The sequence below is a fragment of the Notamacropus eugenii genome, chromosome 1 (assembly GCF_028372415.1).
Source record: "Notamacropus eugenii isolate mMacEug1 chromosome 1, mMacEug1.pri_v2, whole genome shotgun sequence".
Lineage (NCBI taxonomy): Eukaryota > Metazoa > Chordata > Mammalia > Diprotodontia > Macropodidae > Notamacropus > Notamacropus eugenii.
The window spans coordinates 62,536,933-62,609,021 of NC_092872.1; the positions used below are offsets into that span (position 1 = coordinate 62,536,933).

General features: G+C 37.7%; 1 long non-coding RNA gene across 4 annotated transcripts; it reads right to left on the reverse strand.

Moving 5' to 3' along the window:
* Window positions 1–15,450: 15,450 nt before the first annotated feature.
* On the reverse strand, window positions 15,451–49,878 carry LOC140501033 (uncharacterized). Of its 4 annotated transcripts, none has more exons than XR_011966034.1 (4): window positions 49,355–49,878; window positions 29,106–33,329; window positions 24,879–24,969; window positions 15,451–16,734 (listed from the first exon to the last, which is right to left on the reverse strand). It is a non-coding gene; the product is annotated as an uncharacterized lncRNA (long non-coding RNA). The 4 variants fall into 4 exon arrangements; XR_011966032.1 differs by having other exon boundaries at window positions 15,451–16,554; window positions 29,262–33,329; window positions 49,355–49,877; XR_011966033.1 differs by having other exon boundaries at window positions 15,451–16,568; window positions 29,262–33,329; window positions 49,355–49,877.
* Window positions 49,879–72,089: the final 22,211 nt, after the last annotated feature.

Below are 72,089 nucleotides of genomic sequence, written 5' to 3' on the forward strand. Positions count from 1 at the left end.
AAAACAAAACTTAAGAAATCATAGGGAAATTAGATTTGGAGAAGAAAAGCTTTAGTCTGAATATCTACATTCATACATTTCTTCATAAGTTATTTTTTTCAAGCGAGGAAGCAAGCAACATTTTCTTTCTGCTTCTATATCTAACACCCTGCTAAGTGCTCAACAATCTGCAAAGAAAAAGGAAATCCAGTCCCTGTACTTCAGAAGAAAGCAAAAACAAATATTTAAGTAGAGACAAAAGACAAACAAATTAGAAACAAAGTTATTATAGGGGAAGGCAGTAGAAGCTGAGGGTCTGGCGGTGGGTGGTGTTGTGGAGAAAGGGAAACCAGAAAAGTTTTCAAGCAGAAGGTGGCATTTGTTGTAAGACTTCAAAGGCAAAGCAGGGATTCCAAGACAAGAAGATGAGCGAGGAATTCATTCCACGAAATGGGCTCATCTAGTGCAAGGGTGCAGAAGTGGGAGATTTACCTAACTAGAAAGATAACGGCACCTACTTCCCAGAGTTGTTGTGAAGTTCAAGTGGAATGATATTTTTTTAAGCAATGAGCACAGTGCCCAGTACATAGTAGGCAATTACAAAAAGTTTATTTCCTTCTCTTCCTCAATATAATTTTGTGGTTTGTACATATTTACTATGTTTCTGTACTTCCAGCTTGATTCCTTACTTTCTTCAGTCACCTCTCTATCTTGTTAATCATCTCGCTTTCCTTATCTAGTGGTTCCTTATCTTCAAACATGCTGAACCCCACAACTTTTAAAAATCCCTTCATTAGACTTTTCTATCACCTTAAGCTGTCAGCCCATATCGCTTCCTCCTTTCACAGCAAAACTCCTGGAGACAGCCATGTCCACTCAATTTCCTCTCCTTTTCAACTTCCACTCCTCTTCCTCTTCAAAATACAGTCATGCTCTTAACTTAGAACTTAAGTCTTAACAACTGAAAATTTTCTGTCCAAAATTACCGGTGATTTTAAAATTGCCAGATCAAATAGTGTTTTCTTCCTCCCCATCCTTTTTGACCTCTCAGCTGTTTTTGACACTAATAGATACTAATATTTCTCTCGGTTTTTGTCATACCATGCTCTCTCGGTGTTCCTCCTAACTGTCTGAACACTCCTGAATCATTTTTGTTGATTCATCATTCTTTTCATTACCTCTAATTCTAAATGTTCCCAAAAGATCTTTCCTGGGATCTCTCTTCTTTTTTTCCTCATACTATCTCTTTCAGTAACTTCCTCAGCTTTCAGAGATTGAGTCATTATCTTCATGTGATGGGAGACATTCAGGCCAACATCACCTTTCTTTTATATTATTGCAATATCCTCCTAACTGGTCTCCTTACCTCAAGTCTCTCCCTACTCCAGTCTATCCTTCACACACAGAGTAAAGTGATTTTCTTAAGCACAGATCTGACATGTCACTTCCCTACTTGATAAACCCAGTGGTTTCTTATAGCCTTTAGAATAAAATGTGAATTCCTGTTTAATTTTTAGAACTCTTTTTCATCTGGCCCAGTCTGTCTTTCTATACTTGCAACACGTTACTTCTACTTCTATACTCTGTGAGCTATATAATTTTCAGTTTTTTATTACTCACATATGACTCTCCATTTCTCATCTCTGTTCTTTGAATTGGCCATCCCCAATTTGTGTAATACATTTCCTCCTCACTTCTACCTTATAGAAGAATCCTTCTCTTCCTTTAAAGTGAAGTTCTAATACCACCTTCTACATGAAGCTTTTCCTGATTTCCCTGACTGCTGGTACTCTTGTTCTCTAATTACTTTGTATTTAACTTGTCTTTATTTTGTATATACTTATAAATATACTGGTTTTCTTCCTTCTTAGAATGAAACTTCTTTTGGCTGGGATTATTTCACTCTTTTCTTTTGTATCCCTAGCACCTACCAAGGTACTGATACATATTAAAGCACTTGATATATGTTTGTTTCTTGCTTGATGCACTTAGGTAAATAATCACCAGTGTGTTTTAAACATGCCAACTAAAAATGTGGAATGTTCAGAAAATAGATCATGATAAAAATAAAAACAGAAAAAGCAATAAAATAAATATTTCCTACAGGAGTGGGAGTCAGCTATGTGATATCAGCATGACTTTAGGCTCTATTCCTAGATATTTAGAATGAAGATTGAGTAAGGGATAAAGAGAAATTATGGTTTCCTCTTATAAAATTACATTTTGACTACTATCTCCAGTTTTGAGCACCGTATTATAGAAAAGACATAGACAAAGGTAGGCAAGACACTAAGTATTTATATATTACTTACAATGTGTCAGGCCTGAACTAAGCACTTTATTTTTTAACCAATATTTTCTCATTTGGTCTTCATAGCAAGCCCAAGATATAGGTGCTATTACTATCCCCATTTTACAGAGAAAGGTACAGAAGCTAACTGAATATCCCAGAGACACATAGTAAGTTTCTAAAACCATATTTGAAGTTAGGTTCTCTTGACTTCCAGTCCAAAGTTCCCACTGTGCCTTTTGCTGAATTGGGTTCTGAGAATGATAACCAGATGGTATAGAAATTCAAGACCTTGCCAAATGGACATTTCTTGTAAGAACTAGGGGTATTCAATGTGAAGAAGAGAAGAGATTGGGGTAAGAACTAGGGGTATTCAAAGTGAAGAAGAGAAGAGATGGGGGTAATTGATGCTGCCTTCAAGTGTGCATAGATGCCCTAGAAGAGGAAATGAATTCATTTTATTCAACTCGAGAATGTGGAAGTGGAATTGCTGAGTAGTAGCTACAGGAAGTTTGTCTTCAGCTCAATACAAGGAATATTTGGACTTGCAGTTGCAAAGAACTTCAGAGGTCATCTAGCCACAATTACATCATACTACAGATGAGGAAATTGACTCCAAACAAGCAAAAATGACCTGCTGAATATCATACAGCTAATAAGCTGCTGAACCTTAATTCAAAGTCAGATGCTCTGACTTCAGAGACAGGGACCTTTGCACTAAACCAGTTTTTTTTTTTCCTTTTGAATAAATCAATAAATTTCTGTAACTAAGTAAAGCTGGGAATTATTAGTTACCTAGAATTTCACTTAAGATTGATCATTTATTTCCCACCAAAATTATGTATATATGCATATTTATACATGTATGTATACATATAATATATATGATATTGATATACATGATAATGAAACTTGTACCACTAGCTAACTTAGCTAGTGGTGCAAGTTTCATTATCTTCATGGGCATCTGGAGAACTGAGATTAACCAGAGAGGAAATGTCTTCATATTTGTAATTTTAAAAAATAAAGTACCTTTTTTTTTTCTCCCCACCTCATCTTACAGATGAGGACCAGGGACAAACAGACTTAACTGATTTGCCCAGGTTTACACAGCTAGTGAGTATCTGAGACTGGATACGAACCCATGAAGATGAGTCTTCTTGATACCAAGCCCTGTGCTCTATCTACTGTAACACCTAAGTACCCCCAATCTCTTTTAGTTAACTAAGAAGGAAGGAAAAGAATAGGAAAACAGGAAAGAAATGAAATGAAAGGAAGAGGAAAAAAATATATTGCCCTCCCTGAGCTCTAGTTTCCTTATTTGTAATACTCAGGAACTGGATCATATGATCTCTAAGGTCACTTTCAAATTCTGAATCTATGTCTTTACTTCGCAAAAATGGTAATAGAATCATCCCAAGGTGAGGACATACTTTGTCCCTACTATCCATCCCTGCTGAGCTCTCTTGGCTCACTTTGGTGGACCCAGAACTGAGGAGACTCCTGCACCACTATTCTCCACTCAGTGTCCTGGAAGTGTTTCACTGTTTCTGTCTCAAAGAAGACCATGCCATCAGAGAAATGATAACATGACTTGCATTTAACTTTGTTTTGAATGAGGGAGGGCTGTGCAGGTCACCAGCCTCACTTCTCCTCTAGAGTCATCTGAATTCAGTGACCAGATATTCATCAAGATGACTGGAGATGACCCAGGATGAAGCAATTGGGGTTAAATGACTTGCTCAAGGTCACACAGCTAGTGAGTATCAAATGTCTGAGGTGATATTTGAACTCAAATCCTCCTGACTCCTGCACTGCTGCTTTATCCACTGCACCACCTAGCTGCCCCTACAGGTTCTTTGATATGTTTTTCTAAAAGGAAAGGTCATTTTTGAGGGGTCAACAATCACCTTAATCAAGCACAAGTATCATTCACTTAGTTCAAGGGGAAAAGTCAGCACTCTGAACTTCAGAGAAAATACAGAGAAATCAAAATCAACAGACAGTTGACCATAATCAATACCTACATCGTGGATCAACAGACAGATAACGGTCTGACCATACATACATAGTTACCAGAGAAAGAAGCACCAACATCTGGGTTTTCAAAGTGGTCAGGGGGGATAAGGGGGTGGAGGGTAAGGGGATAGGGGTGGGGGTTCTTGGTGGCTGCCCCAAGTCTCCTCTGGCCAAATAAACACTTCACTTTGGTAAGGCCCAAAGTAAAACCTCACCTCAGCGTATTTATACTTTCTTTAGAGCCAGAGGGCATCACAACCCTTGAGAACCAGTGCCTCATTAACAAAAGGTGTGGACTGTACTACAAATCTCCCCTAATCAAACTCCCCATAATGGGCCAGTGCATTAAGGATTGGGGAAGAGCTTTAATCTCATTAGCATTGCAGAGAGCCATCTGGGTCCAGTGGTCAGATAGTCTTCTGGAGGACTGGAGATGACCCAGGATGCAATGGGAGAATCTGACATTTTTAAGCTAAGATCTTTTCAGGTTTTCACTCTGAGTGAGGTAGTGCCCATTCAATGAATAGGCCTCTTTAAGAAGTGAGTCAAGGGATGGCCCCTTTAATCAAAAAAAAAAAAAAAAAATCATCAAACTGGGAGGGTAAGTCCCTCAGGGTTGCTGGCCAAAAGAGACACAGTTATTATCTAATTCACTATGAGCCAGGAGGCCCCCCAAAAATAACCATTAAATGGTACTTGGGCAGAGAGGTATTGTTGTCTAATCTACAGATTCCAAAGTGAAATGGGTTTAAGGCTTGGATTTTGAGAAAGAAATCTAGCCAGTAAACCCCAAGTTAACTAGGTAGCCACTGGAAGCAGCACATCCAATGAGAGAGAGAGAGAGAGCTGGATAATGATGAAAGACAGTGGGAGGGAGGGCTCTGTCTTACCTGCAGCAGCACACAGTGGCCTCTCAGAGTCTGGTGAAAAGTGAAGGATGGCTTCAGAAAAGCAAGGTGTCTGAGGAGCTAGGGTGCACCTCTAGTTCTTGACTGTCTTCCTTTGACTGCTACTATGTAGTATTAAAAAAAAACTTCAGCCATGCATAGAAGGTATTCTGGGCAGTTTTATTAGAGGACTTGAGTCAGCCTTTGGCCCACCCTTTCTGGGGAGGGTGCCTCCCATTTTGAGCTCAAACTTCCACCCTTCTTTTTTTCCTGATCAATACAACCCACAGTGAGACACAATGAAGGGCTCTATGTAGTAGAGGATAGGGAGCTGGCCTTGGAGCCTGAAATGGCAAGTTTAAGTCTTGCCCCTAACATCCACTGCCTTTTATCTGTACATAAGTCACTTCTCAGTAATCCAGGAAACTCTACTGATACACATTGGTGGAGGGAGTTTCCTCCCTCAAATTGAGAGTCCCTAGAATTTACTGGAGCTGGAGAGCTTTTAATCTGTCACTATATGCAGTAACAAACATTTCTGACTGACCTCTCCTCTTGATGTCTCCATCATTATCCAGCTCTCTCTCTCTCTCTCATGTGTGCTCATGACTAAGTTCCATAAGGGCAATGACCATCTTGTTATCTTCTTGTCACAGCTCTGGATATTTATCACACTGCTCTGTACAGAGAAGATACTTAATAAATATTTGTTGAATGTTTAACATCTCTTAGAAACAAAAGTTATCCTGTCTTGCAAAAGTCCCCTGATTTTCTGGACAATCAGATAAGGTTTACTTTAAAAATATAGAGCCATAATTGGGCATTCTAGCACACAGGTCAAAGTCCAGGCTTCCCCACCCTAGTTTTGTATCTGCTAAAGTGAATTCAAGAATTTATCAGTGTGAAAGGTGACAACTACAAGCAATCCACCTCTCATTTTGTATAATTCTTGTCCTTGTGCTTTCATAAATCCATATCAGAGAATCTAGGAAAAGTGAAAGAACCCTTCCTCCTGTTAACTCTGTTAGTAAGGCAGAGTACTCAGTCAGTTCAAAGCAAAGCCACTTGGTGAAATAGTGTAAAGTAAGAGGGATGTAAGGTATATTCAGGGAAGGTTAGTAATTCTGGGGTGAGGGCTGTGTTCCACCTTGCTGTTCACCTGATTCACTCAGCTCTCACCTGTGGTTCCAAGAAGCTATAGTATGAACAGTGGCCACATACTGGTAAACCATTTTGGCAGATGAACTAAACCAGGTTGAGGGTAACCAAGGTGTCTCAACCGTTCAGTGAGTTGGGAAGTGTATCTCCCTCAAGCATGTGAAGACTTTGGAATGGCTGGATGAAAATAATTTGGCCCAACAGTCATAATGGAGGTAGAAGCAGGTGCAATGGAGCATTTAGAATCTGGTCAGCCATCTAAGACACCAATGTCATCCACTGTATCCCAATCCAACACCAGTCATCTTCACTTTGTTCTGCAACTGGAGAGAGAGTGAGACTGACAACTTCATGCAACTCTGTCTCACTTAAAGACAACATCTGTACTGTTTTACCATTTTTACCTATCTGAAAGTCCTGTGGCAATTGGCAAGTGATAAAGCAGCAGCTGTGGATACACTGGGAGCTATAATCACAACCTTGCACACAAGTGGCCCAGGCCATAGGGTTGTTTTCCCACTCAAAGCAGCAGAAGGATTCAGCAGACCCTAGGTGGCTGAGCAGCCTTTTAAGGATCTCACTGCTCACTTCCTGGTGTGAAGAAGGGACTAGAAAAGATACCCTACAAATTGTCTGCTTCACTCAACCCTAGCCTATTTACCATGGCAGACAGGGATTCTACCCTATGGTCAAAACAAAAAAAAATGTACAAAAACTTTTGCAAAGATTATTCCACTCACCATCAATACATGCAGTGTGCACAAATTCATAGACAGCATGAAATCCAGTCATTCTGAAAAATGAACAGCTCTTCTTGCAAGAGAACTCAGCAGGCATTATATCCAAATAGAAGCCCTGTGTGAAACAAGTCTGACAAATGAAGGCCAACTTACTGAAGCTGAAGTTGGAGTGGGATGCACGTTTTGCTGGAGTGGACACAATGTAGGTGAGCACCATGAAGCTGGCACAGTCTTTGCAATCAAAACTAATCAATAAGTTTATATGCCTACCAAAAGGAATGAATGACAGGCTCATGAAAATGCTATTGCCACTTGCAGAAAATGCCATGTCACCATCATCACTTGTCTATCTCATGACATTCTCAACATAAACACTGTCTTCTGTTTACCTAAAGCCAATAAAACTTCATGAATGCATCCTTGCAGCAAACATTGGCATTTAATATAAGGAGAAGGGGAAAGACAGGATGTGAGAGTGACAAAGGTGATGTGTGGCACAGTGTGCTGGACTGATCATAGACTCATCTTCTCTAAGCTAAATATGTACATTCAACAAAAGCAGTAGTCCCAAGGCAAGATAGCTAGGAATTAATATCAACAGATTAGAGTGCTTCTCTGAGGGGAATAATTTGTTGCTAACTCGGAGAGAAAGCTGAGCCAACACATGGTTGGCAGCAGTAGAGCATAAAAGGAGTGTGTAGCTTTCAGAGATTTGGTGTACAGTACTGAATTTACTCAGCTGGCCCAGATCCTTCATAAATATGAAGATTGGTTTGACAAAAATGAGGGGGAAATTTAGAAGCTGCTAAATGGTAAAACAAGAACTCCACAGGGCTTACCAGCAGGATAGTTATCTGCCTCTAAGAAGGCAAAAGTAAAGTACAAGTGAAGCTTAGAGAGATGCAGGATTCTTGGCTCAATAAGAAAGCAGATGAAATTCAGTTTTATGCCAATAGTAACAATCTAAAGGGTTTTTATGAGCTCTGATGGCTGTTTATGGGTCAAAGACCTTTGATGAATCTCAGTTACTCAGTGCTGATGAAGCCACATACTTTACTGATAAGGATATGATCCTGGAAAGGTTGACTAAACACTTCCATAATGTTCTCAACAGACCATAAACAATCAATACTGAAGTCATTGACTATATACCACAGGTTGAAGTCAATACCTCACTAGCTGAAGTTCCAACTGAACAAGAGCTTTTGAATGCTTTTTGTTCCTCTCCTGTGGCAAAGCAAAAATCTGGTGCTGATTCTATTCAAATTGAGATATACAAGGCAGGGAGCTCACTGCTCATACGAAAGCTAACTGAAATTGGTTGTATATGTGGCAAGAAGAGGTCATCACTCAGGAGTTCAAAGATATTTCTATTGTCCATCTCTATAAAGGTAAAGGAAATAGATTGTCCAGTGACAATCATGAGGGGGGGTGTCTCTTTCTTAGTCACTGCTGGCAAGATTCTTGCTAGCATCCTCCGTCCTTCACCTGGAAGATGGTCATCTATCCGAGAGCCAGTGTGGCTTCAGAAAAGGCTAGGAGATGTTTGATATAGTGTTTGCTGAAGACCCTCAGGGTTGCAGTCTGAAAGCAATATTACTATTTACAAAACTACTATTTACATTCACTCTGAGCTGGATAGGATAATTGTGAAGGTATGGATCCTCAAATCTCTAATGAAAACATATGTCTTGAATTCCTTTTGGAATCAGTCCTGAAAATCTGTGGATATGAGAACATGTACATAGGAAATTCCAAGAGATATATTCCATATTCCAGTGCTTAGTATAGTGCCTGGCACAAAAATAGTGTAGATATTGAGGTTCTCAAGAATTAATTGACTCAAGAGACTACAGGCTCAGGACTTCGATATTACTTCCTGGCCACCAGAGTACAAACAGCAAAGGAGATCTCCAGATACCTTTTAAGGTTTGACTGATAGAAATCAATGGGCTACTTAGGCTGAAATCTTTGCTCAGACACATCAACTTTCGGTGTCCTTTCCCTCCTATAGCTATGTACATCTGATTTTATTAACTGTCTAATGATCTACCAACGTCTCATTTTGTTAAAACATTGGCCCTAAACTATAATTGCCTTTAGTCAGGTCAATCCCAGAACAATGCACTTGAAGTATTACCATAGCCTCACTAAAACCATTCCCTCAAAACTAAATGCTACAAAATTATAACCATCAAACTTGGTTCCAAAGAAGAGGCATCAAAAGCATCTACCTCTATTTCCTCAAAAGCATGTGTGTGCCTGTATGTGTGTGTGTGTGAGTGTGTGTGTAACATTGCATATAACATCAGACTTTTCAGTATGTCAGTTTTGCTGAACTGTTTTTTTTCCTTCCTTTTGTTTTTTATTATAGAAAATTGTTCTCCAAGTGGGTACTTAAAAACCTACAGGAACCTCCTATGGTCTACCAAATACAGAATCCTTTGCTGGGCACTGAACATCTTTCCCAATCTCATGCTACTCTCCTCCGTTCACTCTGTGCTCCAGTCACATTAGAATACCTAGTTCCAAGGTTTACCATACTCTACTATATCTGTGCCTGTACTAAGGCTAGGGAATAACCTGACAGTTGCTGCTTAACAAATATTATGATAGCATGTCTTTTACATCTCATAATAGAGTGATTATCAATGGTAACTGTTGCTGTTTCCCACCCAGACTGATGTTTTTGTTTTTTCTTGACTTCATTAAAGGGGCCATGCCCTGGCTATTTCTTAAAACAGGCCTATTCAATGAATGGGCATTGCCTTACCATAAGTGAGTGCCTGCAAAGACCTTGGCCTGAAAGGTCCAAGGTCTCCCAGTGCATTCTGGATCATCTCCAGACATCCTGAGGAATATCAGGTCTCTGGATTCAGATGGCTCTAGAGGAGAAGTGAGGCTGGTGACCTGCACAGCCCTCCCTCACTCAAAACAAAGTCAAGTATAAGTCATCATTTCTCTGATGGCATGGTCTTCTTTGGCAATGAAGAACAAACATAATCCTATATATTTTTCAATTTCCCAGTTCTCTCCAATTGTTGGCAAGTTGTATTAGGATACAGAAGGGTGATTTCTGACCTAACCTTTCCCTGGACTCTGAATTTGAGAGATTTACTTACTGGTCTATCAGAAGTGGAAATTTGTGAAGTTGATAGTCACTTTTTGGTGCCCGTATGCAGACTAATAATAGCCTTATTCCTAGTCCATTGTGTATGCATGCTGGCTCTCTTTCAGTCCTTGGAGCAGGATATCCTTAAAAGTAATTTTAGTATTTTACCTTGAAGCAAAAGCAATTCCAATCTATTTTTGAACAAGATTTGTTGCATTATCTGGGAAAAGGTATTGCTCTAGGAGGTAATAAACTGTTTTTGTTTCTGATTCTCATAATTTATTTTCTGTGAATTGTTTATAAGTCCATACATATTGGTGGTTTCAAGAATTTCTCTTCTACTTCTTTTCAAAATTGATTTTGTCAGAATTGACATATGTATGATCAGGGATCACAGAGAGAGTCTTCTAAGAGAAAGGGCCTGGGAATGTTGAGCGTTACAAGGTTTTTCAATGTTTATTCTTGGTATTTTGATTACCTTAAAAATAAGAAGGAAAGAAAAGAAAAATAGGAATGCACTAAAGTAGGGACATGGAAGGTAAAGAAAGGTAGTGGAAATTATCTTACATAATTTGGGTCTACATGCGGAAAATTCTGCAAAGGAGAAAGGCATGGAAGGGAGCAGATAACACTTGAAACTCACTTTCACCTAAACTTGTCAAAGGAGAGAGTACACACGCGCACACACACACACACACACATTCTGGGGCACAGAAATTAATTTCACTCAACAGGAAAACTGGAAGGAAAGGGGAGAAGGTAAAGAGGGTAATGAGAAGGAAGGTAGATTAAGAAGGGAGCAGTCCTAAGCAAAACAAATTGTAACCACAGAGGATATAACTGAAAGAGGAGTTTTAAAGGAAAAAAAATGAAAAAGATAAGATATGGAGTTTGCATTCGGGGCAAGAGAAAGAGAAGGAAAGAGGAGTAGGAACAAATGACATCAAACTGATGCTGAGCACACTCCCTTTCTCTCACCACCTTCTTTATAAAAAAGGACCAGTAAACTGGTTAACAAAATGACTTACAATGATTCCAGAGCTGCTCACCTCCCGAGAGATAGTGATGGACCAAGAGTGAAGATTAAGACATATTATTTTGGACATGAACAATGTAGGAATTTGTTTTGCTTGACTGTGCAAATGGTTTGGTTTTTCTCAATTCTTCATTGGTGAGAAAAGGAGTTGGAAAAATGATAAAGTACATTTTGGTTAAGTGAAAAAATAAAATTAAGTTTAAAAAGGGCTATTTCAATAATCTATTGGAGAGATGGTAGTATACTGAAATGAGGTGGTAGTTATATGAGTAGAAAGAAGCGTTCAAATGTGAGGGCAGTTGTGCAAACAGAAACAGTAAGCTATGGCAAACAAAAGATAAAACATTTCTTGGGGTAAAGAGGACATCAAATAAGTATTTCTTTTTATTCATTTTTTTTCCAGATCCATCTAAAATATGTGGTAAGAATAATAAAAGATCTATAAATCAGTGACAAAGAATATTTTTATGCTATATTATTGCAAACAATATTTTTAATCACATGAAACACAATAAGATTGTACATTATTTTCATGAACTCTAAAATCACTGACAAGAACAACATTTTAGATGGTTAACAAAAGGTAACAGATATTAAGGGAATCAAAATTTTAAAATGTGAAAGAAGGCAGCCTAGAACTACCAGATTTTAATCTATATTAAAAAGTAGTAATCACTAAAATGATCAGGTATTGGCTAAGAAATAAAGTGGTAGATCAGTAGAATGTATTAGGTACGCAATAAAATATACTAAATGACCATAGTAGCCTAGTGTTTTATGAAATCAACTACTCAAGATTTTAAGGGAAACCTCACTATTGGATAGAAGTTTCTAGGAAAACTGGAAAGTAGTTTGGCAGAAACAAGGCATACACCAACATCTCATGCAATATGCCAAGATAAGATAAAAATGAATACATGATTTAGACATAAAGAGTGATATAAACAAATTAACAAAGCATGAAAGATTTTACCTGACAGATCAATGCATAATGAAAAAGTGTGTGTCCCAAGAAGAGATCTTAAGTGCAGACTGAAGTATACTCCTTTCATCTACTTGATTTTCTTTGCTTTTTTTATTTTTTCAACTGAACTAATGTGAAAATATATTTTGTATGATATTACATATGTAATTGAGATCATATTCCTTACCTTCTCAATGGGGGATGGAGGGGCTAGATCAAAAAAAGAATTAGGAAATCAAAATTTTTAAAAATAATTTCAAAATAAATGAATGAATGATTAGATACATGAATATAATATTTTAAAAAGAAACTTCTTGCAGGACACAAGCCTGTCTGTGTATTGCTCTATTATTCATACAAATTATTTCTCAGTGTCAGGCAAATCGCTTTAAAGAAAACAATGACATTGTTATAAATGACACTTTAGATTGCTTCCCATTGTAGATCCCATTGGTGAACCTGAGTCTGAATCTGAGACCAAGAGTTCTCTGTACAATACGAATGTCAACAACATTATTGGGGCAGCTTCATCTGTGACAGAAATCTTATATTAGTAACTGGATCAGAGACAGCAGAACCTTTAAAGATCACCTAGCCTCCTTTCCATTTTTACAGGTCAAGAAATTAAGACCCAAGAAGATTAATTTATTTTCCAATGTCACATAACTTGCCTATGGAAGAACTGGGTCTCCTTGTATAGTGTTCTATGCCTTATCCCTTTAGTCTTTGTCTTTCTAAATGGAAGTCACAATAGTGTAGTCTCTTTTTATATGGAAGTCCCTAAGAATCCTTACTCAGCAGACTCATGTCCAAGGTCATAATCTGCCTAAAGATTAAAAGCCCATGTCTTTAAATATATATGTATGTACATGCTTACATACACATACACACATATATGTGTGTATATGTGTATATATATGGTATATATGGTATATATGTATATATGTGTATATGCACATATATATGTATATATAATCTTACAGGAATGGGTTTTTCTGAAATTAAGAAAACATTTTTATTTTAAAAATAAATTTCAATTTTATTACTTATTATACATAAAGATATTTAATATATCACAGAATCATTGCTACTTAATCCAATTGTGTATTATTCCCATGCAAGCTGAGAAAGTTCTTTTCTCAACTCCACTTGAAATCTCCTCTTAGAACCAGATCCCTTACAAAGTTGTCACAAGGCACTGAGGCATAAGCATGGATATGGAATAACTCAAATTATTCCTCTGAGCTGATGGATATATCAGTCTCCTCTCAACATCTCATATTTTTTCATGACCAAATAATAGTGTCTCAGGAGTCTCATTATTTCTATTTCAAGTCCTTCCCTTTCCAACCCGAATGGGAAAAAAATCACTTGGCAGGAGGAAGAGAGAAAAAGAGAGACAGTATTTCCTCTTCTAGCGTCTCCAAGTACAGGTCCTTCTACTGGTCTTCTTCAGCAATGAAGGACGAACACAACCCTTCTACTGGTGTAACAGGTAGAAAAAAAAGAAATTTCTATGATTGTTCCTCTCCTTCCACAGCAAATTTCAGGCCAATAGATGTGCTTTCCCAGATGGACCTGAGCAATGTCTTGACCTAATTCACGTCTTTTGACTTAAATGCTAAGTGAATAAATTTAACAATTAAAATAAAATTAAGCATCTGGTAGATATGAGATACTGGTGTTCTCAAAGATGGGATGTGACAGTCTTCTTATCCTCAAAGAATGTACAGTCTCCTATGAGGTGTGGAGCCTGGTGTATATATAAGTATAATACAAGGTATGATGAGGGTAAGGATCAGGATAAGAAATTTCTTTCATGGTCTTCAATCGAGAGGCAAGTGTCATGATTACAAAGCTGACTTTCTGCTGGCTGAGACTCAGGGAATTGCTGGTGGATGCTTTAACCTCCATTAAACAAATGAGTATGATCAGTCACAACAAAATTAAATTGTTATGTAAGGTTTGTTGACAACTTTTGCCTGAATTTTGGGGTGTGAAAGACAATCTAGAAAACTTCTCTTCCTTTATGAATCCACATCTGGACATTTATTTTCCTTGCTAGCCCTCTTGTCTAAGCTAGTGGTCTCTGTATTTTTCTGATTGCACAGTCCTATCAGTAAAACATATATGTATATATATATATATATATATATATATATATATATATATACACACATATATATATGTATATATATATATACACATATATATGTGTGTGTGTGTGTGTGTGTATATATATATGTGTGTGTGTGTATATATATATACATATATGTGTGTGTGTGTGTACATATGTATATATAATTGTCAGACCTGCTTGCCCAGTGTATTTACATTTAGCCAGTATTTAACTATATTCAAGTTATAGAGGTTGTCTCAAAAATTCAAGTGTAATTTTAGGCATTAATAGCTTTAAGTTGCGTCTATATGTTACATATGTACCTGTACTACTAATACATAATGAACATTATAAACATATACAGAAATAATTTTTTAAAGAATCAGATAAACATGGAATGAAAAAATATTGAAAAATATTTACTTTATTATATATATTAATGGTACTAAACATTTTTGCTCTCATTAAAATATGAATAATTGTAAGATCAATTTGAGTAAATGTGCTTCATTGTTCTAAAAAATTCATTGTTTAACCCTTTGTGATACAGATTCAAATAAGCATTACCACTAAATTGAATTGCATAAAATACAAGTTTGCTTAAAATAAGGGGAAAAGAAAATCTCTACAAATTGCTCTAATACAATTTGAGCAGAAACAGATCTCATTCAGTTGGAAAAATCAGAAAGGCTTCATGAAGGAGGTGACACTTAACTGTGTTTTAAAAGAAGTAAGTGATCTCAATAAGCTTTCCCTGAGATCAGTCCTACTAATTGACCCGACATGAAATTTATAGTCACTAGGTTTCCCCTAGAAACTATTTTTTTCTTGATGGAACTACCATGATTATTATTTGCCATTACATTTCCCAGAGGGGAAAACAATCTTCAAAGTCTTTCAAAAATCTTGGGTAGATAATTTGTGATTCTGGGATTCTCTTTACAACTAGTTTGCCAACTAGGTGTAGAATATCATGTATTTATCACAGTCTGACATAGGTCCTCTGACATCTCTGTTTCAGAAAATCTTTTGGAAAAAAGAGATTGATAGATCCAGCATTTAGCATTGGATAGAGAAGAAGAAAGTAAATGTAAAAGCAAATTCACTATCTCCCCAATCTTATCCAAGAAAAACTGAGGCAAATAATTCTTTGAGTCCAACTTTTTATTTTGTTGTTGTTCTGCAAAGGTAAAGCTTTCTACCTGTTCTTTGATTAAAGAATATATTAACTATTGGCATCTTGGTTTCATTCAAAGTTTTCTTGCAGATCTTCGTGGGCCATTATTTGTTTACATGTAACCTGTCATTCTTTAGAAGGGTCTCTTTTCTTCTGACTTTGGCAAAATGTCCCATCTTTTTGTAAAAATGAATTTCTCCTGCTCAAATGGATTCTTTTGACTTAGTACTGATACTCACTCCAGAGGAAACCAAGGACCTGTGCTCATCAGGTAATAGATGAGTGCCACTAGTGGACAGAGGTTAACACATTGTTCAAGTCAGTCAATCATGGTAAGCATCTCCTTCTTCTTGGATCGCTTTTGCCCATTAATCATCGCCTCCACAGTAATCACCTCCTCCACAAACATCATCTCCTCCACAGTAATCATCTCCTCCACAAGCATCATGTCCTCCACAGGTATCATTTCCTCCACAAGCATCATCTCCTCCGTAGGAATCACCTCTTCCACAGGAATCAGTCATTGCAAAAGCATCACCTCCTCCCCAGGAATTACCTCCTCTATAAGCATCACACCCTTTCCAAGAATAATCTTCTCCACCAGCATCATCCCTTCTCCAGAAATCATCTCCAAAAGCAGCACCTCCTCCCCAAAAATGATCTCCACCATAAGCATCATCTTCTCCCCGAGAATCACCTCCTCCACAGAAACCACAAATTCCTGATGAATTGTGCTGTTGATGAGTGTTACTTTGAGTCTTAGGGCAAAACAAACAACGCAATATCAGACAAAAAACAAATATAGAAGATATAGCAATAAGTATTATAATAAAAATAGAATCCATGTTCTTCAGGATATAAGTGCTTTCAACTTCAAAGCAGCATCAATAAGCACAGCATAGTCTTGCCCACTTATCCAATGAGGTACCAAACTTCTTTCCTGCTGCTGCTGTTTCTCAAGCCCCACGTAGTCCTTGTCCCTGGACCTCGTTGTTCATAACCAATATGAATCCATTTCTTATAAATTCCCCTATTTCATATTATTCAGAGATTCTTACATTTGATAGAAGCATCTGAAAAACAAAATCTCATAAATCATAGGGAAATTAGATTTGGAGAAGAACAGCTTTATGAAGGACACATGAGTTTTCTGAGCTTCTACATTCATAAATTTCTTCAAAAGTTATTTCTTCAAGCAAACAAGCAACATTTACTTTCTTCTTCTCTGTCCAACACTGCACTAAGTGCTCACTCTAAAAAGAAAAAAGGAAGTTCAGTCCCTGTCTTTCAGAACAAAACAGACACACATATCAGTGGAGATAAAATACCAGTAAATTAGATACAGTATTATCATGGGTGAAGGCAGCAGCAGCTGAGGGTCTGGTGATGGGCAGTCCTGTGTTTGGGGAGGAAGGGAAACCAGAAAAGTCTTCAAGCACAAGGTAGCATTTGATCTAAGACTTAAAGGCAAACCAGGGATTCCAAGATAAGGAAGTGAGGAGGGAATCCATTCCAGGTATAAGGCACAACTAGATTAAGGGCACAGAAATGGGAGATGGAATGTTAAGAGTGAAGAATAACAAGAAGTCCAGTAATGTTGGGTTGTAGAGTGCATAGAGGATATTCTTGTGTAATAACCCTGAAAATGCAGAATGCAGCTAGGTTGTAAAGACCAAGGATAAGGTGACATCAAGATGAGAGAGTAATAAATAGGCAACTTTGCCTTAATCCTTCACATTCACCTACACAATGACTTATGAAGTGCATACATCCAGTTAAATAGACATAAATGGGTGAATGCAATGAAGAGTTTATACCATGCAGGGGAGAAAGGGGAAAAACAGGAAAAAAAAACCTTGAAACTCATTCTCACTTAAATTAGTTTACTGAAGGAAGAACATACATTCTTGAACAGTTAGTTACAGAAATTCATCTTACCCAATAATGAAGTAGGAGGGGAAAGAGTTAACAGAAAAGAGGACAGGATAAAAGGGCAGGCATTTTGAGGAAGGCTAGGATCAGAAGCAAAGGAGATTCTTGAGGAAAGGTAAAAAAAAAAAAAAGAGAGACAGATGAGTATGAGAATAGTATGGAGGGAAATTCACAGTTAGCCATCATAACTATGACTATTAGTGAGATGAACTAACCCATAAAATGAAAGAGGAAAGTAGAATGTAAGAGAAATCTGAATCCAAGAAACAGACTTGAAGCAGAAAGATATAGTGTTAAAATAAGAGGCTAGAGCAGAATCAATTATGCTTCAGCTACAGTAAAAAAAAAAAAAAGCAGCAATCATAATCTCAGGCAAAACAAAGGCAAAAAAAGTAAATAAACCTAATCAAAAGAGAAAATCAGGAAGTTATATTTTATTAAAAGGTACCATAGACTAAGAATTAAGATCAATATTGAATATATATGCACCAAATGTCATAGCATCCAAATTAGGAAGAAAAAATTAAATGAGTAATAGGTGGTAACAGAGAGTTAAACTGTACTAGTGGAGGACCTCAATTACCCTTCTCAGATATAGATAAACCTAACCATAATACAAAGAAAAAAATTAAAATAAGGAGTACAATCATATATATATACATATATATAATGATTAGAAAGGAGTATATTTATTATTCATTATACAGGGCATCTTGACAAAAATTGATCATGTAATAGGGTCCCCCCAAAAATGTAGGAAAGTACAAAAATGATGTGCATCTTTTCCTGACAGTAATTCAAATAAAAATATATTTATGAAAGCTTTTAAGTAAAATTGGAAGCTAAATAATCTAATTCTAAAGAGTGAATGGGTGAAAGAACAAATCATAAAAACAATCAATACTTTCACAAAACATAATGGCAACAATGACAAATTTGTGGGTTGCTGCCAAAGCAGGATTTGGGGAAAATTTATATTGCTAAATGCTTCATTAAGAGAGAGAGAGAGACAGACAGACAGAGACAGAGAAAGAGGCAGAGACAGAGACAGAGACAGAGAGAATCATATCAATGAATTGGTCATGCAACTAAAAATTTTAGAAAAACAACAAATTAAAAATCTGCAAAGAAACAGCAAATTAAAAATCCTGAAAATCAAAGGAGATGTTAACAATGTTGCTAGTTAAAGAAAAAAATTCATTGATAAAACTTGGAACTGTTTTGTTGAATAAATAAACGGATAATTTTTTTAAATAAGAAAACCAAATCATTGGTATCAAAAAGGAAAAGAGTGAAATCATAACCATATAAGATGAGATAAAAAGAATTATTAGGAGCCATTTTCCACAACTATATACTGTTAAAACTGATAATCTAAACGAAATGGATGAATACTTACAAAAATGTAAATTACCTAGATTAAGCTGAACAGGGAAAAGAATATTTAGTAAACTAACTTAGAAAAAGAGATAGAATAAGCCACTAATGAGCTCATGTAGAAAGAAAAATGTTCCAGGACCAGATGGATTCATAAATGAATTCTACCAAACATTTAAAGAACTTATTCTAATATTACATAAATGATGTTTTTTAATGGTAAAGGAGACATCAAATTTCTTCTATGACAAAAATATTGTTTTGATACCTAAGCCAGAGAGAGGCAAAACAGATCAAGGAAACTATAGACCAATTTCCCTAATGAATGTTGATGCAAAAATTTCAAATACAATATTATAGAGGCAATCATAATTATGTGTTACAAGTATCATATACTATCACCAGGTTGGATTTTTACCAGGAATTCAGGGATGGTTCAACATCAGGAAAACCATAAGCATAATTGACCATATCAATAAATAAGCAACAAAATCATGTCATTATAACAAGAGATTCAGAAAACACTTTTGACAAAATACAACATCCATTCCTTTTTTAAAACAATAGAAAGCACAGGAACAAATGGAGCTCTGCTTAAAATGAAAATTAATATCTATCTAAATCCAAGAGCAATGGGGATAAGCTAGATGCCTTTCTAATAAGATCAAGACTGAAGCATGGATTTCTTTTATCATCATTATTCAATATTGTACAAGAAAAGTTAGCTATAGCAATAAGACAAGAAAAACAAATCACAGGAATAAGCATAGGCAAAGAAGAAACAAAACTGTCACTTTTTGCTGATGATATGAGATTTACTTAGAGAACTTTAGCATTTCTAAGGAATAAAACTAGCTGAGATAAAAAGCAATTTCAGCAAAGTTGCAGAATAGACAAACCCATACAGATCATCAGCATTTTTATATATTATCAAATATCAGGAGGTGATAAATACCATTTCAAATAATTACAAGGAGTAGAAAATACTTGAATGTCTACCTGCCAAGATACATGGAGAAACTACATGAACACCATTACAAAGCACTCTTCAGGCAAATAAAGAGAGATCTAGGTGACTGGAGAAATATTAAGTGCTCATTAAGAGGTTGAGCCAATGTATTAAAAATGACAATACTATCTAAATTATTTTCCTTCTTCAATTCCATAACAATCAAACTTCAAAAGAATTGCTTTATGGAACAAGAAAAAATAATAACAAATTTCATCCTGAGGAGCAAAAATAATCAAGAATATAAAGAAAATTAATGCAAAACAAAATAGGAAGGAAGGGGGCATAGCAGTACCAGATTTCAAACTATAGTGAAATACTATAATCATCCATGAAATTTGTATAAGATAGAGATTGATCAGTGGAACATATTGGGCACACAATACATAGTAGCAAATGAGCATCATAACCTTGCATTTGATATACTCAAAGATTCCAGCTAATAGGGCAAAAGCTTTAATAGGAAACCTGGAAAGTATTCTGGCAAAAACTGGTCATAGACTAACTTCTGACTCTGTATAGGCAGATAAACTCATTGCTTAGACATAAAGGGGATATCATTAGCAAATTACTGGAACATGGAAGAAATTATCTGTCATATCCATGGATAAAGAAAAAAATTCATGACCCAAAAGTAGAAAGAGAGGTTCATGAGAACTAAAAAGGAGAATTTTGACTACATAAAATTAAAAAAGGTTTTGCACGAAACAAACCCAATGCAGCTAAAATCTGAAGGTGAGAAATGAGGAAAGGTACTTAACAAATGCTTATGTACTAACTGAATGTTCCCACCATTACCAGTTAGTTTGAGGGCATGAGCGAAAGAAAAATAAGTACTGAAAAGAATGGGCAAGGATATATTTTCATCAAGAGGAAACCAGGTCTCAATGAGTGTCAGAAGACAGAAGAAGTGAGAAAGAAAAAGTTTAAAGATGAAAGCAAGTTTCTTAATTATGGAGCAGAAATTCCATAGAGCTTAGCAGAAAGAAAAATGAAGATGTAGAATGGAACACTGGGGTGTAGGATTGAAGGGGATGGCAGTGACAAAGTGGGCATTTAGACATGAGGAATCATGTTTGTACATCAGCAACTGGTGCTTTATAATCCCTGGGACAGGTGAAGTATGAATAGGTAGGAGTATTCTAACAAGCAATGTGCTGATAAGGTTTCACAACAATTTTTATTGAAGGTGTAGGAATGTATAAACACACTTTGAAGTTTAATCTACATTACTTATGTTTTCCACATCACTTTCTTAAGTCTAGATAATCAAAAAAGCAATGAATTTAGCCCTGATTTGTAGCATGTGCTGATACCTATGTTATAAATGCTCACACTGAAAATTTAAAAATCGGCTCTCAAAATTCAGTTAGAGTTCTTTCCAGCAAATTTGATTCTAACTATTGCAGAATGAGTCCAGGCAGAGTGTCAATGGAGATAAAACTGATTTTAAAATATCTCAACAAGATGTAATAATGGGCTACAATTAATTGGATGATACCTAATGGGGAAAATAATTGTAGAGACAGCTTTCTCTACCAGCTGTGGGGAGGGATGTGTGTGTGTGTGTGTGTGTGTGTGTGTGTGTGTGTGTGTGTGTGTGTGTGAAACTAGAGTGTAACAGCATCCACTCAGGAACCACTCAGGCAGCTGAAGGAAATAGAGTGATTAAGGTTCTATGCCATGACCTTTGCCAGGTAACAGTACCCTTTCATGATAGTGAACTTTATTATTAATCCACTCACTACTACTACCCCTAAGGCTAGCAAACTCCCACTATTTACTTCTTTTTAAAAAATAATTCTTTTATTTTTAATTTTGAGCTTAAAAAATAAAACAAATATTTCTGTAACATAGTAGAATACAAAAAAAAGATAATTGCACATGAAAGGGCAAATTTATTAGATACAACTTGCTATTCTTTTTGAATAAATAATTAGGTATCATTATTTTTTCCCTCCCTCCACCCTCAACCTATCATTAAACATAAATGTTTGTATGTATATACATATACATACTCACACACATTTGTGTGTATGTATAAAACCATTCTATACATGCTTCTGTCTATCAATTTTTTTCTCCAGATGCAGATATCATCTTCCTCCATAGGTCCTTTGTAGTTAATTTGGATACTTATAATAGCAAAAATGACTTAGTCACTGAAAGTTGTTCTTAAAACATTACTGTTACTTTATACAATCTTGGTTTTACATTTCGTTCTTCATTATTTTGTTCTTCATTTTGTTTTTCGTTATTTCATGCAAGTCTTTCCACATTTTTCTAAAATCATTGAGCTCAATATTTCTTACAGCACAGTAGTATTCCATAACTATTATATACCACCACTTGTTCAGTCGTTTCCCAATTGACAGAAATCCCCATAATTTCCAGTTCTTTGTCACTACAAAGAGAACCGCTATAAATATTTTAGAACAGAAAGGTTCTTTTCTTTTTCCCCTATTCATCTTGGGAAAGATCTAGTAGTGCTGTTGCTTAGTCAAAGTGTATAAGCAGTTTAGTAACTCTTTGCATATAATTCCAGATTTCTCCTCAAAATGATTAGATTAGTTCACAGTTCCACCAACAGTAAATTAGTGTCCCAATTTTTCCACATTCCCTCCACCATTTCTCACTTTTCTTTTCTGTCATTTGGCCAGTCTGATCAGTGTAAAGAGATATCTCAAGGTTGTTTTAATTTTCATTTCTCTAATCAATGATTTAGAGCGTTTTTTCACATGACTATATATATTTTTAATTTCTTCACGAAAAAACTGCCTGTTGATATCCTTTGACCTTTTATCAATTGGAGAACGACATGTATTCTTAATAGATTTCACAAAGTTCTTTATATATTTAAGATTTGAGACCTTTGTCTGAAAAAAATGGCTATAAATTTTACCCAGTTTTCTGCTTTCCTTCTGATCCTTCCTACATTAGTTTTACTTGTGCAAAACCATTTTAATTTAATGTAATAAAAATTATCCATTTTACATCTATGAATGAACTCTGTCTCTTGCTTCTTCATAAATTGTTCACCTGTCCGTAAGTCAGATCCTTAACATGTTCCACGTTTTTCAAATTGTCTTATACTATCCACTTTTACATCTAGGTGACGTATCCATTTTGACATTATCTTGGCAAATGGTGGAAGATATTGTTCTATGCCCAATTTCTGCCATCTTGCTTTCTGGCTTCCTCAATAATATTTTTTACCAAATAATGAAATCTTATGCCCAAAACTTAAGTCTTTATACTTGTCAAACAAAAGATATTTCCTCCTGTAAATTATGTCTACTACGTTCTATTGATCTACCTTTCTATTTTCTATTTTCAGAGAGTTTTAATAACCATTGCCTTATAATTTGGCTTAAGATCTGGCATTGCTAAATCTCCTTCCTTCACTTTTTTCTCCATTAGTTCCTTTGATAATCTTTACCTTTAGTTCTTCCAAATGAATCTTATAATTACTTTTTCTAACTCAATATAATCTTTTGGATAGTTTTACTGGAATGGCATGAACTATATAGATTGACTCAAGCAATTTTGTCATTTTTATTATATTTCATGCTATTTTACTTTATTATGTTTATTATATATTCAATATTATTATGTTATATTAATTACATTTGTATTATATTGAATAATACTGGTGACACTTGATCTTACTGGGAAGGTTTCTAGCTTATACCTACTAAAAATAATGTTTTTTGATGGTTTTAGGTAAATGCTTCTTATTGATTTAAGAGAAAGTTCATTTTGGCCTATCCTTTCAAGTGTTTTTAATGGAAATGAGCATTGTAATTTATCAAATGCTTTTTCTGCATCTATTAATATTATCACATGACTTTTGTTACTTTTATTAATATAATCACAATTTTTTTTAATTTTAATTTTTATTATTTTATTTATATTTATTTTATTATTTTAAACCATCCCTGCATTTCTGGTATGAATCACACTTGGTCATAATGTATAATCTTTATAATATATTGTAATCTTTTAGCTAATATTTTATGCAGAATTTTTGCATCCATGTTCATTAATGAAATTTGTCTACAATTTGCTTTTTCTGTTTTTATTTTTCCCGGTTTATATATTAATATCATATTTATTTCCTAAAAGAAGTTTGGTGGGACCCCTTCTTTGCCTATTAGTCTGAATAATTTGTTTAAAATTGGAATTAATTGGTCTTTAAATGTTTGATAGAATTCACTTGTAAATCCATCTGGTCCTGGTGACTTTTTTCTTAGGAAGCTCATTTATGGCCTATTCAATTTCTTTTTTCTAAAATAGGTCTATTTCGATAGTCTATTTCTTCTGTTAATCTAGACAATTTTATTTTTTAAATATTCTTCCATTTCACTTAAGGTATTAAATTTATTGCATATAATTGGGCAAAATAACTCCTTATAATTGCTTGGATTTCATCTTCTTTAGTGCTATATTCACCCCTTTTATTTTTTATACTAGTAATTTGCTTTTCTTCTCTCTTTTTAAAAATCATACCTATAGTATCTCATTCACTGTGTGTGAACTCATTCCTTCTCATCCACAGCCATAGCCCAGAGCCATATCTGGTCAGCAGTGCTAGACCTGGCATCTGGAGACAGCAGAGGGGTCCTTACATGTTCCTCTACTCAGCCTCCAAAAGTCAGCCTGGAGGTGTTTATGCTTCACTCTTGGCCAAACCTTAGTCCCTGGAGGTCTTGTCTTTTCTGAGGTCCTCTCAAGTTGTTTTAGGAGGAAAACTACTTTACTTCAACTTTTGTCCATTTTTGCCACTCTACTTCCATCATGAGGCAATGTTCTCTCTATTTGTGGAGGAAATTTGGAGAGCCTGGAATTTTTTGACCTATACCACCATCTTCCAAGAATCCACTTATCTATTACTTTTACTATCCCTAATTTACGCATTTGTCAGGTACCTAGGAACAAATTATCCCCAGTTTTGAGTCACTGTCTTTAATTCTTTTATCCTAATCATCCTTAATCCTACCAATCTCAGTCACAGCCCAATCCATTTCTTCATGTGCCCTCAGAATTTTTGTTCTATAATGAAAAAGCTCCATAATTTACCTGCTTTCTCTGAGACTTGGCTTATCAAGACAAGATAGCATTGTTCACCATCCTCTCCAGCATCTTCATTCACACTGCTGACACATTGGGTCTGGAGTGAAAGTTGAAATTCTTTTTACTCTCTACTTCAATTTCCAAATTCTCTTTTTAGCAGCATCAACAATCTCTGCCTCTTGAAGTTTACTGGATTAAATTTTCTTCCCTTTTCAAATAATGGTGGCTATTACAAACCAGTGTGGAGTTGCACAAGGCTCACTGTCTTCCTCTTTTCCCCTCTTACCCTTATACTAGAGTACTTTAATATGCATGCTAATGTTCCTTCAAACTCTAACCCTCTAATTTCTCAATCTCCTTGAAACTGAAGAGGAGTATTCCTTTACTCCACCATAACCACATTAAAGGATGGCCAAACTCAGGATCTCACTTTTATCAACTGGTGTTACATTTCCTTAATTTAACATTCTGACACTGCTCTCTAACCATAACCTCTGACCATCTCTCCTAAACATTTTCTTTGCTTTTGTCTAGATTTTCAGTATTTTCTTAGGCCATTAGCCCTGCTCTCACTTCACTTTCTTCTCTCCTCTATTTATATCCTATAATTAACCAATTCAATTCCATACTATCAACAACTCTCAGATTCCTTCACCTTTGACCTAAAACTGCTTATCCTTTGCCAAAACCTAGTCCTGAATTACTCTCATCATTTGCCTCCTCTGCTTCATCTCATGTACTACTGAAAAGAGCTGAAGCAAGTCACTGTAAGGCAACCCTTTTACTTTCCCTTAATTGAGTTCCTATCAGAGGCCTCAAAGAAACCAGGCCAGACTTCCTCTTCTGTCTTCCTGACCCACATTTCTTCTTCCATTCACTCTCCGAGCAGAGGACCTCACCTCTTAATTTAATGACAAATGTGAGGTAAGTTCCATCTTCTTCCCTTCTCTTCACTTGGAAACCCTTCTTCTTTTCTCCAGTCTCTGACAATGAGGTGCCCTTTTTATTGCAAAGACAAGTCCCTCTACATAATAAGTCCTTGATCTCAATTCCTTCTGTCTTCTTTGGCAGATTGCCCCTTATATGAAGAAACCAAGTGGTGCAGTGGATTGAGTTCTGGGCCTGGAGTTGGGAACACCTGAGTTCAAATCTCACCCAAGACACTTGCCACCTCTGTCACCTTGAGCCTTTGTTCACCTAACTTTCCTCAACCATAGGAGAGGGAGATAATAATAGCACCTACACTGCAAAAATGCTGCAAGGATTGAATGGAAAGATGTTTTCAAAGAACAGAGCACTATGTACAAAGTAGGCATTTAATAAATGCGTACAACCTTCCGTTCCTCAAAACAACTTTGTGACTTGCAAGCATTTTATTGCTGTTTTCTTACTTACAATTTGATTCCTTACTTCATCCAATCACCCTTGTTATTATCTTCTTAATATTTATTTTCTGCTTATCGAATGGTTCCTTAACTATTGCCTTTAACCATACTTGTTTCCTCCAATCTTTAAACAAAAAACCCTTCAATAGACTCTAACATCAACCAGAACCTCTCTTCCCTTTCACAGCAAAACTGCTAAAAAGAGCCATATCCACCCTTTGCTCCTACCTCCACTGCTCTTCCTCCTCAACTCACAGTCTTGCTTCTAACTTCACTCAACCCAAGCTTCCCTCTCCAAAATTACCAGTGATTTTCAAACTGCATGGTGTTCATCCTCATCGTTTTTGATATCTCTGCTTTTTTTGACACTATTGATTGCTGTCTCTTTCTAGATACTTTCATCTCTCTGGGTTTTGGGGATATCATGCTCTCCTGGTTCTATTCCCAAATGTCTGGCCACTCTTTTTCAATCATTTCCATTGGCTAATCATTCTTTTCATTACCTCCAATTCTAAGTGTTCCCCAAAGATCTCTCTTGGAATTCTTCTTTTATCCTTTTTTCTTTCTTTAAACTCCCTCTCTCAATAACCTCATCAGTTCCCATGAGATTGAGTCATCATCTTCATGTGATGGGGGACATTCAGGTCAATGTCATCTTCCTTTTGTATCATTGCAATATCCTCCTAACTGGTCTCCTTGCCTCAAGTCTCTCCCTACTCCAGTCTTTCCTTCACACAGAGAGTAAAGTGATTTCTTTAAGCACAGATATGACTTCCCTATTCAATAAATCCAGTTGTTTCCTATTGTCTTAGAATAAAATATGAACTCCTCTGTTTAGTTTTTAACATCCTTTTCCACCTGACCAAATCTGTCTTTCCAAACATGTTGCACTTTATTTCCATTTCTACACCCTAGCCCATTCATTCAATTTTCTTTCTTTCTATTACTCTCACATGACTCCCCATTCCCTATCTTTGGCCATCCCCAATGCCTGTAATTCACTCCCTCATCCCTTCTACCTCATAGAATCCTTCTCCTCCTTGAAGGAAAAGTTCTAATACCACCTGCTACCTGATGCCCTTACTGATCTCTCTGACTGCTGGTACTCTTGCTTCCTAACAATTTCATATTATCCCTTTCATTTATTCTCTTTATAAAGATATTGTATATAGTTACATTCATAGTTGTTTTCTTTCTTCTCAGAAGGAAACTTTTTTTGAGTAGGGATTATTTCACCCTTTTCCTTTGTATCCCTAGTACCTACCAAGGTTCCTGACAAGTAGTAGGCACTTGATATTTTCTTATTAAGTACTTGATTAACTATTTAAATAATTGCCTTTGTATTTTAAAAATGCCAACTAAAGCATGAGAAACATTTCAAAAACAGAACATAATTAAAAGTAAAAAAAAAAAAGTAATCAGCTAAAAATATTCAAAATACCTTTAGGCTGCATTCATAGTTCAGAGTATAGAGTGAGTAATGGGATATGGAGAAACCATAGTTCGCCTAATTAGACCACATTTTGAGTACTGTCTCCAGTTCTGGGAACCATATTGTAGAAAGGATATAGACAAGGGTAGAGAAGAGAATAAGTATTGGCCATTAATTAAATACTTTTTCTTTTTTACTAATAGTTTCTCATTTGATCTTCATAACAAGCCTGATAAGTAGATGTTACTACTATCCTCATTTTTACAGAAAGGGAAACTGAAGCAAGTAAAAATTCAATAAATTGCCCAGGGTCACACCATTAGTAAGTGTCTGAGACCATATCTGAACTTGGGTCCTCCTGACTTCAGGCCCGCTGTCCCACCAACTGCCTTTTCTTGAATTAGGTGCTGACACCGGTAACCAAGATGAAATAGAAACTCAAGACCATGCCATAGAGAGATTTGCTGTAGGAATTAGGGCACTTTAATGTGAAGAAAAGAAGAGATTGGGTAATTGATACTGCCTTTAAATGTGGCTTATTTTACTCAGCTCTGGAATATGGAACTAAAGTTGCTGAACAGTAGCTAAAGGAAATTTGATGTTTGCTCCATATAAAAACATTGGACTTGGAGTAACAAAGAACCTCAGAGACCATCTGGCCCCAATTCACTCATATTGCAGGTGAGGAAACTGAATCCTAGAGAACAGAAATGACCTTCCCAAGATCATACAGCTAATAAGTGGTTGAGCCTTAATTCAAAGTCAGATTCTCTGACTTTGAAGTTACAGATCTTTGTATTAAACCAGTTTGATTCCTTTTGAATAAATCAACAAATTTCTGTGACTAAGTTGAGCTGGGAATTATTAGTTCTCTGGAATGTTACTTAAAATTGTCCATTTGTTCCACAGATGAAAAAAATGTCATAAGTGGTATGAGTTTCATTATCCTCATGAACAACTAGAGAGCTAAGATTAACCAGTGAGGAAATAACTTCTTTTTAGTTTTAAAAAAATGCATAATATACCTCATATATGCTTTCATTGGGGCCACACTTGATGCTCAACATGGGGGAATAAACAGCCTACAGACTTCTTTTCCTCCTACCCAGTCTTGAGCATTTTTTCCTCTAATTTGGTGATCATTTTAGGCAGAAAATATTCTCACACAGACACAGTAAAACCCTTTTAGCTAACTGAAGAAGAAAAAAGAAATGAAAAAAGAAAACGTTCTCTTACCCAGGCCCTAGTTTCCTTATCTGTAAGACTCAGGAATTGGATTATATGATCTCTAAGACCCCTTTCAACTCAAATTCTGAACTATGAGTGTATGCATCCCACAAATGGGAACAGAATCATTTGAAGGCAAAGACATACTTTGTTCCCAGCAGCCATCCCTGCTGGCCTCTGTTCACTCACTTTGGTTGACTGAGCTGAGGAGGGTCCTGTTCCACACATCTCCCGCCCGCTTTTTGTTCTTTGGTTTTCTGGCAGCTACAGGCAGCAGCCCCTCCCCAGTCAGAGAGAGGGGCTGGATCACTACGAAAGGCAGTGAGAGGAAGGGCACTGTTTTACCTGGAGCAGCTGACACTGGCCTCTCAGAGTCTCCTGGACAGCAAAAGATGGCTTTGAAAAAGCGAGGTTTATGAGGAACTAGTGTGCACCCCTTGTTGCAGTGTGTCTTCCTTTGGTTGATAGATAGCAGTTTTAAAACTTCAACCACACAGGAAAGATTTTTTTGGATAGTTTTAGTAGAGGCCCTGAGGCAGCCTTTGTCCCACCCCTTCTGAGAAGGCGCCTCCCATTTTGAGCTGGAAATTCCACCCTTGCTTTTTTCTCATCATACAACCCACAAAGAGATCAGCCTGCCTGGCAGCCTGAAAGGGCAGATTTAAACTTTGTCCCTAATGAACACTGACTTTTTATCCCCACACAAGTCATTTCTCGGTGCTCTAAGAGATATCTAAGACTCTAAATTTCAGACAAGGTACCATAGTTGTACCACAAGTAGTGTACAAGGTACCACATATGTACCAATGTGCATAAGATGCAAATTGATGGAACAAGTTTCCTCATTTGGGAATTCCCTATATCTGTGAAATCACAGTTTATTGCCAATTCTAATGAAACCAACAGTAACCCATAGACTCCCTCTTTCCCAGATTTCAATAAAACCTGATGTTTCTGCCAAAATTACCTGATGACTTGCTTCCTTCCAGGAGGAGTGCACCGTTTTCTAACTTCTATTGAATTGAAGGAAGCAGAATCCCCTGAAGGTGCTTTAATGGAGTAGGGTGTTGGGGAGCAAACACACTTTCCTAAAAGAGTGACTCATGTTTGGTGCAAAGGAGAGAGACAATATTCATTTTCTGGTTAAAATCATGTAATCCCCCTCCCAACACCAGTGAGCTTTCCACAGTCCTATTTTGTCTGGCCCTACTCCTATTAGCATTTTGAGCATTTTGTAGGTTGGACAAAGAAAAGGCTGGGGGGAAGGGAATGGGCATCAATATAATATATTTTTATTTCCTTCTTCTCCATGAATGTATAAGATGAAACAATTGAAAATTATCAATAAAATCCCAGAAGAGGGGAGGCCTCTCCTGTTGGAATAGGAAGGTGGGGGTGTCGGTAAGTGATGAGAAATGTGCTAATGTCTAAGCAGGGGTAGGGCACCTGTGGCCTCAAAGCCACATGCGGCACTCTAGGTACTCAAGTTCCACCCTCTGACTGATTGATTTGGATTCGGTCAAAGGGCCACACTTGAGGACCTAGAGGGCTACATATGGCCTTGAGGCTACAGATTCCCTACCCCTGAAAGACAGTCCTAAGTCCATATCATTCATCCATCCATTTCTTTCACAAACTTTTACTGCACATGGACTATTTCTAAGGCAATGCACTTGCCATTGAGGAGATAGAAAGATGTAAAAGACAAGGCCCCTGGACTCCAGGAATTTAAAGTGTGGCTTAAAGTAATGCTTTAAGATTTGCAAAGTGCTTCACAAACATTACCTAATTTTTATCCTCACAACCCTGGCATGTAGGTGCTATTATTATACCCATTTTACAGATGAGGAAACTGAGGCAGTAGGCGCTTAAATAACATGTATCTTCCAGTTAACAAGTATCTGGAACTCAGATCTTCCTGGCACTAGGCCTGACACTCTATGCCCTGTGATTCATGAGAAGTTACTTAGCCTGTATCTCCCTTGCTCTTGTAATTTTTCCTGCTCCTCTCTCACTCCTGCAACCACTCAGCCCTGCCTCCAAAGAGGCTGTACCAGGCATTTCTGCTGGCCTTTGGCGTGAGGGCAATGTTGCTCTCAAGGTAGGCCAGGTAGCAGGGTCATAGTACATGGAAAAGCCATCTTCCTCTCTGAGGGCCTCAGTTGCCCAGGTAAACTAGGTTCCAGTAATAGTAAATGGAAGGAAGAAGTAGCTTGCAGCTACTTTTTTGCCTTAATTCTTATTATACTTCCTCTTCTAGTTCTTAGGGGTTTTTTGTTTGTTTGTTTCTTTATTGAGGCAATTGGGGTTCAGCGACTTGCCCAGACAACAAGTAAGTGTCTGAGGTCACATTTGAACTCAGGCACTCCTGACTCCAGGGCCAGTGTTCTATCCACTCACTGCACCATCTAGTTGCTCCCTACTTCTTGCTTTTCCTCTTTGGTCTTCTGAAATTTCTTTCTCTTTATATTAACATTTATATGCTAATGGGTTAATAGGCCTGAGTGACTCAACAATAATAGCTAACAATTAGCATTTATAGATTATTTTAAGGTTTGCAAAATACATTAAATTTATATACAAACCTGTGGATTTGAAAGAACTGGATAATTACTCACAAAAATACAAAATATTCAGATCTACTGAACATGAAACAATGTGATTAAAGAAAATAGGAATAAATGAGACACAAAGATATGAAAAACAAAAAAAAAAAACAATTTGGGGCCACAAATATTTATAGGTGAAACTTATCAAATTTGTAAAGAGAAAATAGTTTTTCTACTACATATATTATTCTCAAAAATTAAGAAGGAAAACATAATACCAAGCCTCTTTTAGGAGACCACTAGAGATTAATATTTTAGCCAGAAAAATATAAAACAGAAAAAAATAAAGATCATTACCACCAATGAATTTTGATGAAAAAGCATTTAAATAATATCTGAATAAAAATACAGAAATATTTTTAAAAGACTATCCATCATTCAAAGTTTGATTTATTACGAGAATGTTTCAGCATAAGGAAAATAAATTAATGATCACATTTAAAGCAAAAACATTCTCAACTACATGGAAATGATGTTACAAAAATGTTTTTAAGGACAAGTTTATGGTCATCAGGTTCAGAACCCCTGCTCCATCATACAACTGCCAAATGTTAAACACAAATCTAAACATGTCAAGTCCCAGATTCAAAATTCTTCAGTGGCTCTCTATTGACTCTGGGAAAAAATGCGAAATCCTCAGCTTTGTGTTTTAAATCCCTCCTCCATCTGCCTTCCACCTACCTTCCCAGTCATATTATTCCCAGTGACACAGTCTCCATTCCTCTCAAACTGGCCTGCTAGCTCTTTATTACATACAACAATTCAACGCCTGCCTCCAAAACATTTCCTCTGTCATAACCCGTTTCAAAGGATAGGAGAGGCCATTAAGCTCCAGTTAGCCTGGTAACTCAGCCATGTCACAAAGCTGAGGTGGTCCAACTTGCTTGGTTTTCAGAAAACACTCCCTAGGAACTGCTTTGATTTTAGAAAGTCAAAATCTCTTGTCTTCTTGCTATAAGGAAGGAAGGTACCATCACTTGAGTTTTTCACAAGTGAATAAACATTTTTAATAAATGTAGAATTGGTTTGAGTTTATTCATTTCTTTCTGGAAAGCAGGTAAACTTTCTTATTTGACTTTCATTATCACTTAATCTTATAATAATAGAGAACAAGTGTGAGTGTATGAAACTTCAACAACCTATAGGACATTGTTATGGTTCATGGAGAGATCTAGTCATGCAGTGTCCATCTGTCAATTCCATAATATCCTCCAAAGAAGGGGCTATGTTTTCAGCTCCAAAGTCTCCTTTATGACTATTGGCTGCTTCATAGACATCAGAAGACATATAGGTGAGTTCTGAGTAATCCCAGATAAGACTTCACGTAAAGGAAAATAAATTCCTTTGGTTGGGGGATGAATGGGAATTAGAATGCTGACCAACAGGTTTTACAATAAGAGAAGCTTCCCTGTGAAAAGTGACCAAAGTAAAGTTTGGAATTCTGTCTTGGTGCTGATTCCAGGGGAACTTGTTGTAGCTAGACCAGCACAGGATACAAAAAGTCACCAGAATAATGGCAAACAAAGTGAGGATCACCCCAATCACCATGGTTTCCATGGGCTCTGAAGTCCAGGATTGCTTGGGATTCGTGTGATCTCAATAGCCCTCTTCCCTCACTCTCCAGTCCAGCATGTTAATTAATGGAAAAGCTCTTTTCTCCTTCTTCACTGTGTGTGTTCTCTTATTGGCCAGTGGTTCATCTACTTCTAAGACCCCACAGCTCACTGCTGCTCTATCTCCATTGTTTATGTCCAAAAGATCCAGAAGAGCTTCATGAAAACTGAAGCCGGGATAAAAGAATCATCTGAAAGAAATCAGAGTAATTAATCTCAGATTATTCAAATGAGTATATTAACAGCATGTCAATGTTTGGCCTCATGGTTTTGGTTAAAGCAAGTTTCTGGATTCTGGATTTCTAGAAATCCAGTACTGAGGAAGGTGATATAATCATGTGTTTTATTGTTATGCAACACACTATGCAAGCAAAACAAAACCATACAAATACGTAATAGCAATAAATCAATAGAGCCCCCTCCCTACATGAAAGAAACTTTCCCCAGCCTGAGCATGAAGGAGAAATGCTGGGGAGGAAACAGTATAATTTGTGGTTCAGGTATCAAGATTATACACCCTTAAAAGTGGACTTGATTGAGAATAGGTGACTGGTGCCTGATGAAAGAGGAGGAGTCTCAAATGTAGTAGAAAAGTTCTTCAAATCCCTTATTGATATCAAGTTTGAGCAAAGGTCAGGTAGGAGAAGTTTTCTTTATTGGGACCATAAATTGGTAGGAAGATCAAATGCTAACTAAGGCAACAGAAGGGGATTGACTCAAGGACCCTGGAGCAAGTCAAGAATTCATCCAATCAAAAACCTGCAAGCCTTATCCACCTGACAGAGAGTTAACAGTGGAGAGGTACAAACTGTCTGCTTTGCCTGTGTTTCTGTGGATATTAGGACTATTTAAGACTGAGTGATTCCTTCATATTGGAGCACTATCATTTATATAATATCAAACAATGGCATCAAAAATATAAAGTTGACAATGATCACACAATGCCACAAATTCCATCCTTTTGCTACCAAGGTAGTATGATTTGCTTTTCTCAAAGTTGAGTACATCATTTTTAACCCTTTTTGGAAAAGAGCATTGGGCTGGAAATTAGATCTTCATTGTAGCTTTAGATTTCTTGTTAATATGAACTGGGTAAGTCACTTTGTACGTTCTTCCCTCCCCCACTGGCTACCCTGCCAGATCCTAATACTTCACTCACAAAATTACGTTGTGCTTACTTCTATACACATATACATTTATATATTGTAAGGATTTTGCTTGTATGTTATGAGGGTTTTGTTTTTCTTTCTTAGTGTTTAGTTCTCAGGATCCATGGCCATAATAATCTTTAGTTCCCAGGTGTTAGATAATATTTCCTAGGCTCATGACTTATAAACATCTCCACCACAGTTGTACAGTGAGATATAAGGATGACATAAGTGTGGTATTTACTATGCTTGTGCTAGAGGTCGATATTGCTGAAGTTAACCTGTGAGGCTATGCTGGCAATATGCCTTCTTTGTTCATTGCCCTATAAATCAGGTAGGCACAGGTCAGTAAGTGGGAATTTGGGATTTGTGTAATGCATAGAGGAATGCACATGCTTGCCTCATCCAGCCCCCACTTAGGCTTGGGAGGATTTAGGGGAGTGCACAAGCTCAAATGCTGTGCCTGTCTAGACTGACCCCATTGAGACATAGGAGTAGTTGCCCCCACTTCTTGCTAGCCTCTGCAAGAAAGGTGATTAGGGAATCTTGTAGGAGTTGGTGCTCCCATGATCAAGAACTCCCTTTGAGAAGACTAAACTAGAATAAATTAAGCTAGCTTATTTAATCCCTTATTGTGTCTCTGTTCCTACCTTTCTGTCTGCCTAGATCAAGAGTGAACCTGTGCTAGAACACCTGCTAGCAGCCATCCCATGTGCTTACCTAGCAATTGGCACGCTTGGTATTACCTGTGAAACATATGTGTACAGGTTTATTCATCTATATATGCTTATGTTTATATGTGTGTGTGTTATTTCAACAATAGAGTATTGGTTTTACTTGGTGATTTCCATCAGCTCTCATGGATTTAAATACCATCTTTTTGCTGATGTTTATCACATCTGCTTTTCCTGCCTCAGTCTCACTGCAGATCTCAAATCTCACATCTCTAACTGCCTATCAGATATCTCAAACTGAATGTCCAGTAGACAATTTAAACTCAATAAACTCAAAGCAAAATTCATTATCTTTCTCCCTAAACCTTCCGTAGAAGACAACACCATCTTCTCAGTCCCTCAGGATTTCAATCCAGGAGTCATTCTGGATTCCTCACTGTTCTGTATCCAAGCAGGGCCCACAATAACATCTCTCAGATATGACCCTTTCTCTCCTCTGACACTGCCACCCTTCTGGTTCAGGCTCTCATTACCTCATGCATTGATTATTGCAAAAGACTACTGGTGCATCCACCTGCCTCCAGTCTCTCCTCACTGTAATCCATCCTCCATTAAGCCACCAAAGTGATTTTCCTAAAGAACAGATTCTATCATGCCAAAACTCTAATCAAGAAACTCCAGTGGCTCTCGAACACCTCCAGGATCAAATTCCGAATGCTCTATTTGGCATTCAGACTCCTTCATGATCTTGTCCTTTCTATCTTTCCAGTCTTTTTAACCTTTACACCTTCCATGCACTCCTTGATCCAGTGACACCAGCCTCCTGGCTGTCTCATGAGCAATATGTTCCAACTCTTAGCATGGAGCATTCTCTCTGGTTGTCCCCTATGCCTGGAATGCTCTCCTTTCTCTGCTCTACCTGCTAGCATCCTTGACTTCCTATAAATGGGACTAAAATTCCGCCTTTCACAGGAAGCCTTCCCCAACCCCTTTTAATTCCAGTGATCTCTCTTTTAATTATTTCCTATTTGCCACATATGTTGTTTGTTTTGTATATATTTATTTGCATGTTCTCTCCTCCATTAGAGTAAGCTCCTTGATGGAAAGGACTGTCTTCTGCTTCTGTTTGTATTCCCACCACTTTTGTGTCCCCAAAGTTTAGGGCAGTGTCTGGCACTTAAATGTTTATTTAATTGAATTGAAATTGAATCCTTCAGGGCAAGAACTGTTTCATTTTTGTTATACCTCAAATACTTCCCATAGTACCTGACACATAATGGGCATGTAACCAACGATTATTGATTAAATTGGCCATTAATTAAGACCAAGCCTTAAATCCAATTCACTTTGGAGCTCATAGATTGGACAACAGGTCCCCACCCTCCTAGCAGAGAGTGAATGTAAATACTGAATAGTAATTGTTTCTTTTTAAGCCAGGAGCCCTGAGGGTCTTCCCTATCCAGTTCAACTTTTTTTACTAAAAGGGCCATCCCTTGAGTAACTACTTAAAGAGGCCTGTTCATTGAATGAGTATATCTCACTCAAAGTGGGAATCTGATAAGACTTTAGCCAGGGTCTCCCATTTAATCCTGGGCCATCTCTAATCACCCTGATGAATATTTGGCCACTGGACCTAGATGGCTCTGGAGAAAAAAAGTGAGGTTGGTGACCTTGCACAGCCCTCCTTCAAGCAAATCAAAGTCAACTGCAAGTCATGTCATCATCTTGATGTCATAATCCTCTTCAAGAATCAAGGACACACACAACAACTGATTAATTGATGGTTTACCTTGGCCCCATCAAAGTAGAGGAGTGGAAATAAATGATCACAAAGGTCCATGGTGTGATATCATGGAAGCACACTGTTGGTGCAGAACAATATTGGTTGAACATAGCTGACTTCCAGGTAATTGGTCTTACCCAAATGTTGTGATTGGGAAGGGATGAAATTGTTTCCAGACTTGTCACTATATAAAATAATGGGGAAAATGATAAAGAATGATAGAGAGAAGAACTTATTAAGAGAATCCAGATAGGTCTCAAGGCTATGTAAGTTAGAACTGGAACAGGCCAGAAGAGAGAGGGAAAGACAGAAGAAAACAACCAAGATAATTAGCCCTAAATCTGAAAGTTGCTATGGGGTTAGAGGGAAATGTTTTCAGAGTTTTTTGACAGTCATGAGTAATTAGATTTACAGTCTAACATAAGGAAGTAAGACCTGAGAAGACCAAAGTCCATCCACTTCAAAGTTAAATGTAGAAGAAGAGTTCATATGTTTATGGAGTTACACCAATTGCTCTTTTGCCACATACTACAAAATGAATGATTGTGAAACTTAAAATAAAAGAGGAACATTGGGAAAGAAACAGATGTGTGACTCAGTTCTCATCAGAGAAATACCCTGAGGTGAACCACATAAAGAAATATACTTCCGTTTCCCTGTTGTTATCTCAGTGTGGTATCAATCACAGGAGATGTATAGAGATACAAATTTTTCCATTAGCTGAAACAGTAAGATAACTTCAGTTTTCTTTTTTTTAATTCATTTATTTATTTTAAGTTTTCAACATTCATTTCCACAAAATTTTGAGTTCCAAATTTTCTCCCCATCTTTCCCCTCCTCCCTCCAAAAACACCATGTATCCTGATTGCCCCTTCAACCAATGTTCCGCCCCTTCTGACAACCTTCCTTTCCCTTATCCCCATCTTCTCTCTTGTATTGTAGGGCAAGATAAATTTCTATATACCTTACTTGTGTTTCTTATTTCTCAGTTGTACGCAAAAACAATTTTCAACATTTGTTCGTAAAACTTTGAGTTCCAACTTCTCTTCCTTCCTTCCTCCTCACCTACCCCCACTGAAAAGACAAGCAATTCCATATAGGCCATATATGTGTAGTTTTGCAAATGACTTCCATAATAGTCATGTTGTATAAGACTAACTACATTTCCCTCCATTCTATCCTGCTTTCCCATTTCTTCTATTCTCTTTTTTTTTACCTTGTCCCTCCTCAAGAGTGTTTATTTCTAATTGCTCCCTCCTCCCGTTTGTCCTCCCTTCTATCACCCCCCCCACCCTGCTTATCCCCTTTTCCCCTACTTTCCTGTAATGTAAGATAGATTTTCATACCAAATTGAGTGTGCATGTTATTCCTTCCTTGAGCCAAATGTGATGAGAGTAAGCTTCACTTTCCTCTCTCACCTCCCCCCTTTTCCCACCCATTTGAAAAGCTTTTTCTTGCCTCTTCGATGAGACATAATTTGTCCCATTCTATTTCTCCCTTTCTCCTCCCAATATATTCCTCTGTCACCCCTTAATTTAATTTTTTTAGATATGACCCCTTTCTATTTAACACATCCTGTGCTCTCTGTCTCTCTCTCTTTCTTTCTCCCTCTCTCCCTCTCTCTCTTTCTCTCTCCATATATATATGTATATATATATACATATATATACATACACACACACACACACACACACATATATATCTATACACAGATATGTGTGTGTGTATGTGTTTATGTGTGGGGGAGGTGGGGAGGGTGGGTGGCTGTATAATCCCTCCAACTATCCAGATACTGAGAAAAGTTTCAAGAGTTATAAATATTATCTTTCCATGTATGAATGTAAACAGTTCAACTTCAGTAAGTCCTTTGTGATTTCTCTTTCCTATTTACCTTTTCATGCTTCTCTTGATCCTTGTATTTGAAAGTCAGATTTTCTTTGAAGCTCCGGTTTTTTCACCAATAATGCTTGAAAGTTCTCTATTTCATTGAATTGCCATTTTTCCCCTGAAGTATTATACTCAGCTTTGCTGAGTAGGTAATTCTTGGTTTTAATCCTAGTTCCTTTGACTTCTGTTTACTTGTTTTTCATGCTTTACTTGCATGTCTCTTATTTCTCTTCCCAGTTTTTCCTCCACCTCTCTAACTTGATTTTCAAAGTCCTTTTTGAGCTCTTCCATGGCTTGAGCCCATTGAGTGGGCTGGGATACAAAAGCTTTGACTTCTGTGTCTTTCCCTGATGGTAAGCATTGTTCTTCCTCATCAGAAAGGAAGGGAGGAAATACCTGTTCACCAAGAAAGTAACCTTCTATAGTCATGTTTTTTTTCCCTTTTCTGGGCATTTTCCCAGCCAGTGACTTGACTTCTGAATATTCTCTTCACACCCACTTCGCCTCCACATCTGCCCAGCCAGCGCTTGGGGTCTGAGATTCAAATGCTGCTTCCTAGCCTCAGGGCTTTGGCAGGGGCAGGGCTGCTATTCAGTGTGAGATTAAGTTCAGGTGCTCAGGTGGGGTCAGGGTGGCCTCACAGGGCTCAGTTCCCTCAGGGGGTTTATGCAGAGACCTTCAACAATGGATCCAGGCTCCTGCCTGCTTGGGGAGCCCTGGTCTGCTCCCGCCTCCACTGCTGCCTCCTGAGGGGGCCTGAGTTATGGGGGCACCCCACTCCCCTCTCGGCAAACTGAGAAGACCCTCGCACCAATCTTTGGGGCTCGTGGGTGGAGGGACCTGCACGGCCGCTGGAGATTCAGTCCCTGAAGCCTACTCGGATCCGTTCCTCTTGGTGCCATGCGGCCAAGGCAGGGTTGGGCTCTGCTCCGGGTCCACAGCACAATGGACCTTTGGTGAAAAGTTTTCAGGGCTCTTTGGAACAGAAATCTCGTCTGCTCCATTGTTCTGTGTCTTCTGCTGCTCCAGAATTTGTTGGGAGTTCTTTTTTACAGATATTTTATGGGCTGTGGGTTTGGGAGCTAGCGTATGTGTGTCTTTCTACTCTGCCATCTTGGCTCCACCCCTCCTTTGACTTCTGGAATATCATATTCCAAGCCCTTCAATCCCTTAATGTAGAAGCTGCTAGATCTTGTGTTATCCTGATTGTATTTCAACAGTACTCAAATGGTTTCTTTCTAGCTGCTTGCAATATTTTCTCCTTGACCTGGGAACTCTGAAATTTGGCTAAAATATTCCTGCAAGTTTCTCTTTTTGGATCTCTTTCAGGAGATGATCGGTGGATTCTTTCAATATTTATTTTGCCCTCTGGTTCTAGAATATCAGGGCAGTTTTCCTTGATAATTTCATGAAAGATGATGTCTAGTCTCTTTTTTATGATCATGACTTTCAAGTAGTCCCATAATTTTTAAATTGTCTCTCCTGGAACTATGTTCAGTTGTTTTTCCAATGATGTATTTCACATTATATTACATTTTTTCATTCTTTTAGTTTTGTTTTGTAATTTCTTGGTTTCTCATAAAGCAATTCTGCTTTTTAAAACATTCTTCTCCTCATTGGTTTTTTGAAACTCTTTTGCCAATTGAGTTAGCCTATTTTTAAAGGTGTAATTTTCTTCAGCATTTTTTGGGGTCTCCTTTAGCAAGCTGTTGACTTGCTTTTCTTGATTTTCTTGCATCACTCTCATTTCTCTTCCCAATTTTTCCTCCACCTTTCTTACTTGATTTTCAAAGTCCTTTTTGAGCTCTTCCATGGTCTGGGACCATTGCACATTTATTTTGGAGGTTTGGGATGCAGAAACCTTGACTTTTATGTCTTTCCCTGATGTTAAATATTGTTCTTCCCCATCTAAAAGCATGGAAGAGAATATCTATTCACTAAGAAAGTAACCTTCTATAGTCTTATTTTTTTCACATTTTTGGGCATTTTCCCAAAAAGTTAGTTGACTTTTAGGCCCTTTGTCAAGAGTAGGGTATACTCTGGGGACCTGTAAGATCTCAGTTCCTCCAAGGTAGCACAATCAAGTGAGAGGAGTTTACTCCCTGGCTGGCCTAGCAGCTGAGATTTAGATCAGCTGTTCAATTCCCCCAGACATTTTAGGCTGAGCACTCCAGCAATGGAACAATAGACCTGGCTGCTGCCTGTGGCTGTGGTAGCCAAGCAGGGCTACCATCCCTCTGCTGCCTGGAGCCAGGGCTAGGGGAGGACCCTGCTCCCTTGTCAGGGAGGTGAAAAAGCCCTCTCATTGACCTTTGAAGTTGCCTTTGGCATTTGTTGTAAGGGGCGCTGACCACCACACCATCTGGGACGCCACACTGATGGACATCAGGTAAACTGAGTCCGGTGCAGGGAAGGGTGAACAAGATGGTGCTGGAAAGGACAGCCCCACCCCTGGTTTGTGTTTGTTACTATAGTTCCAGCTTGTGTTCATTACTATAGTTTCAGGTTTGTTTGTGTGTGTTACCATGGTTCATTGGGCTGGCTGGCAGAGACTATATAATCAGAGTGCTTGCTTGAATAAATCAGAGTTGCTTCATGACCTGCTCTCCTGCCTCATTCTTTTACTCGTGAGCTCCACAGGAGGACAAGCAGCCTGCTGGTCAGGCATAAGACTTGCTCCTCTCGGTAAGCTATGCCGTCACCATAGCAATTTGTGAGTTGAAGGATCTGGGAACAGCTGATGGTGCTGCTGGAGATTCTGCCCCTGAGGCCTTCTCTGGCCCTGCTCCTCCCGGTGCTATGTGGCCAAGGCTGGATTGTGCTCCACTCCATGTCCAGTGTGACAGACCTTTCCTGTTGCCCTTACAAGTCACCCTGGGCTGGAAATCTCCACTCCATCGTTCTGTGGCTTCTGCCACAGAATATGTCGAGAGTCTTTTTTTACAAGTATTTTATGGGCTGTGGAGGACAAGCTAGAGTATGTGCATATTTCTACTCAGCCATCTTAGATCCACCCTTCCGATAACTTGAATTTTCAACAGTTATGGCTTTATGCTTTGACTTAAGGGCCCACCACACTCAAGCCTGGAACAATCCATGTGTTTCTGGTTAGTCATTGTCTCCTGGGGAATCCACAGGTAGAGTGAGCACCCAAGCTCTGAATATTAAGAGGCCTGAACCCTTGAGAAAACTATGATTAGTCAGCATTTCTAAAGGAATTTCTAACACTGGAAGGGTGAGACTGCAATTTCTCTGAGTTAATTTTAGAAATTTTAGTGACAGGGAGAAACAGTTCAATTTGAATCAGTATTTGGCCTGGAAGTTAAAAGAGATGATGTGAGGTTAATCTGAATTAATGGAGATATCATTTCCAACAGAAGGTGATGGCACCATTGGTCCCTGCAGGACAGATCATGTCTGGAATACTATGTTCAGTTCTGGGTATTACATTTTAGGAAAGATACAATGTGTGGCACATAGTAAGTGCTTATGTTTCTTGACCTGACTTGCTACTGACAAGCTAGAAGATGCCCAGAGAGTGGAGTCAGCAGGGTAAGAACTTGAGACCCTTCACTATCCTTACTGCCCCCTCTAAATATGTGGAGTTCTTTAATCCTTCCTCAAATGTTACATATTGACACTTTCATCCTTTGACTAGGTGAGCTAGGCATCTAGGTGGTGGCTGGGTTGCATAATGGCTAGAGTCTTGAGCCTAGAATCAGAAAGACTTGAGTTCACATCTGACCTCAAGTCACTTGCATGATCCTGTTCAGATGACTTCGCTTCTTCAATTTCCTCATCTGTAAAATGGGGTAACAAGAGCACTCATTTTTCAGGGTTTTAGTGAGAATAGAATGAGTTAATATTAGCAAGGTATAATATTTCATAAGGTTTTTGCAAACCTTAAAGTGCTATATAAATACTAGTTATTATTACTTTTATTATCATTAGTATTACTATTTGCTTTCCAACTTGAGAATCTACAGAATGTAATAACAGTGCAATGGTGGAGGGTATCTTAATCTGTTGCTATATTGAGTAACAAATATTTCTAACTTTCCCTTCCTTTTGCTGGGGTGATCATTATAAAATCTGTAATGGAAATGACCATCTATCTTTTCATCATAGCTCTCATCATCTATCACAGTGCTCTGTATAAATAAAATACTTAATAAATAATTATCAAATGTTTAACATCTCATGGAAACAAAAATTATCTTTCCTTCCAGGGGCCCCCCTCCCACCCCTGATTTTCTATATTGTCAGATAAGGTTTGCTTTAATACTTTAGTAAAGAGCCACAATTATGCATTCCAGTACTCAAGTCAAAATCCAAGTTGCCCTCCCTAGCTATGGGTGAGTGAGTTTATTGATGTGGAAGGTGCCAATTACATACAATTCACATGTCATTTTGTGTAATTCTTGTCTGTGTCTTCCCATAACTCCTAAATAGAGAATCTGGGGAAAACAAAAGCACCCTTTCTTCTGTTTAACTCTATTAGTCAGTGAGAGGACCCAACTAACTAGTTCAAAGCAAATTCATTTAATGAAATAATACACAGTAATAAGAGTAAAAATAAACCATTTCTCTCCTTCAACCTGAGCCACACTCTCCCATAATTCTTCATTAGTGGGAAGAGCGGACCTAGAGAGAGATTACACACTGATCATACATAGAAAGTATCTAACCACCCAACTCAAGTTGTGTAATTGTACTACATCCTCTTCTAAGTGTATAATGATTAAATTTTAAAATTTCCATGTCTTATGTACAAACTAACCTTGTTAATGAGTTCCATTCTATTTATGCCCACCATGTAGCTCTCTGTTGTTATTTGCTTACTTGAAATTTTGATTTCTTGGGAACTTTGATGTTCCTTAATTTATAGCTAGCATCACTGAGACAAAATGGATATCGAAAACATGGAATTTTGTTTCAGGAGCAGCTTGGGATATTTGAAAAGATTTCACAATTTTCAACTTAAAATCTGGCATAATGTCTCTCTTCCATTCAGAAAATCAAAGCATTGTTGTTTTAGAACAGATGGGAAAATAGAGGTTTAATCCAATCTCTTTGTTACGGATGAGGAAACTGAGCGTCAGAGAGGCCAGGATCACACAAGTAACCATTAGGAGAGACAGAGCACTCAAAACTACATCCTTTAACCCCAAATTCAAGATTTTTTATTTCAATTATGCCAGACTAAGAAGATAATGAACACTTAGTATCAACTTTTTGAAGTTCTGGCATGTAAATTCAATTCATTTCAAATCAATACCAGAAGTAGCCATTGAGCACCTACCATGTTAAAAGAATAGTGCTAGGTCCTGAAGGTTCAAAGACAAAAATAGCAATATTGGACCTTGATCATTGTCTATCTTTATTTCTGTCCAAGACATTAGTACCAAAAGTCTAACTCAATAGTCTGTCCACCCAACTGCATGACATAATTTAGGCAAGAAGTAATCTTCATCAATTCAGCCTTTCCTGTGTAGATTGCTATATCAATCCCCTTTTTGTAACTGTGAATGTTAGTTAGGTCTGTAGTATTCTGGTACTTGAAGCAATTGGCACTGTAGCCTCTGAGTAGGAGTACTCAGAGAAAAACCCTTTTCTATTTCTTTTCTGCATAAGACATGCTTCATAAACGGACAAACATGTTTGAAAAGCATATCTCTCAACTTAATGCACTTCTATTCCCCTTCATAACATGGTGTAAAAGTAAGAAAACAATAGTCACTCCTCTCTTAGCTATTCTCAGGACTTTTTCTACCATGTGCCCAAACTGGTGTAATGGCAAGCAAAGTAGGATCTTTTGCTGTTTTTGTTTTAGTATAAAGTGCCTCTGATTGAATAATGTGATTAAAGAAGATCTTTTGCACCCATTAATGAGCCTGGGAAGATTTATAGGGAGGCTCACACCTTTGTTAATGAGGCACTCATTCTCAAGGGTTGTGATGACCTCTGGCTCTAAAAAATGTATAAATTCTCTAAGGAGAGGTTTTACTCTAGGGCTAGTTTTTGGAAGAAGGTTTGTGTGCCAGATGAGACTCTGCAAAGTCGTTAAGCAGCGCCTCCAACTTTGAAAACCCAGATGCTGCTGCTTTCCTCTCTGGTAACTATGGTCAGGAAATTGTATCTTTTTGTTGATTTGTGATGTATGTATTGTTCATGGTCAGACAGTTTGGAAGCCATGTCTGTTGATTTAGATTTCTCTGTATTTTCTCTGAAGAGAGCTAACTTTTTCTCCTGAACTAAATGAATGATACATGTGCTTGATTAGAGTTGACCCCTCAAAAGTTGCCTTTCCTTTTATAAATGCAGATCTAAGAACCGGTGATAGCAAGTCCTCCTGTGTATGTTGGGGTGCTTACTCTTATAATTGGGTAACTCCCCCTATTTCAACTTCACTTTTTATATTATCTTCATTCTATTAGAATGTAAGCTCCTTGAGGCCAGAAGCTGTCTTTCTGCTGGTATTCATTTTCTCACCACTTAACACAGTGTCTGACACACAGTAAGTACTCAATAAATGTTTGTTGACTTACTGATTGAATAATTGGGCTAGTGTTTCTGCCTTGTGCATAGGATTACAAGAAGATAGATGCAGAGTTGAAAATCAACTTAGAGGCTACTGTCCAACATTCATTTTACAGATGAAGAAATTGGGGTTAAATGATTTGCCCAAAGTCATACAACTAAATGTCTGAAGCTCAATCTGAACCCAAAACTTCCGGATTCCAAGTCCAGTGCTCTATGTCATCTAATCAGACTTAGAATCATGGATTATTATGGCTGGAAGGGATCTCTGAGATCATCTAGTTCCAGTACAAGTAATTTTTGTCCAAGGTCACACAAGGAGGCCTTGGCAAGACTGTTCAATAACTCAGGTCTATTGATAAGTAGTGCAGTCCTCTTTCCATTATACCACACTGCCATTCTCCAAATTTCCTTATTAGCATAGACAGATCTTCTAAAGATGACTCATTGAATGAATTGGATCAACCCCTCCCCAGAGCTTCTGAGTTACTTATAAAACTTACCAGTAACAGAAAAGGCTTAAAATCAATTGATTTTCCCATAATTACAAGCTAGCCATGTTTGCTAATATTCCTGCTAACAGAACAAGTTTGTTTCTATTTTATTTTCCCATCTTACCAAGATTTGTTGGACTAGATGGAGGCTTTGTGGGGGGAGGGATCTTCATATATCTTACCAAAAATATGGGTCTTGAATTCCCTTTGGAACCAGTATTGAAAATCCTAAGATAGGAGAACATGTCCATAGGAAATTCCAATAAATATATTCCATATTCCAGTGCTTAGTATAATGCCTGGCACATAGCTGGCACTTGATAAATGCTGTTGATGTAAAATATATTGAGATCCTCGACTACTAATTGACTCAAGAGACTATATAGGCTCAGGCCTTTGGTATTCTTTCTGGTCACCAGAGTACAAACAGCAAAGGGTTCCAGATTCCCTCTCAGGTTTGACTGACAGAACACAATGGGCAACTCAGGTCAAAATCTTTGCTCAGAGACATCAACTTCCAGATATATCAACTCAGATACATCACCTTATGACTATCCTTTCCCTCCTATTGCTATGTAAATCTGATTTTATTAGCTGTTTAATGATCTACCAGTGTGTCATTTTGTTGTATTATTGGCCCTAAACTACGGTGTACTCAAGTCAATCCCAGAACAACATTCTTGTAGTATTATAATAGCCTCCCTAAAACCATTCCCTCAAAATTTAATGCTGCAAAATTACACTCACCAAACTTGGCCCCAAAGGAGAAGCATGAAAAGTATCTCCCTCCATTTCCTCAAAGAAGTGTGTGTATACATGGAACATTGCATATAACATCAGACATTTCAATATGTTAGTTGGCTGAACTGTTTTTTCCTCTTTTTGCTCTTTGCAAAAGGACATTATTCTCTGAGTGCAAGGACACATTGGGAAATGCAGGTGGTGTAAAAACCTGATGTCATTAGAATGTTACATGTTTCTATCTCTGGAGCACACATGCAAACTAAAAACGGTTTTATTCTTAGCCCATTGGGTGTGCACGCTGGCTCCCTTCCAGTCCTAGGAGCAGGATATCCTTAAAAATTATCTTTGTATATTAATCTCCTAGCCTGGAGCAAAAGCAATTTCAAACTTTTTTTCTGGAGAAGTTTTATTGAGTTATCTAGGAAAAGGTATTGATCTAGGAGGCTGTGAGTTGTTCTTTGTTTCTGATGATCTTAATTTCCTTTGTATCAGTTGTTTGTAAAACCATACATATTGCTAGTTTCAAGAATTTTCCCGTATATTTGTTCTTGTCAGAGTAGGTTTATCAGAATTGGTATATGTATCATAAAGAGATTTTATAAGAAAAAGGGCCTGGGAACGTTATATTGTATGATTTTTCTTTGTCTTTAGTGATTTGATTATCTTAAAAATAAGAAAGAATGGATGAAAGAAAGGAAGGAAGAAAAGAAAGGGAGATAAAGAATACACTGCGGTGGGGATGTGAAAGGGAAAGGAAGATGGTGGAAATAATCTCACATAATTTGGATGTACAAGTAAAAGACTATAAGAAAGAATGATGGAGGAGAGCAGACAACACTTGAACCTCACTTTCATCTGAACTTGTCAAAGGAGAGAATACACACACACACACACACACACACACACACACACACACACACACACACACACACACACACACACACACCCCATGGGTTACAGAAATACATTTCACTCAATACAGAAACAGGAAGGAAAGGGTAGAAGGAAGAGAGGGTAGATTACAAAAAGGATTAGTTCCAAGTGAAACAAACTCTAACCACAGAGATTGTATCTAAGAGTAATGTGAAAGGGGAAAAAAAAGATAAGACCCTGAGATTTCACTCTGTCCAAGGGAAAGGGAAGAGACAAGAGAGGAATAGTAACGGACTGCATGAAACGTAGGACACTGACCCTGAGCACTCTCCTCTCTCGCTACCTTCTTCTTTATAAAGAAGAGCCAAAAAACTGATTAACACAATGACATACAATAATTCCAGAAGCATTTGGATGAAGCATGCTACCCACCTCCTGACAGATAGTGATGGATTCAGGGGGGAAGACTGAGACATATTATTTTGGACATGGACAATATGGGAATTTGTTTTGTTTGGCTCTGCAAAGGGTATTTTTTTCTCTCAATTCTACAGTGGTTGGGAAGGAAGGAGTTAGAAAAGAGATTGAAGTGGATTTTTGTTTTAAAAAAGATTGTTTCAATAATCTAGGGGAGAGATGGTCAGGGCCTGAAATGAGGTGGTAGGAACATTCAGATTTGTTTCTGATGATCTTAACTTCCTTTGTATCAGTTGTTTGTAAAACCATGCATATTGCTAGTTTCAAGAATTTTTCCTTATATTTGTTCTCAATATTTCAAATGTGAGAGCTGTTATAAAGGCAAAAACATCAAGATTTGACAAAGAAAATGCATAGCACAAATAAATATTTCCTAGTACTAATTTTCTTTCCCCACATCTACCTACAGTATGAGGTAAGAATACTAAAGACTTTGTAAGCATGTGAAACTGGATTCTTTTATACTTCGTTATTACAGACAATATGGGCAAGAGTTTGTTTTTTGTTTTTTTTTTGTTTAAGTTAGAGGAAACTGGCAATAAAGTTGTATAGGCTATTCTCATATCCTCTAAAAGTCTATAACAAAAACTACATTTTAGACTGTTCACAGGCTTTTAGTTTGAAAAGTCCCTTGGACAAGGACTTACTTGTGAAAACTATTTTCATCAACTAAAAATGCCTGTGATTCCTTTCACATTGTAGCATCAACACTATAAAAGTAAAGCACTTTTGGCTTTATCTATAGCAGAGTGGATACTTCTTAAATGATTTATTTCAGCATCCTCCACATTTATAGAGTGAGACATTTAAGAAATAATACTCTGATTGAATATTGACACATTTTAGGTTTTATAACCTTCCAGGTGAATGCAGTCTCTCTGTAGTTTGGAATTCACACAGGCAGCTTCCAGAGACCAAGGGATTAGAGACTTTGGAGGGGAAATGAGTGGTCAAAGAGGGGGACAAACAGAGCACGTAGCCATGAATGAGCAACTGCCACAGAGCTGGTAACAAAGGATTTTCTCAGCAGAAATGTCCTACACAAGAGTGTGTGTGTGTGTGTGTGTGTGTGTGTGTGTGTGTGTGTGTGTGTGCATGCAGGCAAGAGATTGCATGGTGGGAACCATGCCTACTGATCATTGATTTCCGTATGACTAACCTCATAGATATTATTTATGGTTGCAAACCCAGAAGGCTGTTTTCTGTCATATTCTTCTAAATCTAAAAGCTTGTATTCCAATGATCTGATATCATGGCTCTTTTTCTTGGCTTGTCATTTCTTTTTCCAGGTCTTTAGAAAAGTCCTTGTGCAGGCAGTGTAAAATGTTCACAAACTAATCCTGCATTCCTTACAAAGAACTTTAGTAACGTTTCAGCCAGAACTTCTTCACAAGATATACAGAAGGCAGTTTTTACATGCTGTCTATAAAGTCAGTTTGTGGCATGTGGAATGATGAGGACACGATATTTTAAGTTACAAGCACTATGATTTTCTGTTCTCAAACTTAAATCTATGCTATTTCCCTATACCATTTTCTTGCACTGTGTTTGTGTTCCCATGGCCCCACTACCCCTCCAGAACCCCACTGGACTTACTTTTGGCATCAAAGATTGCAGCCTATTCCAATTCACTATCCTGGCTGTGCCACAGGGATTGCTGGATGGAATGCCTTGTTTTGTGTTTGTCCGTTCCCAGTCCCCAAGCACTGACTCAGCTTCCAGGATTTCCAGCTAGTGTTATCTTTTGTAGCTTGACCCCACCCTTATTTGAACAGCAGACTGCAAGAAGCCTGGCCAGTTGCTAGTACATTCCTTGAAGCCTGTCCCCTGATAGTAAAAGGAGCAGGCTTCTTTCTAGACAGTGAGTAATTCTGATTCTGGTTTTTCCTCATCTAATTGCTTTGCCCTGACATCATGTACTTTTCATCATTGCCACCATGGTACAACAGAGAGGTCACTGGACTTGGAATCTGAAGATCCAAGTTAGAATCCTAACTCTGTTTGCCAGCTATCTGGTATGTCATGAAACATCACTGATTCTCAGTGTCCTCATCTGTGAAACGGGTATAACAACCTTCCAGAGTTATCATAAGTGCTTTGCAAGCTATTATATAAATTATTCTTATAATCATCTCCTAGTACATAACATTTTCACAAACCTCTACTTCTTATCAGTGATTCAGGGATGTGTGGTTTCATCCTGTGGATATTCTCTTGAGGTTCACAAAGCTCAGTTTCTTAATTGATGTATTCAGAAGTTGCTGTGACCAAAAATAAAGTATAAGCTGAGTATCATTTCATATTTTTAGAAAGGTTGGGAGAAGTCACTATTGAAGCATCATGGGAAGACAAAATTCTGAGTTACAATTAATAAACTGCAAATTGATCTAACTAGTCTGGAAAATAAAATTGTAATTATGCAAGAAAAGTTAGTGAACTGTTCATACTCTTTGATATAGCAATTTCACTACAGAAATAACTAAAATAATCATAGCTGCACAATTTGTAATCATAATGTTAAAGAAAAATCATGTCTCACATGATTGGCAAATGGCTGAAGAGACTGTGATAATGGAGTATTGCTGCACTATATGGAGAAATGAGCATGATGAATTCAAAGAAACAAGGAAAGATTTGTATGAACTGATACAGACCAAAGAACACAGAATAATATACACAATGATTATAACAATATACTCCAGAGGATCTGTGATCTGATCAATATGGATATTCCCACTAATGAAATATAATCAATTAATCCAACAACAAGCATTTATTAAGCACTTCTTGTGTCCCAGGCACTATGCTAAGGGGCAGGATATATAACAACCCATCCTTGCACTGTGCCCATTCTGTGCAACTCTTACTGAGGTATTCCCATAAGTTCACTACATGTGGCATTGTTTGCAACAGTTCAGCTGAGGCTCACCCAGAAGAATGGAGGGTTGTGATTAGTTCTACATCCTCCAGCTCAGAGGGGAGCATAAAGAAAGAAAGAAAGAAAGAAAGAAAGAAAGAAAGAAAGAAAGAAAGAAAGAAAGAAAGAAAGAAAGAAAGAAAGAAAGAAAGAAAGCAACAACAGGACAAACTAAATGAAAACATTCGATTCCTGTGAGTCATTACAGCATGAAAGTTTTTCATTTCTCATACTGGTTTTCTACTAACCTCTCTTTGTTCCACTTAGATTGTGCTGTCCTATAAACCAACACTTCTGGAATAGCAGTAAATAAGTGATTCAGCTGACAATCTAAGACAGATTGAGAATTTCCTTCCTTTGAATCAGACATGTGAAAATGAACAATGACTTTACTCTAATGGGAAAAAAGCAAACCACCCAACAGTTCTTTTAGAGAACATTATAAAGACTTTGTACTATAGATACCACAGCTGCAACTGACTTCAAAAGATCATTTGTTCCAGCCTACTGCCTTCAGGCCATCAAGATTTTGTAATCCCCCTTTTTTAGTTGTAGCCAGGAAGGCAGAGAGAGGCTTATCTAAGGTCCCACAGCTGGTAAATGGTAAATGAAGAGTTAAAATGGAGGGTTCTGCTCTCCTAGTGCCTTGCTCTTTCCCTTACATTCCAGACTGCATTAGTACAATGGACCCCCTTCAAAGAAAGACTGGGGAAAAGTTGATTGGAGACATAAGGCTTATATTTGGTATCAGTGATGAAATCAAGTTCTCAGTGCCAAGGGGAGGAAGTTCTGGAAACTTTCCATTGAATCTAAGACATTGATGAAAGAAATAGAATAAGAAAAATCATCCTGGGGAAAGAAATTCTTGGTGGAAAGGCCAGGGGGTAGGGAGGGGCACAGGATCTTGAGCTAAGTTATTGAATTGCCTCCTTTTCTATAAACCACAAACACTATAATAAGGAATCAAAGATTCATAAATTTAGAGGTGGTTTTATTGACCACATCTAGAAAGAAGTGAACAAAAACAGGTTCATTATCCTCTTGGTAACCAAGAGACATAACCTGTTGAACCTTCAGTGTTTATAAACTCTTTTGAAAAAGGAGTGGACTCAAGGGTGAAAATCAACTTTGATTGGTCAATGAGTAATAAGAGAGAATTAATATTATGATGGGCTATGTTAAAATGAGGGTCTTTGGGGTAAGTGACTTGGATTACCCACATCTTGGTCAAAGAAACTTATCAATTTCCATATCACCTGTCTGACCAAAGGGAGAATCCACATTTTCCTAGACCCATCTGAGCAAGCAAAATGAGCAGGGGGGAATCCACCCATTAGCCCAAATTTAGAACTTTTTTTTATGGTTTTTGATTTAGATCTTTAGCCTGTGTTAAGTCCTTAAAAGAGATTTACCACGCTGATTGATTTCTGGATAAGGAAATAGAAAAGGGAAAAATCCTTAGTCCTGATTCAATAATTAGTTATTAATACAAGAGAGAAACATTTTTTTCACTAAGATAACTTTTTCCCATAAGGAGAAGCAGTCCAGGGCTCTGACCCTACAAGGGATGAGGACCAGAGTGCTAAGCAGGGGAATTCTCCCCTATACTACATGTAGCCCACAAAGGTATAGAACAGCTGCATGGCAGCCTAGGATCAAGTAGTAGCATGGGAAGTGGTCCCTAGGTCATAACCTAACTCCCTCAATTTTGTTTGCCCCAGTTGGTAAAACTCCTAATTATAGCTCAACTGTAGTATTTAGAGCTGAAAGAAACTTTAGAGACCCTCTAGATAAAGGGTTCTTAATATGGAGTCTGTAAACTTCTTTGTTTTTATAATATAAATAGATAACTATATTTCAATATAGTTTCCTTTGTAATCCATTTAAAAGTATTATTCAGTGAAGGAGTCCATTTTAGGCTTCACCAGACTCCCAAAGGGGTGTGTGACACAAAAAACGATTTCAAATGCTATGGAGATTGACTTAAAGTAAGGGCAAGGGAGAAAATGTCAAACATAGAATTTTAGAACTGGAATGTACCTTAGAGTCCAAGCACCTCATTTGGGGATGAATAAACACTGACCCAGAAAGATAAAGTTACTTGTCCAAGGTTCAGAAAGGATTAATGGCAGAACTGTAGCTGTCAGTTTTTCCCTTTTCTCTCCCAACAAATATAAATGCTATCCAGATAATTCCTATATTTCAAGAGACTAAAAATTGGTCCAAAGCCATAACTAGCATGGAGTGAATAAGACTTTTCCCCAGAAATGGAAATAAGAGCATCCTGACATATCTTGTCATCTTGACAAATCTTTATACTTTGTCTCAATACATTTTACTGGCCCTTTTTACTATGTAGAACACTCACCCCTGGACAACAGCCCCCCAACACTTGAATACCAACCCCTTTCTACAGCTTCCAATAAATGTCTCCTACAATAACTGCATCCTCAGTCAAATTGCCTTCTGTGGCAGACAATTTCCCCCCACCCTAACTACAAGTAACTTTTTACAAAATGACGATTCCAAAATGACTCTATCCCAAATGAAAATTCCTAGATGAGGGGAAAGGGGGGCAGCTATGTGGCACAGTGGATAGAATGGTCAGCCTGAAGTTAGGAAAACTTCTCTTCATGAGTTTAAATCTGGCCTTAGAAACTTACTAAATAAGTGACCCTGGACAAGTCACTTAACCCTGATTGCCTCAGTTTCCTCATTTCTAAAATGAGCTAGAGAAGGAAATGGCAAACCACTCCATTATCTTTGCCAAGTAAACCCCATGTGGGGGTCACAAAGAGTTAGACATGACTGAAACAACTGAAAGATAACAACAAGGTGAAAAGGAACTTTTTGAAGGATTGTTCTTTTTTACTTTCAATAAATGCCATGACACCTACCAGAACACTGACAGCTTATCAAGTTGAGTATCAAAAATTTCCCAATAGCAAGTTGATTCACCAAAGATTTCACTTTTGACATACATAGTCATCATTTTCTCACAATATCACAAAATCTTTTCCAACCACTTCTTCATTTCAGTTGATTACTTGTTATATGTTATCACCAAAAGCCTTCCTATTTCCACACAAAAAAGTGCAGAGTGAAGTTAAGTCATCTCAGAGTTTAAAGGCGATAAAATGTTCTTGGTTGTCTTTATAAAAATCCCCAAATTGAATGGAAAGGCAGATCTTCACCACCATAGAAGGCACTGTCTTTTAGAAAACTAAAATTTTTCTCCAACTAAAGATTTATGATCCTTTTCCTGCCCAGACATAAGCAATACCATATTAGCATTATCATTTCTGAATTTTACTACATCAATTGTTCAGAAAGCAAAGAGAAAAATAGATTATGGGGAAGGTGTATTTGCATGTATATGTGTATATATGTTAAGACAGATTTTAGAATAAAAAGTGTTAAAGTTGGAAAGAATCACAGAAGAGAATATTAAGGCTAGAAGTGACCACAGAACATAGAAGCATAAGATTTGAGCTGGAAAGGATCTTATTATATGTCCTAATAGAAAGATAGAATAAAATAGGACAGACAGATGGATAGACACACACACAGACAGATAGACAGACAGACAGATAGATAGATAGATAGATAGATAGATAGATAGATAGATAGATAGATAGATAGATAGATAGATAGATGAACAGGAAGATAGAGATGAAATGGAGAGAAGAAAAGTGAAGAGAATGGAAAAAATAGAAGAATAAAAGAAAGAAGAAACAGACACATTCATGATCAACGATAGGGACACAGAGAGATACAACAGCATAGCTATACAGCCTATACTATACTATTAACAGATAACCCTATTATATCAAACACTTCAAAATGTCCTTTTCTTATGAGTCACAATCCATGGGTCCTGAGGATCGTGCAGGAAATCAAACTGTCCTTTAGAAATGTCTCATTTTCAGAAGAAGGCAGGATTCCTCCAACTGGGAAGTGAGTAGAGAGAAATGCTTTTCTTTATCAAAGTCATCAGCGGTGAGCCCGGTGAGCATGGTGATGACGATTAGGATGGTGATGCTGATGAAGATGTTGGTGATGGTGGCCTGGTTGGAGGTTTCGGTGATTATAATGGAGGCGTCCAAGGGGACCACCAGCACGTAATGGCCAAGGATGGACCCACCTGACACGATTTCTACCCACTGCCCTGTAGTTCCTCTCTATGTCAGGCTCATGTACACCAGCTCCACTGTGGTGAATGCACATGGCTACCAGCAGCAGAAAAAGAACCACCAAGGCAACTCCAGTGACTGGGATCAGTGGGTTGATGCCACCCAGGAGACTGAGCATCTTTGAAATGGGAGAGACTGCAAGAATCCTAATTTGCAATACTAGCTACCGCTGATAGCTCTGTCAGTGAAGAGGACTTGATCATCTGCTTCCCACAGCAACAGACCAGCCAGTGGCATGCATCTCCCTCTTCAGTCTCTTTACAGTCTGCTAGCTCGATGTCTCTGCCTGCCATGGCTTTTCCCAGCACAAAGTGCTGCAAATTTTGTTCTCTCAACTCCGACAATCTGGAGATTCTCCAGAGAATCTGAGAACAGCCTCTTTTGGCTTGGTGTCCAGGAAAATAGAAATAAACAGTGAACTGTTTTAACTCTGAGATAACTACCAGAAGTCTGACTCAAGGTCAGAATCATAGAATTTTGGAGTTGGGAGGGAATTCAGTGGCCACCTAGTCTAACCCATACTTGGAAAAGAATCCACTCTACAACATACCTGTCAAATGGTCTATGAAATTCTGCATGATGACCTCCCAGTGGGGAAAATGGGTCTGCCTCAGGAGGTAGGGGGTCTACCTCCTGAGGCAGCCCATTCTTCTTTTGAATAATAATTTAAGAAACCATAGCAAGATCTGCAAGTGGACCAAGGGCTCCCAGCCCCATCACCATGAAGGCCTTCGAAAGGTTTATAGGGTATTTGCTGGTCCAGGTATAACTATATTTATAACTAGAGCAACAAGGCTTATCTTAAATCAAACCTAGATGTTTCTGAGACAGAGAAGGAAAGAGAGAAGAGGGAATAGAGGGAGAAGGTGAGAGAGGAAGAGGGAGAAGGAGAATTTATTATTCTGTATCAAACACTGTGCTAAGCACTAGGGATACAAATACAAGCCAACAAGGAAGCCCCAACCTTCAAGGAGCTTGCATCCTAATGGAGAAAGAAAACACATAAAAGGGAGCTTAAAAAAAAAAGAAGGAAATGGATATCTCCTGTCAAGGCTGCTGTGTTAAAGGGGTAGAGAGGAAGTCTGGAAAAGGAGTCAACAATGAAGTGAGAATGGTTGGGCCTCTTCATGAAATAGTGGCCTGGACTAGGCACATATCAAAGAAGAGAATGGGTGTGAGGGTGAAGGGTATCTCCAGCATGAGAAGGCTCCAGAGGAGGTGGTGGTAGAAAGAAGTTCAAAATGGTACTGGGTTTGGCCACTTTGATTCAGACAGAAATCAGGAAGAACAGATCTCAACTCAGGACTCCTTCCTATCCAAAGGATAGTTTGCCAGTGTACCTGAAGATAAGGAAGCCGTTAGGTTTTTGTTTATTTATTTTATTTTTAATTTAGGAAATGGAATTATTCCCCAAGACTTATTAAACTGCCTTTACACTTTTACCCAGCAATACCACTACTAGTTCTATTTCCAAAGATGATTAGGAAAAAAGGAAAAGAACCTGTATGTTCTAAAATGTTTATAGCAGCTTTTTTTGCAGTGGTAGGGAAGCCATTAGTTTTACATTGAAGTGGCATCTTTATACCTTTCCTATATAATCTAGTCAAAACTGATGCAGGTAGTCAGGGACAAACCTTGAAGGAATACCTCTCTGCCCACTGCCCTACCTCCAACCCTTCCATCTGAATGAGATATGTAGTTTAAAAGGCTATTGACTTCTCCTGAGACAAATTAGGACTTTATAAGTCAGCTAGGTGTCTTGGTAGCTCAGTGTATAGATAAATGGACTTGGAGTCAGAAAGACCTGGTTCAAATAGTGTCTCAAACATTTACAAGCTGTATGACCCTTGTCTAGTCATCTTATCTTCTCAGTGCCTCAAATTATTCATCTGCAAAATTAGGATAATAATAGCCCCTACTGAAGGTGACCTGGCCCCACCAGATCTCAAATTGTATTATAAAGCAGCAATCATCAAAACCACTTGGTACTGGCTAGGAAATAGAGGGGTAGATCAGTGGAATAGGTTAGGTACTCAAGACACAGTAGTCAATGAATATAGCAATCTACTGTTTGATAAACCCAAGGACCCCAGTTTCTGGGATAAGAACTCACTATTTGACAAAAACTAATGGGAAAACTGGATAATGGTGTAGTGAAAACTGGGCATAGACCAATGCCTGACACCATCCACAAGAGTAAAGTCCAAATGGATACACGATATAGGTATAAAGGCTGATACTACAAACAAATTAGGAGGGCAAGAGATAGTATATTTGTCAGATTTATGGAGAATGGAGAAATTTATGACCAAATAAGAGTCAGAGAACATTTTGAAGTACAAAATGGATAATTTTGATTACATTAAATTGAAAAGTTTTTGCACAAGCAAACACAATGCAACCAAGATTAGGAGGGAAACAGAAAATTGGGAAAGAATTGTTGCAAGTAGTGTTTGTGATAAAGACCTCATTTCTAAAATACAGAGAGAATGAAGTCAAATTTACAAAAATACAAGTCATTCCCCAATTGACAAAGGGTCAAAAGATATGAACAGGCAGTTTTCAGAAGAAGAAATTAAATGTATCTATAGTCATATGAAAAAATGTTCTAAATTACTATTGTCTAGAGAGATGCAAATCAAAACAATTCTGAGGTACCACATCACACCTATCAGATTGGCAAACATGACAGAACAGGAAAGTGATAAATGTTGGAGAAGATGTGGGAGAGTTGGAACACTAATGCATTGTTGGTGGAGCTGTGAGCTGATCCAACCATTCTGGAGAGCAATTTGAAACTATGCCCAAAGGGCTACAAAAATGTGCATACCTTTTGACCCAGCAATATCTCTTCTAGGCCTGCATCCCAAAGAGATCATACAAATGGGAAAAGGATTCACATGTGCAAAAATATTTATAGCAGCTCTCTTTGTGGTGACCAAGAACTGGAAATCAAGGGAATGCCCATCAATTGGGGAATGACTGAACAGTTGTGGTATATGAATGTAATGGAATACTATTGTGCTATAAGAAATGATGAACAGGAAGACTTCAGAGAGGCCTGGAAAGACTTATATGAATGGATGCTGAGTGAAATGAGCAGAACTGGGACAACATTGTACACAATAACAGCCACAGTATGTGAGGACTGTTTCTGATAGTCTTAGCCCTTCACAGCAATGCAAGACTCTAAAACATTCCCAAAGGACTCTTGAGGCAAAATGCCATCCACATCCAGAGAAAGAACTATGGAATCCCAATGCAGAATGAAGCAGACTATTTTCTCTTGTGTTATGTTTTATTTTGGTTTACTTTTTCTCAAGGTTTCTCCCCTTTGTTTTAATTCTTCTATGCAACATGACTAACGTGAAAACATTTTTAATAAGAATATATGTGTATCACCCATGGGACACTTGCAACACTAAAGCAGCTCACAGGTGGTATATTGTGCAGGCCTGTATTTACATCCTCTACCTTTTTCACCAGGAATCAGAAATTCTTTAGCGGGCAACAAGCAGTGCACAGGCCATAAGCAGCATATGGGCCATATGTTGTGCAGGCCTGCCTTAAAGCATATATAAATGATAATTATTGTGGTTTTTGGCATTGTTGTCAAAAAGCTACCTAGCATAGGACTTCTTGGCAAAAGACACAAGTTCATAAGAAAATAGCAGCTGCCAGAGACGCTGTCACTCCCATGCTTCCTCTCTGTTATTGACTCCTGTGGAGGCCTATTCATGACCACAGGACTGAGACTTCCTGAATAACAAGTCTCTCAGAGTCAGAGATTCTTTGGGAAATTTCACAGACCTTGACCTCATTCACTGAGAGGGGTCCCAATTTTCATTGAGTCCAGCCCATTGAGAGGAGTGACAATAGATAGGTAGCTCCTGAGGTTAAATCCAAAGACAAGAGACACCCTTCCACTGCCCCCCATTCTCCAGGGCTCATGGGGCTAAAGTCACCCAAACAAACAATGAATTTCATGAATTTCTGAATTTTATGAGTTTCCTCTTATTTCCAGTGGTACCTGGGGTATAAAATAGTGAATAGGGTCTGCAGAAATCATGTGTTTCCTGAAGGCAGTAAAAAGTTCATGTTTGGATCCAGGCACCTTCACAACCATTTCTGCTGCCTCATTCCAGAAAGCCAATGTGATAGCTGTCTATCAGCTTTTCAGGATTTACCCTTGAACTACTAGATGCTACACTTTTTTTATTGATAAAATGGAGGCTTGCAATGTATCTATCAGTTTACCTTTATATTATAATAACAGATATTTCTGTTAAGTTTGAAAAGTACTTTACACATAATTTCATTTGATCCTCACAACTCTGTAAGAAGCTATTGTGTCTCCATTTTACAGATAAAGAAATTGACACCAAAAGTGGCAAGTGACATCTGTGAACATGATTTTTTTAAGGTGTTCTTCTACATTTGGGAGGATTGTATAACTTCATAGCTGACCATTGCAAGGAGTTTTAAAGGTTTGCAAAACACTATATATATACATATATAAAAATATATATGGTATACATATAATGTATATATTATATATATACATAATCTTATTTATGTTCATAAAAGCCATATAAGGTAAGAATTCTAATTATCCCCATTTTGTGAATGATAAAGTTAAATGATTTGCCCAAATTACACCACTAATAAGCGTCCAGAGTAGGATTCAAATCTAGGTCTTTCTGACTACTAGCTCAGAATTCTAGAGACTATATTTCCCAATACCCTGGAGACATCCCCATCCCCTCCAAGGGTCATAGGCAACACATCTAGTTGATACACAGTCCTGTCATGACTTTACATACAAATTATAAATTCTCAGTTGGAAAAATTTCCTTAGGTAGGAAAAGTTATAGACAAAATTATAACACAATCCATTTGAAGGAACAAAAGGTCAGGAACTTCATAGGAAATTGTGAAAACAAATAAAAAATAAAGGAAGCCTGACTGTACTAGATAGCCACCTAAATAGTACAAAACAGTGATCATCAAGACCAGTTCAAATCCCACCCCAGAGTCATGTGACTCTTGGTAAATCAGTTCTCTCTGCCTCAGTTTCCTTATCCATAAAATGAGGATAATAACAGCACCTACTTCATAAGGTGGTTGGTGAAGATATTAGCACATCTTAAAGTGCTACTTAAATGCTAATTATCATCATTAATTGGTATTGTTATTGATTAAGCTATAGAAAGATAGATGAGGAGAAGAGACTAGTAAGCAAAGCCTAGAAATAAGTAAACAAAGTACTTCTGTGTTCACAAATCCCAAAACAAAACCTGTAGGGGAAGAGCTTATTTGATAAAAAATTCTAGGAAAACTAGAATGCAATTTCATAGAAATAAGTTTCAGCCAGCATCTTATAAACTAATTAATTAACTGTCATTTGTTAGACCCTTGATGTAAAATACTTAATACATCAAATGAGTTCCATGACCTAAATATGAGAGGATGTGTATGTGAGAGATAGAGACAGCACAACAGACAAAAAGATAGAGACAGATAGAGAGAGAGAGAGAAAGGGAGAAAGAGAAGAAGAGAGAGAGAGAGAGAGAGAGAGAGAGAGAGAGAGAGAGAGAGAGAGAGAGAGAAACAAGAGATCTATAGTGAGGACAAATACATATTAAAAGATAAAGTGGATCATAAAAAAATAAACTGTTAAGCAAAATTTAAATATTTTGTACAATCTAAAAGTATACAACCAGTATATGAAGAGGTGCTACTAACTGGTAGAAAAAGCTACTTCTCCAATGTCTCTGATTCAAGTCTGACATCCAACATATTCAGAGAATTGATAAATTTATAAAACTAAGAGCTGTTTCTTAATAGTTAAGTGATCAAAACACACAGATGGTTTCCAAGTGAAGAGATTAAGTCTATAAAAAAACATAAAAACATGGTCTAAATTTTTTCCAACCAGGACATTCAGTTAAATTGGATGAAGATGTGGGATGTCCAGGAAGGATATAAGGCCACTTCTGGGGTGAGGCAGTTATCTGCCACTGAGGTAGGACATCCCAGAAGACCTCCTCTGGATCCAGCCATAACAGGAGAAGAAACACACTTCTGGTGTATTAGGGTGTCAAATTTAGGTGTTTCTGTGTAGTAGCAGAATATAAGTGCTACCAATGACCTCTAAACTTTAACACCCTGTAGCAAAACTCCATTCTTCCTTCTCTAATTGTGGAGTAGTTGTAGCAAGACATTCACACTAATAAAATTTTGGTGGAATTGTAAATTAAGACAAAACCATTCTGGAGATCAGTTTGGAATTATGTAAGACAAGGTACTAAGTATATCGTACATTTTGACCCAGTAATTTCACTTCAAGGAATATACAACCCAAAAAGCCAATCATTGAAAGAAACAAAGGTGATATAAAGAAAAAGAAAGATAATAGGTAGATATAGATAGATAGATATTGATATCAGTATGTATATGTAGATAGATTTGAATATATTCAAATATTCATAGTAACACTTTTTGTAGTAACAAAAAAACTGGGCACAAAGACGGTATCCAGCTATAGGGAAATGGTTAAACAAATTGTGGTATTTGAATGTAATAGAAGTATTATACCCCAAAGATCAAATCATATCAGGAATTGAAAGGAAAATGGAAACACTTACATGATCTGATGCAAAGTAGGTTATGTAGGACCAAGAGAACATTGCATACACTGTCTATAAAAGTGCTATGGAATATGACATTAAAAGATAACAAGGGTATCAAAGGTAAATGAAAGGCTATTATTAATATTGGTTCCAGATTGGAGAGAGGTGGGTTATAGGTGTGGAATATTATATTTTGTTGGAAACCACTGCTATATTCAATGATTTTGTTTATTTGTTCCTGTTGCTATCACTAATAGATTAGGGTACTGAGTTTTGGATAGGAAACAATTATAGTCTAAAAACTCCATCTGCATTAATAAAATATTAAAAATGAAATTTTACCAACTTCCTTAATATCTTAGCAATTTTTTTAAAAACAGACATTTGGAGTAGATGACCTCTCAGTTTCCTTCCAGTTCTATTATTACATATTTGATAAGCTCCTTTTCAGATCTTACATTCTGTGAATGTATGAGAATCTCCACGGTATAGAGAAGTATAGACAAAAATCTCTGTAAACTAAAGAGGCACTGCCATCCCCCAGGCTTTAAAGCTGTCAAAGAAATTTTGTCATTTTCCAATAGGAAAGTGAAAAAATGCCCTAATATTTTGGACATTGGGCTACCACAAAGTTGTTATGGGAGTTGTCAAGGTATGATGAGAATTATTTCCTATTCAAGAAATCAAGTTTGCAATAAGGAAAGGAGTGCACTGACTCTGCCAAGAGGGAGGAAATCCCGTATCACCAAAAGATGCCTCTTGAGTTCTAACTGAATACTGACTCTTGCAGTTGAACTATGTAAAAGAGCCCTTAGACCTCTGAGAGGATGAGTGTAGAACACTAACTTCCCAATTGTAGAACACAACACAACAATGTCTTATCATCTGATGTATAATGTTAGTTACAACTGTAGCAACAGCATTTCCTAGCTCACTATCACTTATTTCCTCCATGGAAATGCCGTGAAAACACCATTTTGTAATTTATTGCTTAGAAGTAGGTAATCAACACCCTTTAAAACTAGATGTCTAACCATTAGATTTAACAGTGGAATGGCCTGCCTTAGGAGGTAACGAGTCCCTCCTTGCTAGAGGTAATGAAACAAAGTTTGTAGGACCACTTTTCACCTATGTTGTAGAGTCAATAAGCATTTTTAAGCCTCTACTATGTACTATGCTTTGTATTAAGTGCTAGGAATACAATGAAAGACCAAAAAAAAGTCTCTTATCTCAAGGACCTCACAATCTAATCAAGAGAGACAACATCCAAACGACTATGTACAAATAAGACAGGAAAAATTGAAGATCATCTTGGAAAAAAGACATTAGCACTAGATTGTACCTCCCACCCCCAAAGTTTTCTTGGGGACAATTTTACTCAAGTCTCTTTAGGGACTTTTGGCTCTCATACAAGGAACTGAGCTAATGAGATGTTGGATTTAAGACAGGTTTATTTTCCCCAATAAGTTCTTATCCAAGCCATTTGAAAGTCAGGAAACCTCTCCTTCATTTTATAGAGACCATCAAGCAACTTTCTCCTCTGGGGATGTCCCATCTTCCCTCTGGACCAATACATTCCACAAAATTCATGATCCTAGATTTGGAATAGGTTCAAGCTGCTCTTCTGTGAATGTAGATCTTTGCTGGACCAATCCTTCTTCCTATTTAGCATAATGTCAAGAGTGGAGCCTACAAACTTCCCTCTAGATATGAGCAAGGTTAGGCATTTCCACATCATCTCCCCTCATCCCTCACTGAGACTTCTAATTCTCTTTCTTTCTCTCACTTCTCTGTTTAACATCAGCCCTAATATACCTACAGAGGCTATGTGAATGAACAGGCTTCTCTTCAGGCCTACAAGCAACTGAGCATCTGGGCCTGCTTCTGTCTCTTTTTTCAGTTCTTACCCTCCTGAGAACCTTTCTGGCACTTTACATGTCATCTCCCTTAGCTGGACTTTTCCACCTCTTTTCTTTGATGATTCATCTCTTTGTTTTTCATGTGTCTTTATCTAGCACCTGTCTCTAGGGGGATCATCATTTCCTTTTTTTTTTTAGGCTAAACATACACAATTTTTATTAAAGTGAAAAGGACCCAAAGTAACTAAAATACTAACTTAACATTACATATTTTGTCTTTTTGGATCTTTCTAACAAACCATTCTATGTCCACATTTTTCAACTGAATACTAACTTCCCATTTCATTTGATGTTCTAAATGCAACCAAGCAGAAGAACAGTGAATATTATTTATTTACATTTTTTTTTGTTGAAATACAAAACTAGAAAAATAAACTTTTAGAATTACTGAAAATGTATAAAAATAAATAATTTCTTTTTAAGAATCAAATCAAAGGGCCAATCCAAGTGTGAGAATTCTATCATCAATGTACTATCAACTCAGTGATCCTCTCTTTTGTTGCACCTAAGAAATGGAATTTGGTTCAATGACAGAACCAGTCTCAGCAACGGTGAAATGCTCTGCATTTGTAGAATGATCTATAAAGAGAATTCTTGGTTTTTCCATGAAATTTATTTCTATGGCTACCTCCTTCGGACAAGGATAACAAAATATTTAGAGCTGAGCACTGCTATCTATTAGCATAAATAATTCAGAGCTAAATTTGGACTGTGACTAACATGGCACATGAAGACTCAGTCCAGAAAGTCTCCAATTTGCAAAGAGTTCCTGTTACAAAAGTTCATTTGTAAGCCAGTTTTGGGAATCTTAGAAGGCACTTTCCCATAGAAAGAACCATAAATGGTAATTAGTTTCCCCAACCAGCCCTCCAAGACCCACAAGAGATTTCTTACATTTACTTTCTCTATGACTCTAGGCAAGGCACATCATCTCTGTGAGCCTCATTTTCCTCATGAATAAAATGGGAGTAATAATATTTCTATTATTGTCCTCATAAGAGAGTATGTGGAAAACGTTGTATAAATATGAGCTTCTTTTCCTTCTCCTTTTTCTTCTCCTTTTCCTTATTTTCTTCTCTTTCTTCTACTCCTTCCTCTTTCCCCTTCCTCCTATAAAGGTACATGAATGATACTTGGCCATCTTAAAGAGTTATGTGGCACAGTAGACTGAATGTTGAACTCGGAGTCAGGAAAACTTGAGTTCAAATTCAGTCTCAGACTCTCACTAGCTGTGTGACCCTAGTTTAAGTTACTTAAGCTTAGTTTCCTCAGCTTTAAAATTAGTGTAATAGCACCTATCTCCCAGGATTGTTGTAAAGATACAATCAGATAATTATAATAATGCTTTGCAAGGCTTAAAGTGTTATATAAACGTTAGCTGCTATCACCTCTAGTCCTGCTGACCTCTTCCATCATGAACAATTCAGCCCATTTATTAATTCAAGTAACTTCTGTTATGCAACTACCCTTCCATGGCCACAATGTTAAAAATCATTTCACATGTGATGTCCAGGCTACCTTAAAGCTAATTTGTGTAAATAACTCCATACTACAGCTAACCATTCAGTGACTGATTGTGCCACTGCTTCATTCTAAATTTCCAGAACACATATTCACTCTAAGGATTAATTCAATTCATTTATAAAGGGCCAACTCCGTGGTAGCACTGTTGCTATTGGGGTTCTGGGGGAAATACAGAGTTTGCGTATTTGACACTCTGCCTTCAGGGAATTTATAGTTCAATAGGGAAATCACACATATGCCAATAAAAACAATATGAAGTACTAAGCCATAGGTACTTTTATAGAAAATAAAGTGCTGTATAAAGCCCTGGGGTGGGGGTGGGGAGCGTCAGCCTCAAAGGAAGAGGTTGTATTTGAGTTAGGCTTTTAAAAAAGAGGATTTCTTTACCATTTTTGTATTACTGACGCCTCTGGAAGTCTGGTGAAACCTGTGGATCTATCATAGTCATGTTTTTAAGTTCATAAAATAAAATTCTCTCTCTCTCTCTCTATTTATATACAGATAGATATAGATATAGGCATTATATATATATATATCTGTCTCTCTCTGTCCCACCCTCCCTCCCTTTCTCCCCTATAACTCACACCCTCAGGCCCATTGCTTACAGCTTGAGGGAAAAAGAACTAAAATAAACACAAAAAACTGCTCCACCAAACCTCTTTTCCCATGGAAAGCGATCATTTCCTGCAGAGACTGGATGTACAGACATAGTTGGAAACAGCAATAAAAGAAAGAATTTAAAGAGGAAGTCCTTGGCTGTGCTAAAGAATTGTGAATTTGAGGAATGCTTCCATGTAAGGTAGGAGATCCTAATTCTCAGGGGAATGTTTCAGGAATCTTTTTTATTTCAACACTATTCACTGCTGCTTGATATTAGGGTAGGCATGGGATCTACAGGGCTTTGTATAGGCAGTGTGGTATAATAGGAAGGACACTAGCCTGAAAACCAGAATAGCTGGCTGCTAGATCCAACTCTGCCATTAATGGGCTTTGAGTCACTCAACCACTTTGAACCAGACGTGGGCTCAAATCTGTGTGACCCATATGACTTTGGGTAAGGCACTTAACCTCTCTGGGCCTCCATTTCCTCAAATGTAAAATAAAAGGATTGGACTAAATGACCTCAAAGATTCTTTCCAGCTTTAAATGTCTGTATGATCCTATGACCTGTTTTCTCATCCATATAATGTATAGGTTAGGCTAAATAATCTCTAAAGTCTCCACCAAGTCTGTATTTCTTGGATGTCAATAGTAGAGAATCACAGGAAGACTCCAATAGAAATTTCTTTTTGAAGTCTATAACTAAGTGATTTCAGGCTTCAGCCTCTAGGCACTAAGGACAGTCCAAGAGATGCTTCTAAAGGGACTCTTAAATCCCAACCTCAGGACATCAAAGACAGCATGAGGACCTTTACTTACTGGTTGTTGTAGTTGTTTGTCCTTAGTTCTTGAACATGGTCAATGACATCAGGAAGGTGACATCATTACTTGCAAGTAAATTGAATTTAAATGAAGGAGGTCTTTGCAAAGTCACCAGCCTCACTCTCTCCTCCAGAGCCATCTGAGTCCAAGGGCAAGATATAAATCAGGATCACTGGTTACAGTGGGAGACTTTGGCCTTTTTAAGTTAAAGACTTTCCCAGATCTCAGTTTAGCTGAGGCAATACCCATTTAAGGATTAAGGCTAGGTAAGTAATAAGGCAAAGAATGGCCTCTTTTATATAATTTCAAAAAAAAAAAAATCAGTTTGGCAAGAGAAGACTCTCAGGGTATCTGGCCAACAAAACAATTGCTATTTAGGCTCAAACATCTAGGCCCAAACAATGACCAAGTGAGGCCTGGGCTGGGACCTATTGTTGGCCAACCAATGAAAACCAGAGTGATTTCTACTTAAATATTGGAAGCTGAGTACTCACAAAGGATAACTCCTGTCTCTTCCTCCTGGGTTATCTTGCACTCCAGAATGAGTGGCTAATTTTACTCTTCCTCAGCCACCAGATCTCAACTATCAGGCATCCTGGTCTTCTAGGAGTTAAAAGCAATGATTCCATGCTTAGTAATTATAGAACCCAAGGAGTGTGGAAACCCTCTACAAGTGCTCATTTCTTCAGCTATGGCAGGGAACAAATGTAGCTCCTGCTTCATTTATCCCTATGTCTTTTGACAATGAAAATAGGTAAAGTCTTTTACCATGAAGATGTTCTACCCTTCCTTTTCCTCCATATTTTCTCCTCCTTGACTACCTCATCTCTACCCCTATACAATCCATATCACCTTCCTCTCTCTCACTCCATTATACCCTCTGGAGTTCTTTCTCTTTGCTAACAAACTTTTCCCTTTATCTTAGATCTTTTCTGAGAAATCTGGTTCTTTCCAGAAGTTACTATATCATTGAAAATTTCTCTGTTGTTGCATGATCTTTCTCTAATGCTTCCACTAGGTCAAGACAAAAAGTATGCATATGACTCTCTCTCACTTCCAGATTTTCCATTTGTCACCATTACTCACAATATTTCTTCTTTTGAGGTTCACTCCTTCCATGTTTATCAACTAGTTTAATGATTTGTTGTAGTCATTTATTTATCCATCATTTGTCTTCCTTTCTCAAGAAGTTCAATACCTAACCCATAACTTTATCCCAATCCATTCCCTTCCACATGGGAGCTACAGCAAGCATGGTTACATTCCCTTGAACACCCTGATCTCACAGTTTATTATCTTCCTGCTATGGTAACGGCATAGCACACCAAGAGGAGCAAGTCTTATGCCTGGCCAGCAGGCTGCTTGTCCTCCTGTGGAGCTAGTGAGTAAAAGAATGGGGCAGGAGAGCGGATCATGAAGCAACTCTGATTTATTCAAGCAAGCACTCTGATTATATAGTCTCTGCCAGTCAGCCCAACGAACCATGGCAACACACACAAACCTGAAGCTATAGTAACAAACACAAGCTGGAACTATAGTAACAAACACAAACCAGGGGTGGGGCCATCCCTTCCAGTGCCATCTTGTTCACCCTTTCCTGCTCGGGACTCAGTTCACCTGATGTCTGTCAGTGTGGTGTCCCAGATGGCGTGGTGGTCAGCGCCCCTTACATCTTCCTAAATTCTCATGATCTCTGACTTCTGCAGATATTAGCTACAAACAGGATTGGTCATACTTTAATATGACTATTACCCATAACTATTCAACCTCCATTTTCCAGATCTCTGAAATTGCTTTAACCATTACCTTCTAACCTTCTGTCTCTGCAGGTGCATTATGTCTCCTAAGCCTACACTTCATTTTTACTTCTTTCTTCCCATCCCTACCTTTCCTCTCAGTCTCCATAGTCCACCATCCCTACTCTGGCTTCCCTTCACTCCAATCACAGTTTTGATTCTGAGGGTGACCAGTTTAACCATACTCCATCAGCTTGTCTTGAATCTCTTGCTCCTGGTATCCCAGTCATGCCTTAGTAACTCCAGCTTTGTGTGTCAACATCCAACTGCTTAATACTGATTGAGTTCACTTGTCATTTGTTATCTAATCTCTACTGGCACTTTCTTACTGCATGGCAATCCTTTGAGTCTTTTCTGAGTAATTATCATACTCTTCACAGTGGTTATTCCAAATTTTTCTCTTCTCTCCTAGGACTTCCTAGACCATCTCTTTCTCTCTCTCAGCAGAGAACCCGGCTTCCTACTTTATTGAAAGAAGAGGGGCCATATGTAAAGTGAGCAGAACCAAAAAAACAATATGCAGTATGCACAATATACAATAACAACAAAATTGTAAAGACAAACTACTTTGAAAGATTTGGGAACTCTTATCAATGCAAAGGCCAATCAAGATTCCAGAGGATGTAGGGTGACGATTGCTATTCAGCTCCTGAAAGTGTGATGACAAACTCAGGTAACAGAATAAAATGCACATTTTTGGACATGACTAACATGGGGATTTGTTTTCTTAACTATATATACATATTCATGTGTGTGTGTGTGTGTGTGTGTGTGTGTGTGTGTGTGTGTATTTTTATGGGTAGGGGTGAGAAGGAAATAAAAATTAATTAAAAAATCAAATCAAAGTGTTTTGCAAATCCTAAAACACTACGGAAACGTTAATTGTTATTGTTGGAGACCTTCAGAAGACCATCCTTTGATGTTCTGTGCACCTTAAAAATAGATACACTGATTTATTTGAATATTTATAGTGCTGAATTGCCATCTACATAAATTCTTCACTGCCACCCAAGAGAAGAGCTTTACAAAAAAAGTAGAGAGAGGAAGTAGTGATCATAAAGGTGGTGAGGGCTTAGGAAGACTACAAATGACAAGGCACTGTTGTGGCTCTTGTGACTTCCTGAGTAATGGAATCAGACTAATATCCCTTGCATCTGATTGGGGTGATCAGGGAGAAAGAGTTAAGGTATATGGACAAAAAATGGAGTGACACCATGAAAATTCCTGACAAATCCACTTAGGTATTTGTCAGTACCTAAGCAACACAAAATACAAATTCCAATCTCCCTCTTTGATTGGTGACCTCATCAGCTCCCATGAGTTCAATTATCATCTCTGTACAGAAGATTATCAGATCTACTTATCCAGCTCTAACTTTTCTCCAGACCTCCAGTTTCTTGTGGCCAACTGCTTATTGGACATCTTGGACATCATTTCCCATAGACTTCCCAAACTCAATATGTGCAAGGTTGTCTCAAAAGGATTCTCTCAGGCAGTCTTCAAATTAAGTAAATGCGTTTACTGTGAGTGACACAACACAACACATTATGAAGGCTCCTCTGCTTCTTAAAGGAGATGCAACTTAAGGGAGACCCTAGCTCAAGGGAGAAGGGGCAGTCCTCCCAAGTGTCAGGGAGACTCCTCCCAATAAAGGGAGATATCGACCATGGGGGACAATCCCCACTTAAGGGAGATGCTCCCAGATAAGGGAGGTGTCCATCAAGGGTGACGCCAACTTAAAGGAGATGGGTCCTTAAGGGAAAGGCTCCCTAAAGGGAGATGCTCCTTAAGGGAGACACCCTCCAGTTATGGAAGATGCCCCAGTAAGAGGATTAAGGCAAACAGAGGTTAAGTAAATGACTTACCCAGGATCACATAGCTAGTAAATGTCTGAGGCTTGATTTGAATTTAGGTCTTCTTCACTCCAGCCCCAGTGCTCTATCTACTGAGCCATATAGCTGCCTGAACCACATACTAACTTTGTGGATTTGGGCAAAATATTTTATGTCCCCATGTCTCAGTTTTCTCATCTATAGAATGATGGGTCTTAGTGGTCTCTGAGGTCCCTGTCAGTGCTAAATCTGTAATCCTATAATCCAATAAAAAGCATTTAAGCTATGTCCATTGGTTTGTGCTTTAAGGTTTTAAAAGATGGAGGACCTCTAGGGACTCATGACTAGCACACGACTTAGAAATCAACTAAGAGGAACCAACCACATAGCTATATTCTCAGCTCAAAAAGTAAAAGGAAAAAGATTAAAAATTAAATTAAAAAATTTTTAAAGAATAGATAGCAGAATAATCTTCTAGTCTGCTGTTAGTAACACCAGAGTCTTGCAATGGAATTACAGTGCCCATTGAAAATACAAGATAAAAGATTGATCAATTGCCAATCCATACCAAGTAGCAAAGATGTTAGGTTATCAATCAGTCTATAGCTTGACTCCAATAAAGGCTGAGACCTAACAATGTAAAACATTACAACTATTTCTTGTCTGTTGTACAATTAGTTGGAATCTCTGATGAGAAAAAAGATAGATATGGGAGAGTTGAGGGATCAGGCCCCATAGAGTCTTTTCCAACCAAACGTAGCTGGATAATAGGCACTAGGAAGACAACCCATCCAAAGATGAGCTAGGTCAAAACTCAGGTTAAAAGGAAACTGAGTTTGACTGCCACGTGGGAGAATTTAGTAGTTTTCAGGACATTCTCACTTACAAGAAAGGCTAAATCTAGAGGTAGTGGCTTGATACTTCATTGCTGGAAGCTACGAGGGAGTTTATGGATCCTAACTTTTGAGTAGTAGAAGATCTTCCATTTGCCACCAATCAACCTTGGACCCAGAAATGAAATTATTGACTATTTTCTCTGAGGACAACGTCCCCCCATAGAGGATTTGGAGAAACAGAGAGGACTCATCAATGGCATAAAGTCATACCAAAAGTTTGACTCCTTTCTCTTTTTTCATTTTTCCTTTTTAAAAAATTATTTACAATGGTTGTCTGGCAAGGGAATGGGAGAGATACCTGGGTAAATCCAGGCATTATGTGAACAGAGCTGTCCATAATGTTTGCTTTTTAAAATGTTTCTTAAGGACAAAAGTAATGGAGGTTCAGCCTTTTTTTTCTTTTAAATAAAATAATCCTCTTGCGCTAGACAATTCAGAACAGGTATGTGAGCTAATTACCTGGAAGGAAGCATCAATGTTATCTGCTGGAAGAAATCAGAACTGCAGAACTGAGTAGATGGATGGTAAGCACTCTCTGCTGGAAGAGAGTGAAACTGGAAAAGAGAATAGCTTAATGGAGTTAAGTGGCAGTAACCATAAACTAGAGAAGATAGAGATGACAAGAGCACCACCACCTGGCAGGAGGAAAGAAAAGTTACAGGGAGTGAACCAAAATTGACATGGACAGAATTGAGGAGGGAAGTTCAGAATCAGGAGAACCAAGTCCAACTGCCTCTAAAAAAGAATTCTATCAGGGTCAATGCTATAACTCTTAAAGATTGTGTATGTCTCTGTACAGTGTGGTTAGGAAAAGTTACTCACTAAGAGACATTTTCTATGGGTATAAGTCCTTTCTGTTACTATTAACTTATAAATACAACTGTTCATTTTTCAAGTTTCACAAAACCTGTGCTTTACAGAGACATAACTGATCTTAGAAAATGCCAGGTACTGATCCTCACAAATCATCTTGGTGGGAGCAATGAACCAAAGAAGAAAGATGTTCCCTCAAATGAATCTGGATCTTTTTTTAAACTAGGAAGTAAACTCAGACTCTTCTGTAATATGTGAAAATCTGAGTGTACTTGGATATTTTTCAAACAATTCTACAAAGAAGAAACATTCCTAATCAAAACTGGCATATGTACTTCTCTAAAAGACTTAAGAGTTTTGGTTTTGATTGTTCCATATTCCTTCCTT